The following is a 71,078-nucleotide window of genomic DNA, read 5'->3' on the forward strand; positions in this document are numbered from 1 at the left end:
TATACCATTGGGGGACCCTAAAAATAAACAAAACAAATAATTAAAATGACAAATCCCAACACATTACTAGAGACTTGGAGATTCAGATTCTCCTTCTTAGATCTCTCTGGGTAACTTATTAGAAATGCTTACATAGATTCGCTTCCTAATACCTGGGGCCCATGCTTTCTACAGTCTACAGTAACAGGACTGGAGAAAAACACCCGAAACTCTATGAACAAGAAATTGTCGATCCCACGGAAGCCACTGTAAAACCAAAGAGGAAAGATGGACAGAACCTGAACTGGTTCCAATCTAAGCCCTTCTTGGGATTACCCCTACCCAGCCCCCTCCCTCACCACACTCCTCTTATGAGGGAACCTCACTATAACTCTCAGCAACTACCTGTTCTCCCAGGAGGCCATGCAAGCGAAGGGCCCTGAAGCTTAAGATTTATTAGCTTCATAAAAAGGTCTGAGCTGACCTTTCAGGCCAGGCAGCGTATCACTTGCCTGTGTTCCTTGCATCCAGGTTAGGGCCTACCACAGGGTAGCTGCTTGGAATGTGCTGGGGATTAAAGGCTTAAATCCTGCAGGCCCCTCAATCTGATCTAAGGACACGAGTGGCTTAGAGAACGGCGCGACAAGGCTGACCGAAAGAAAACAAGATGGTGTGGCTAGGAGTGGGCTCCTTCCCTCTGCTGGTGAGGGTGTGATCTTAGACTCTTGACAGAACCGGACATAAGGGCCGCGTTCCAACGGCGGCCTTCTCCCCTACCGGGGATAAGAACAGAAAGCACCCTGTGGGATCTGCAGAACAGCTCGCGTCTCCAGGCGCCCGACAAGGTGGAATGCAAGACACCCACTACCGGAAGTGTCTTTGAGATTAAGAAAAACGGCGGAAGTAGGCCGCAGGACTTCCTCAGTATAGTCCCTCAAGTCGGCTCGCCTACTTTCTACGGGAAAGGGAGGTGCTTCACATTTCCATACAGCTGTGCAGCGCCGCGGATTCCATGCGCAGGCTCGGTTGGCCAGTTGCACCTCCCAGCCATCTTTTAGCCACCCAGTACTTTCCCAGGTTCTCGAGCCAGGACGTGACGTATTCATACGTACTGGGGGCGGGACCTGAAGGGGAAAAGCGTTTGAGTCGGGATATCGCGAGAACATTCCGTTCTTTCGTAGTTCTCGTGCTGCGGCTCAGCTCTCGTCGCAACGAGATCTTTCGAGATCTTCTCCGCCCCCGCTACCGGCGCCTCCTCTGCGGCCACTGAGCCGGAGCCGGCCTGAGCAGCGGTCTCGGTTGCAGTCCCCACTGGAAGGACCTAGGCGCTCGCGTGGACGCCGCACGCCCCTCAGTAGCCTCGGCCCAAGAGGCCTGCTTTCCACGCGCTAGCCCCGCCGGGGTCCGTGTCCTGTCTCGGTGGCCGGACCCGGGCCCGCAGTACCCAGCGCCATGTCGGTGGTGGGCATAGACCTGGGCTTCCAGAGCTGCTACGTCGCTGTGGCCCGCGCCGGCGGCATCGAGACTATCGCTAATGAGTATAGCGACCGCTGCACGCCGTAAGTGTGGGCCGGGCCGGCCGCGTGCACTGGGGTGAGGAGCTAATGCTTGTTCCAGTCTGGGACCCTCGCTGCTTGGGGAACGCGGGCCGAGGAGTCGCCTCCGTTCCAAGCCGAGGTCCCGGTGGGTCAGGGAGGACACTAGGGGCCGCGACCCACTATGAGCGTGGGTGTGTGCTAAGCGCGAGGCCTTTTCCCCGGCGACCAGCCGGCCTAAGGAAGGCTTCTGGCCGGTACTCGGACCAGCGGAGGGCACAGATAGGAACTGGAAGGACTGCAGGCGTAGGATGTAAACGGATCGCGGTCGTTTTCTGGAGGGCAGAGACCAGGCCCAGGTCCTACTGAGTCTTTTGAGTCCAACAGAGAGCTCAGAACTTTGCACACAGCAGGCGCTTAATAGTTGAATTGAACGGGTTCTGGGGCTTGCCAGCCTCGAGACCATGGAGCGGTCAGCGTCCCACGTGAGTGGGGGCGGGGCAGCGCCCGGAAGAGAGTGAGCTGGAGCAGCCTCAGGCCCGGATTCCGGGTGGACTCGGGATCTTGAGATTGGGGTGGCACGGATAGGAATTTAATAAAACCGGTGCTCTTACGATAACTTTACAATCGCTTTTGTTTTCCACATTATTTCGGGGTATTGTACTATATTGGGTCATCCTCTGTTTTGTGCGCATTAACCCCTCAGGGTTGCACTTTCATGATAGTGCATTCTAACCAGCGTGTTGGCCACTGTTGTTAGTGGCTCAAGGGCCCTCCTTGACTTCTAGAACCCATAGTAAGTTTTGGGACCAGCATAGACATAGCTCTAAGAAATGGTGAGTCACTCAGGTCATTCATTGGTTACAGTGAAAGAGTCTGCCTTTTGAATACATGTAGATACATTTTAATCCATTGTCATGTTCTTAGACAAAATCTTGTAAGAAGTTCTGTATTTTCCATTCAGGGTCTCCTTTTTTTTTCTTTTTCTTTTCTTTTTTTTTTTTTTTGAGGCAGGGTCTCACTCTGGCTGCAGGCTGGAGCGCAGTGGTGCGATGTTGGTTCACTGTAGCCTCGACCTCCCTGGCTCCTGGCTCAGGTGATTCTCCCACCTCAGCCTCCTGAGTAGCTGGCATTGCAGGCCTGCGCCACCATGCTTGGCTAATTTTCTGCATTTTTAGTAGAAATCGGGTTTCACTATGTTCACTCAGGCTGGTCTCGAACTCCTGGTCTCAACCAGTCCTCCGGCCTCGGCCTTCCGGAGTGCTGGGATTACAGGCATGAACTGCCGTGCCCTGTCCAGGGGCTCAGTTGTTACTGATTGATTGATTGAGACGGAGTCTCGCTCTGTCGCCCAGGCTGGAGTGCAGTGGCATGATCTCGGCTCACTACAACCTCGGCCTCTGGGGTTCATGCGATTCTCCTCCCTCAGCCTCCTGAGGAGCTGGGATTACAGGCGCGTGCCACCAAGCCCGGCTAAATTTTGTATTTTTAGTAGAGAGGGGGTTTCGTTGAGTTGCCCAGGCTGGTCTCCAACTCCTGACCTCAAGTGATCCTCCCGCCTCGGCCTCCCAAAGTGCTAGGATTACAGGCGTGAGCCACGGTGCCCGGCCCCAGGGGCTCAATTCTAAGGTCCATTATTTTCACCCTGAATTTTGTCACATTTCTTCAGCAGGTTTCAGCCAAACTAGATTGTTCAGAAGTCTCACATTTCCCTTCTGATTGTCAAATTTCTGCACCCTCCCCACCTCCTAACCCAGGTGTTTCCCCTGAAAACTCATCCCAGAAACCAAAACTGTAGTTTACTGTCTCTTTGCTGAGTTTAGTCTTGTTAGCAGCTCTATTAAGGTGTCTTTTTTTTTTTTTTCGAAAAGGAGTCTCGCTGTTCCCTACGCTGGAGTGCAGTGGCGTAATCTCGGCTCACTGCAGCCTCTGCCTCCTGGGTTCAAGCGATTCTCCTGCCTCAGTGTACTGAGTAGCTGGGATTACAGGTGTGCGCCACCACGCCTGGCTAGTTTTTGTCTTTTTTAGTAGAGACGGGGTTTCACCATGTTGGTCAGGGTGGGCTTGAACTCTTGATCTCAAGTGATCCGCCTACCTCGGCCTTCCAAAGTGCTGAGATTACAGGAGTGAGCCACCGCACTCGGCACAGTTTTATTAAGGTTTAATTCATATACTATACAGTTTATCCAGTTGAAGTGATCGTTTTTAGTGTAGTCACAAAACAGTGCAACCATTACTGTAATCAATTTTAGAACTTTTTTTTTTTTTTTTTTTTTTGAGACGGAGTCTTGCTCTGTCGCCCAGGCTGGAGTGCAGTGGCCGGATCTCAGCTCACTGCAAGCTCCGCCCCCCGGGTTTACGCCATTCTCCGGCCTCAGCCTCCGGAGTAGCTGGGACTACAGGCGCCCGCCACCTCGCCCGGCTCGTTTTTTTGTATTTTTTAGTAGAGACGGGGTTTCACCGTGTTAGCCAGGATGGTCTCGATCTCCTGACCTCGTGATCCGCCCGTCTCGGCCTCCCAAAGTGCTGGGATTACAGGCTTGAGCCACCGCGCCCGGCAATTTTAGAACATTTTTATCACTCCCCCCAAAAGCCCTGTGCCCTTTAGCAGTCTATTTTCCCTATTTGTACTTTTTAACAATGGGTAGTCTAACTTGCATCTCCAGGGAAGTGTATTGTGTTCTTTTTTTAAGTATTAAAGTTTGTTTTTAAGCATTTTAGTATTTATTTGAGAATATCTTTGGATCCGTGTTTTCTTGGTCTGTAAAATGTCTCCCCCAAGGAACTGAAAAAGCTAAAGTGCTGAGTTAATGTATTTAGTGGCTTGGTCCTTTCCTGCCCTGTGTTTGAACACACTTTAGCTCCAAAGGAGGCACGGGAAGAGAATCCCAAGTATTGGGAAGAACAGTGTTCCTATCCTTTCTTTTAGATTATTATCCCATGCTTCTGTTTTTCTTTTAGAAAGACAGTAGCTGCAACAATTATACCATGAATTGTATTTGAAACTGAGTTGTTTCAAATAAAAAATTTGCCTCGAAGACACTGATGTATGACCCCATACACCATGAAATTGTAATAAGAAAATTCCATTTAAATACTTTAATTTTCCTTACATGTTTTCTTTATATTTTCTTTCCTAGTTTTCATTGACATACAGGCATGCCATACATTTCAAGTAATTTCTGAACTGTATGACTTTGATTCACTTTGATTACTCTGTGTTAGAGTCTTGGGCTAAATAGAAAATGGTAGCAGGAAGGTTGATTTATTTTTATTTTTTTGGTAGCCGTTATGGGGGAAGGGATTTGGAGCTCATACGTACAAAAAGACTGCATGTTGTGGGTTTGTTTTAACGTGAGAGTGGAAATGAGATGCAAGTCTTACAGGGTTTGCTATGGTGGAAGTACCTCATTTTCAGATTGTGGGTGTAACAATCGGGATTAGTTATTAGATTAGTTATTGAGGAGCCAGTGGAGTCTCATCCAGAAGAGACCCTTGATTTTCCACCCAATTTAGGCTTCCTTCATTTTATCAGATGTTGAGTGCCTCTGAGGTGGTAGCCATTTTTCTGATAACTGGAGGTACTGTCGTGAACAAATAAGATCATGTTATTATGGACATGGCTGATGGATTAAACTAAATACTAAACAAAAATATATAGTAATTACTAATGTGGTAAAGGGCAAGGTGGAAAAGTACAGAATACAGTGAGAGTATAGAATAAGTGGGTCTAATTTAAATTGGATGGAAGGATTTGGCACGATAGCTTATGCCTATAATCCCAGCACTCCGGGAGGCTGAGGTAGGAGGATCGCTTGAGGTCAGGAGTTCGCAACCAGCTTGGCCAACATGGTGGAACCCTGTCTCTACTAAAAATACAAAAATTAGCCAGGTGTGGTGGCCGGCACCTTTGGTCCCAGGTACTCTGAAGGGTGAGGCAGGAGAATCACCTGAACCTGGTAGGCAGAGGTTGCAGTGAGCCGAGATCATGCACTGCACTCCAACCTGGGTGACAGAGCAAGACTCTGTCTCAAAAATAAGTTGGATAGAAGGTGCTTTGAAAGAAATATCATTTGAGACCTGAGGATGAGTAGGATTTTGCCTTGGAGGTCACAGTAGGTTTGAGGAAGTGTTGTTGCAGGCAGAAGGAACAGCAAGTGGGAAAGACCTGAGCAGCAAGAGCTGCATCCTTGATATATTGAAGAGCAGCCATGACTCTAGCAGCTGCTTGAGAGAATGTTGTGAGATGAATCTGAGGAATTAGGCAGAGCCTTGTAAATAATAATAATGATTTTTATCTAGGTGCGGTGGGAAGTGATCCAGTATTTATTTTTTGAGACGGAGTCTCGCTTTGTCACCTAGGTTGGAGTGCAGTGTTGTGATCATGCACGTACACGTGGCTAATTTTTGTATTTTTAGAGTTTTGCCATGTTGGCCAGGCTGGTCTCGAACTCCTGGCCTCAAGTGATCTGCCCGCCTTGACCTCCCAAAGTGCTGGGAATACAGGCTTGAGCCACCATGCCCAGCCTGTAAAATTCTATATTATGGCTCTAACATGTTTTCTTCAAACAGGTTATTTCTAATTTTTTGCTGTTACCAATAGTTCTTCAATAAGTAGTCTTACATATTTATGTTACAATGTTAATGCTTTTGTTTTTGTTGTATAGATTTCCAGAGGTGAAGTTGCTAGGGTAAGGGATATACTTTATATACTTAAAGTTTCAGTAATATTGCCAGAATTCTTTACACAAATAAAAGGGATTAATTTGCAGTAGGAACAGATGTGATTTCTCTACTTCTTTGGAGATTATGAGAATTATAATGAGTTAAAACTATAACTCATACCTTTTTCTTGCCATGGTGCTCAGAATAATGCCTGGGATTCAGTAAATACTACCAAAGTATTTGCTAATGATACTATTACATCTTGTATTTTTTGTTAATTTTTTATTTGATTAGGACAGTAAGATGAAATCTATGGAAGTTTACGTTTTGGGTTTTGCAACTGTGTACTTTTAAAGTGTAAAAGTTAATTACTGAGGAATTTGCTGTGTTTTTAGGAACTGCAGATCTCAAAAGTATGAGTTGTTTGGTCTGTTTGGTATCAGCCCTTTTTGGTACTTTCTAGTCCATGGCTAATGCAGTAACCAGAGAGTACTCTTATTAATGTCTCTATTTCCATTCCAGTTTTGCCTATCAGTTGTATTTGATAGTCTAATTATTGCGGTTTCTCTGAAAAGCTCATTTTCTCCTATTGTTGAAAAAAGTGAATTAGAGCAACAGCTGTTGTAATATCCTGAGAGTAGTTCTGCATACTTTTTTTTTTTTTTTGAGACAGTGTCCCATTCTGTTGCTCAGGCTGGAGTGCAGTGGTGCAATCTTGGCTTACTGCAACCTCCGCCTTTCAGGCTCAAGCAGTTCTGATGCCTCAGCCTCCCAAATAGCTGGGACTATAGGTGCATGCCACTGTGTCCAGCTGTGCATAACACTATAAAAATGGAACTATACCTTTTAAAGGATCTGTGCCAATTGCAGCTGTTCATAATATCCTCTCAGAATGTGCATAAATATTTGGTCAATAGTCTCTCCTTTTTTTTTTTTTGAGATGGAGTCTCGCTCTGTCGCCCAGGCTGGAGTGCAGTGGCTGGATCTCAGCTCACTGCAAGCTCCACCTCCTGGGTTTACGCCATTCTCCTGCCTCAGCCTCCCGAGTAGCTGGGACTATAGGCGCCCGCCACCTCGCCCGGCTAGATTTTTGTATTTTTTAGTAGAGATGGGGTTTCACTGTGTTAGCCAGGATGGTCTCGATCTCCTGACCTTGTGATCTGCCCGTCTTGGCCTCCCAAAGTGCTGGGATTACAGGCATGAGCCACCGCGCCCGGCCAATAGTCTCTTTTAAGAAAGGGAAAACAGTGATATTCTCTGGCTGAAAAAGGATGTAATTTCTAGGACTTAAAGATGAGAACAGAGAGATCTTAAACTTGATTTGAATTAACTCCCTGCAATTTGGAATGGAGGAAAAGCAGTATCAAACAGCAAATGTGTGAGTACTTCTTAGGAGTTAAGCAGCATCGACTTGGCATTGTGTGTAGTATAGAGGAAGTGTAAGATAGAGATTCCTGCTGTCTAGTTGTAATGAATATAGTTAAAATATGAATAACAGCAGCAGTAAATAGAATGAGTCCAGTTATGGACAAGGCTGTGTGATACAAAACTAAAATATGTTCAAAGGAGATGTAAGCAGTGGAGGCTAAAGTGATGAGGAAAGGCGGGAGTGAGACTTGAACAAATAGGATTAGATAATACACTGAATAAAGGATTCAGATAGTTTGAGTGAAGTATAGAAGTAGGAATGAATTAAGGCTGGCGGTGGTGGCTCATGCATGTTATCCCAGCACTTTGGGAGGCCGAGGCAGGATAATTACTTGAGGAGTTTGAGACCAGCCTGGACCCTGTCTCTACAAAAAATTAGCAGGCTGTGGTGGCATGCCAGCTACTTGGGAGGCTGAGGTGGGAGAGGATCACATGAGGTCAGTGATCAAGGCTGCAGTGAGCCGTGATCGAGTACTACACTCCAAGACTGGGCGACAGAGTGAGAATTGTCTCTTAAAAAACATAACGGGGCTGGGCACGGTGGCTCATGCCTGTAATCTCAGCACTTTAAGAGGCTGAGGTGGGCGGGTCACCTGAAGTCAGGAGTTTGAGACCAGCCTGGCCAACGCGGTGAAACCTCATCTCTGCTGAAAAATACAAAATTAGCTGGGTGTGGTGGTGCTTGCCTATAATCCCAGCCACTCGAGGCTGAGGCACGAGAATTGCTTGAATTTGGAGGGTGGAGGTTGCAGTGAGCTGAGGTCACGCCATTGCACTCCAGCCTGGCCAACAAGAGTGAAACTCAATCTCAAAACCCCAAAAACAAAAACAAAAAACTAAACAGGGCCGGGTGTGGTAGCTTACACCTGTAATCTCAGCACTTTGGGAGGCTGAGGTGGGGGGATCACTTGAGCTCCGGAGTTCGGGACCATCCTGGACAACATGGCGAAACCCAATCTCTACAAAAAGTACAAAAATTGGCCAGGCGTGACTCAAGCCTGTAATCCCAGCACTTTCGGAGGCCGAGGTGGGTGGATCCCCTGAGGTCAGGAGTTTGAAACCAGCCTGACCAACATGGCGAAACACTGCCTCTACTGAAGATACAAAAATTAGCTGGGTGTGGTGGCGGGTGCCTGTAGTCCCAGCTATTTGGGAGGCTGAGGCAGGAGAATCACTTGAACCTGGGAGGCAGAGGTTGCAGTGAGCTGAGATTACACCATTGCACTCCAGCCTGGGTGACAAGAGCGAGACTTCGTCTCAAAAAAAAAAAAAAAAAAAAAAATTAGCTATGCATGGTGGTTGGTGCACACCTATAGTCCCAGGTTCTCGGGAGGCTGAGGTAGGAGGCTTGCTTGAACCTGGGAGGTGGAGGTTGCAGTGAGCAGATATGGAGCCACTACATTCCAGCCTGGGTGACGGAGTCTCAGACCCTGTCTCAAAACCAGAAAAACCCAAAATGTGTGTATACATGGGGTTCTGGAGTCTGACGGTCCTAATTTTGAATCATAGACGCTAATACGTTTTTGGGCACATTGACTTGACTTGAATCAGCTCTTCCTCTATACGAATCCCGTTTCTCAGAAAATTTAGGATTATCAAGTGTAGGATGCTTAGCACACCACCTGGCACAGAAGGCTCTGTAATGGGAACTAGGAAACAAGGAAGCTTGACCTGCTTGGATGAGAGAGGATTCCTGCTATGGATAGGGATCAGGGATGTAGACTGTGCAAAATTTGAAAGTTCTTTTTGACTGGAAAGTAGTAGATATATTTCCTTTAAATGTTCTTGTCATGCTTATTCCATGTCAAAATTCTCAAGGAATAATTCAGCCATTGAAGACTTTTCAGAGCATTTATTGAGGAGAAGCAAACTGATAGTGGTATATCAGTGTTACTTTTTTTTTTTCTTTTTAAGGACTTACTAGATTTATTAGGATTACATAAGAGTATTTACCTAAATGTTAATAGTGGCCCTCTGTGGTGGGGGGAGGGTTGTGGAAGTATATATAGTTTTTATTTATTTCTTCATACTTTACTAATTTTCTACGGTAAACTTGTACTAAAAAGCATTGAACTAGGTTCTAGTGCTAGTGCTAATATTCAAGCTATTTTTGAGTATTCATCTTATTTAAATATTAGGTTTATGTAAGCTTTTAGTTTTCAAAATCCTTCAATTTGTGCTGTTTTACTTTTTTTTTTTTTTTTTTTTTGTGACGGAGTTCGCTCTGTCACCCAGGCTGGAATGCAGTGGCACAATCTCGGCTCACTGCAACCTCTGCCTCCTGGGGTCAAGTAATTCTCCTGCCTCAGTCCCCTGAGTAGCTGGGATTTACAGGCACGCATCACTATGCCTGGCTAATTTTTGTATTTTTAGTAGAGACAGGTTTCACCATGTTGTCCAGGCTGGTCTCAAACTCCTGACCTCAGATGATCTGCCCGCCTCGGCCTCTCAAAGTGCTGGGATTATGGGCGTGAGCCAGCACGCCTGGCGCTGTTTTACATATTGACCCAATTCAGCAAATTGATCATACTCTATTTTCAGTTGTCCTTTTTTAATGGAAGTAGTACTTTTTTTTTTTTTTTAATCACACATCAATAGATAATTTTAAAGGTAGCTGACTGGATTTCAGTTCCAGTAGGTGAAACAGTACTTTTTTTTTTTTTTTTTGAGACAGGGTCTCAGTCTGTCGCTCTGACTGGATGCAGTGGCATGATTATAGCTCACTGCAACCTTGACTGTAAGAACTGAGTTTTAAATTTTATTTAATTTTAAATAATTTAAATTTAAATAGCCACATGTGGCTAGTGGCTGTGACGTGATCCACCTCCTGAGTTCACACCATTCTTCTGCCTCAGCCTCCCGAGTAGCTGGGTCTGCAGGCGCCCGCAACCACACCCAACTAATTTTTTTGTATTTTTAGTAGAGACGGGGATTTCACCATGTTAGCCAGAGTGGTTTCTATCTCCTGACCTCGTGATTCACCCGCCTTGGCCTCCCTAAGTGCTGGGATTACAGGCTTGAGCCACCGTGCCTGGCAGATTATTACTTTTTATTTGGGGGTCGGGGTGGGTTGAGAAGGCTTTACAGACAAAATAGATGCCATTTCTAGAGAATACATGAAGGTACTGGGCATTTCAGATGTAAAAAGTGACATAAGCAAAGCAGGAAGATTGGGATACTTTATTCAACTTGTGTTGATTGTGTGGATGAAATACAGCTGGAAAAGTGATTGGGTTGGGAGAGGCCTTAGGTTCCATATTAAGGAATATAGATTTTATTTGTTGGTAGTTGGTTTTGTTAGGAAGGTAATTGGAAGCAAGATAGTTTCAAAGTTACTGATGTAGAATAGGAAATTAATCCTTCAGCAGGATTTGCAGGAAAGTTGGGAATTGTAATTGTTTTGAGGAGATAAAGGTTTGAAAAAGGGCTGCAGGAAACAATGGAAGATGAGTAACATTGCTGTTTCATTATGTTGTGATTGGGGTTATGGTGGGATATACCTTAGAAATTTAGATCTGGTGGTATTTAGAAAAATGGAGGTGTGCCAATTGTTAGGCTTATGCTAGGCAGCCTTTTTGAGGTGGAGGAAGTGGGTAAGATTGCGTTGGGCAATTTCCTAAAGGGCAATATGGGCTTTGAGAGGAGTGACATTTACATGGTACTGAGGATTTTATTTATTTTCATCTAGTGTCTAAAACAGATACTGTTTTAGTGATTGGTGGCATAGTTGCAGAAAGGCTGAGGTTGATACCTTTCCTTTTGAGGGGCTACTCCCCGCACTTTCTAGGCCCAAAAGCTTAGGATTCGGAGGAATTCTGATGAGGTCCTAGGGTATACTATGTTTGTTCTTCCTGTCATTTAATAGAAGGTGTGGCTTCCTGTAGCTGCCCTGGGAGATTGGCTCACAGGGGTTCTTTGGCATTGGTTATAAAGGACCACTGAAACTCAGGGAGGCCCAGCATTCTGCCAGTTTCCACAGGGCTCGTAAGTTTATGTTTCTGCCAAATTAATAGGTCATCTAATTTAGTCAGATTTGGACCAAGGCAGTATGGTTCCAGAGCTCTTATTTACTCTGTTGACTTGGAAGAATCAGGAGTTCAGCGAGGATAAGAGTCAAAGCTTTAGACATCACCTACAGTCCTGTCTTCATTGCTTTCAGATTGCATGACCCTGGATAAATTTATTTACTGTGGTCTCGCTCGCTCTGTTCCCCAGGCTGGAGTGCGATAGCATGATCACAGATTGCTGCAGCCTCAGCCTCCTGGGTTCAGGTGATCCTCCTGCCTCAGCCACCCCTACCCCATGACTCCACTATACCTGGGACTACAGGTGCTCACCACCATGCCCAGCTAAGTTTTTTTTTTTTTTTTTGAGATGGAGTCTCGCTGTGTCGCCCAGGCTGGAGTGCAGTGGCATGATCTGGGCTCACTGCAAGCTCTGTTTCCTGGGCTCACGCCCTTCTCCTGCCTCGGCCTCCCTAGTAGCTGGGACTACAGGCGCCTGCCACCATGCCCGGCTAATTTTTTTGTATTTTTAGTAGAGACGGGGTTTCACTGTGTTAGCCAGGATGGTCTTGATCTCCTGACCTCATGATCCGCCTGCCTCGGCCTCCGAAAGTGCTGGGATTATAGGAGTGAGCCGCCGCGCCCAGCCTTGTATATATATATATTTTTAATAGAGACAGGGTTTCACCGTATTGCCCAGGCTGGTCTTGAATTCCTGGACTCAAGTGATCCACCTGTCTTGGCCTCCCAAAATCTTGGGATTGCAGGCTTGAGCCACTGCGCCTAGCCAAATTTACTGTTTTTTGTTTTGTTTTTGAGATGGAGTGTTGCTCTTGTTGCCCAGGCTGGAGTGCAGTGGTGCGATCTTGGCTCACTGCAACCTCTGCCTCCCGGGTTCAAGTGATTCTCCTGCCTCAGCCTCCCAAGTAGCTGGGATTATAGGCGCCCACCACCACGCCCAGCTAATTTTTTTGTATTTTTAGTAGAGACAGACCATGTTGACCTGACTGGTCTCGAACTCCTGACCTCAGGTCATCTGCCCTCCTCGGTCCCCCAAAGTGCTGGGATTACAGGCATGAACCACTGCACCTGGCAAAAATTGACTTATACTTACTAATGCCTTTTTTTGTTTGTCTGTTTTGTTTTTGAGACAGAGTCTCACTCTGTTGCCAGGCTGGAGTGCAGTGGCGTGGTCTCGGCTCACTGCAACCCCCGACTCCCCAGTTCAAGCAATTCTCCTGCCTTAGCCTCCTGAGTAGGTGGGATTACAGGCACATGCCACCACGCCCAGCTAATTTTTGTATTTTTAGTAGAGACAGGGTTTCACCGTGTTGGCCTGGCTGGTCTCAAACTCCTGACTTCAGGTGACCCACCTGCCTCGGCCCCTCAAAGTACTGGGATTACAGGTGTGACTCTCTGCGCCCGGCCAAAACTTACTTATTAATGCCTTTTTTTTTTAACGACAGAGTCTCACTGTGTTACCAGGCTGGAGTGCAGTGGTGCGATCTTGGCTCACTGCAACATCCGACTCCTTGGTTCAAGTAATTCTCCTGCCTCAGCCTCCTGAGCAGGTGGGATTATAGGCACGTGCCACCACGCCCAGCTAATTTTTGTATTTTTAGTAGAGATGTGATTTCACCATGTTGGCCAGGATGGTCTCGATCTCCTGACCTCGTGATCTGCCTGCCCTGGCCTCCCAAAGTGCTGGGATTACAGGCGTGAGCCACCGCGCTTTTTAAGCATAGGCCCGGGTTTTTTTTTTTTAACCTTCAAGCAGATTTCAGTTTCGCCTTTCTGAAAGAAGCAGTAAATAGATTAAATCAGGAGATAGTGTATGAATTGGTGATTTAGAAGAATGTTCAAAAGTGGGGATGAAGTTCCTTGTCAGAAATTCTGAGTCCTGGCCAGGTACAGGGGCTCACGCCTAAATGTCAGCATTTTGGGAGTCCAAGATGGGTGAATCATCTGAGGTCAGGAGTTCGAGACTAGTCTCACCAACGTGGTGAAACTCCGTCTCTACTAAAAATACAAAAATTAGCTGAGCGTGATGGTGCATGCCTGTAATCCCAGCTACTCGGGGGGCTGTGGCAAGAAAATCACTTGAACCTGGGAGGTGGAGGTTGCAGTGAGCTGAGATAGGGCCACTGCAGTCCTGCCTGGGCGACAGAGTGAGACTCTTAAAAAAATAATAAAATTGAGTGCCTGGAAACTAGTTTTAGAAAAATTACTTTTTTACTTATTTAATACGGCGAGAGTTGCTTTCAGGGTTTGTAGACTATATTCTTGGTGAAGTTATGAGCTGTCTTAAAAATGTTAATTGATACATTGATGTGAGGGTACATTATTTTATACTGGGATTTTGAACAGGAGACTTGAAAAATAATTAGAGAATGGTAGAGACTGTCTAGTCCACCTCTCTGACAGGTAGTTATCACATCAGACCTGTGCTCCAGCATGTAAATGACAGGACTCAGTTGTAAGAGGCAACCCATTACATGGACAGATTTACTCAATAGAAAGGTCAAAATCATAGATTTGTACCATTAAAATACATGGCATTTTAGCTGACACTCAGATTTTGCCTGCTATGCTTTTGGATTTATTATTGCAGTAAGATTTAGTTCTTAAAGTGTTTGTTTTGTCTTCTAGGGCTTGCATTTCTTTTGGTCCTAAGAATCGTTCAATTGGAGCAGCAGCTAAAAGTCAGGTAAAGTTTCATTTTTTTCCTAAACTGACTTATTTCTTCTGTTCATCCATGTGTTCAGCAAGTAGTTGAATGCCCATTATGTACCTAGCACTGATAGACCCTGGGTATACAACTGACATACACACCTGTTCTCTGTTCTCATATACAGTCAGCCCTCAGAATTCCATGGGTTCTGCATCTGTAGATTCAAACAACTATGGATCAAAAATATTTTTGGGAAAAAATATAACACTGCAATAATAAAAAATACAAATAAAAACAGTCCAGTGTAACAACTATTTACATAGCATTTACATTGTATTATGTGTTATAAGTAATCTAGAGACAACTTCAGGTATACAGGAGGATGTGCATAGGTTATAGGCCAACACTATGTCATTTTGTATAAGGGACTTGAGCATCTGTGGATTTTGGTCTAATTCAAGGGGTGCCCTGGAATCAATCCCCTGCAGATACCCAGGGACTACTGCGTCAGTGAGAAGCACATAGCCTTAAAATAGTTTTAGCAGTATAATCTGTTTAATGCAAACTGCCAGGGTGGATTTTGTCCAGATCTTGTTAAGCAAGGCTTGCTTGTTCCTTGATATTTTACATGCTCCTTAAGTCTGTCTTGTTGGGCCTTACATCTTACTCATATATAAGGTAACTGTTGATCTTATTAATCAGGTTTCTCAAGGAAGGAAAGCATATCTCTAGAAATACATTAAAGGACTTGCCATTAGTTTACTCTGTAAACCAGGAACCTGAAGTAGTTGCTGATTTCTGAATAACCAGAGCAGCAGAACCCCAAGAGTTCTGTTATTCTAAGTGTCTGAGATATCTGTAAAATTAAAGAGTTGCATGTTTGACCTTCTTATGGTTCAACCTGGAGCAACCCTGTAGGGTGAATCTGTTTTTGAATGGGGCAGGGCCTAAAATTTATTAGCCTAAAAATGTAGTACTTGGCCAATTGGTTTTAATTAAGTTGGATGTTTTATAGTTCGTTTTCACAGTGCTCAAGATTTTTTAGGAGATAGCAGGTAGACAATATTGAACCATTTTGAGATCTCTTTCCTTCTAAAATTTGAGCTGATCGCTCCTGTTTTTTAAACCTCCTTTTCATGATTGAGAAACAGTTACTATACTAAACTGGCTGCCCAGTTCCAGGTTGATACAGTTATTGTGTTACAGAGTTTCTGTTTGGCAGCTTAGTCAAGGAAGACATGATTTGGGAGGCCTCATCTGTTTCACAAAAGGACTTCTGTGTGTTCCCTTTCTTCTAGGGGATACAGGAGCTTATTACATCTCCTGCATTGGGAGGAAGAGCCTGTAAATCTTAAGCAGAAGGTCATGGTCATTCTGGAATGTTTTGAATGTTCTTGTCAGCATTTTCCCTTCATAAATTGTGATAACTTATTCTAGAGGAATTAGAAAACATAGATAAAAAAGTGTAAGGAATTTGAAAATCACTTGTTCAACCATTATTAAAAAATCATATAGACATTTGTCTTACCACCTTCTGAAAACTTTTACCTATTATATATTTCATTGTATGAATATACCATAATCTATTTAAGCATTTCCCTGTTATTAACCATTTAGGTTGTTTCTAGGCATCTGCTGTTACAAACAGTAGTCTCCCAATATCCTTTTGTGTTCACTTTTGTGTACTTAGTATGATTTTTTTTTTTTTTTTTTGAGACGGAGTCTTGCTGTGTGGCCCAGGCTGGAGTGCAGTGGCCGGATCTCAGCTCACTGCAAGCTCCGCCTCCCGGGTTTACACCATTCTCCTGCCTCAGCCTCCTGAGTAGCTGGGACTACAGGCCCCGCCACCTCGCCTGGCTCGTTGTTTGTATTTTTTAGTAGAGACGGGGTTTCACCGTGTTAACCAGGATGGTCTCGATCTCCTGACGTCGTGATCCGCCTGTCTCGGCCTCCCAAAGTGCTGGGATTACAGGTTTGAGCCACCGCGCCCGGCCGATTTTTTTTTTTCTTTTATGAGAAATTTGTTTCACTGGAACTTCTTTCTTTTTCTTTTTTTTTTTTTTGAGAGTGCAGTGGCTGTGTCTCAGCTCAGTGCAACCTCCACCTCCCAGGTTCAAGTGATTTTCATGCCTCAGCCTCCTGAATAGCTGGGATTACAGGTGCACACCACTTGCCTGGCTAATTTTTTGTATTTTTAGTAGAGACAGTGTTTCACCATGTTGGTCAGGCTGGTCTCGAACTCCTGACCTCAAATGAGGCCCTGGCCACTTTCAAAGTGCTGGAATTACAGGCGTGAGCCACGACACCTGGCCTTAATTAGAATTTCTGAATCAATTTATGTATTGCTGAGTTGGTTTCTGGAAACTTTCAACCATAAACTATGGGCAACTTTTAAAGGCTACAAGTTATTTTATGTAAATGTTTTTTTTTTTTTTTTTTTTTTTGAGACGGAGTCTCGCTCTGTCGCCCAGGCTGGAGTGCAGTGGCCGGTTCTCAGCTCACTGCAAGCTCCGCCTCCCGGGTTTATGCCATTCTCCTGCCTCAGCCTCCGAGTAGCTGGGACTACAGGCGCCCGCCACCTCGCCCGGCTAGTTTTTTTTTTTTTGTATTTTTTAGTAGAGACGGGGTTTCACCGTGTTAGCCAGGATGGTCTCGATCTCCTGACCTCGTGATCCGCCCATCTCGGCCTCCCAAAGTGCTGGGATTACAGGCTTGAGCCACCGCGCCCGGCCGTAAATGTTTACTAGAAGTTTAAGAACAAAAAATACTTAAACAGGTGTAATGACCTGACTTCATCTGATATAGGAAGAGCAGGGCTCTGTTTTTAGCCCTGTCACTTTGAGACCCGTGCAAATCCCTCATCCCTCACTTCACATGCTAGTGGGCACCATTTAGAAAAGTTTAGTGTCTGAAGAAACCGAAACCAAGGAGACTGTATAAAGTTAAAATGGTGTTAATTTAATCTGAGGCTGTTGAAATAAAAAAAAAAATTATTGGTAGTTTTTCTACTCTGATATTCTTTCTCTTAGGTAATTTCGAATGCCAAGAACACAGTCCAAGGATTTAAAAGATTCCATGGCCGAGCATTCTCTGATCCATTTGTGGAGGCAGAAAAATCTAACCTTGCATATGATATTGTGCACTTGCCCACAGGATTAACAGGTATAAAGGTAAGGTTGTCAAGTTAATGCCTTATAATTAAAATGCAGTATTTTATCAGTTCAATATCTATCTGTACCTTTCTGATGTCAGATTGTAATGAAAATGCTTACAGATGCTTAGGAAAAGTTTTTTTCTGGTGAAGACTATTTGACATTTTTTGAATGATCTGGATTTTGGTTGGGAGCCATGGGTGGTGCTCTTAATATGGGTTGGATGCCTGGGTAGTGATGGTTTGAAGTTAATACTGCCATTGCTGCTTGTTTTGCTCACTGATGCAATGGCCTTTTTAGCGTGATTTTAGGGAATGACTTCTGGAAGAGCAGGCAAAGGAATCACAGGGTTTTTTTTTTTTTTTTTTTTTGAGATGGACTCTCGCTCTGTCACCCAGGCCGGTGGGCAATGGCGTGATCTTGGCTCACGCCTCCTGGCCTCCTGGGTTCAAGTGATTCTCCTGCCTCAGCCTACCAAGTAGCTGGGATTACAGGCGCGTGCCACCACGCCTGGGTAATTTTTTGCATCTTTAATAAAGGGGGGGGTTTCACCGTGTTGGCCAGGTTGGTCTCAAACTCCTGACCTTGTGATACGCCCACCTCGGCCTCCCAAAGTTTCGGGATTACAGGCGTGAGCCCTGTGCCCGGCAGGAATCACAGTTTTAAGTCACTAGCAAATAGATGGACATACTCTTGGATATAGGACTTAATTTAGAAAGAGATGTTCTTTTGGGGAAAAGTGAGTTTGGTCTTTATCTCTGGTACATCTAGTGGAGTCTCTGGAAGTATGCAGTGAACTGATCACAGAAAAGAGGTAAGAGGCTGGGAGATGGATAGGGTGGACACATTTGCCTTTCTTGTACTCAGAGGTAGTAAGAGGAATCCCCAAGTGGGGGGTGGGGGCGTGATTGGCTTTCCAGGCAGGTGAGTTTATGAGGATATTTGGTTTTGGAGACCAAGAATCAGGAGAACAGGCTGGAAAGCCAGGAGATGTTGAGAACCATGAGAAGAAGGTAGTCTACTGTTGCAGTGTAGCCATTAATTTAGTTGTATTTAGAAGTGAAAAATTCTGAAAACTAAAGAATGATGACTGGGTTTACTTAAAATATCTGTGGTAATTAAGGACAGTTTGAATGGGATAGTAAAAGATGAAGCTGAAGCACAGGAAAGAGAAAGGGGTTAAAAAGGGAGGTGAAGAGGCCGGGCGCGGTGGCTCAAGCCTGTAATCCCAGCACTTTGGGAGGCCGAGACGGGCGGATCACGAGGTCAGGAGATCGAGACCATCCTGGCTAACACGGTGAAACCCCGTCTCTACTAAAAATACAAAAACTAGCTGGGCGAGGTGGCGGGCGCCTGTAGTCCCAGCTACTCGGGAGGCTGAGGCAGAAGAATGGTGTAAACCCGGGAGGGGGAGCTTGCAGTGAGCTGAGATCTGGCCACTGCACTCCAGTCCCGGCAACAGAGCGAGACTCCGCCTCAAAAAAAAAAAAGGGGGGGGGGTGGGGGAGGTGAAGAAATGAGCAGTACTTACTAGTTACAAAAGAAATAGGATAAGTATTGGCAGATTTAGTCATAAGCATTGCAAGAACCAAAGGAGAAAAAGACTAGGAAGAAGATTTGGGAAACAAGTAGATGCAAGTCTAAAAGTGGAGGAATTGACCTCAGAATTAGGCAAATAGCAGCGAAGAAAGAGATAATTTAGAAAGGGCACCAGGAGGGATATTTCCCTATCTTTATCATGCAATATAGTAAGAGCTGTTCAATTCTAAACCAGAATAAAATGTGGTTGGGTTGGGGAGTGAGAAGGTGGCACGCAAGCTGAGTTAGGGCAGCAGCTAAAAGAAGAGAGCAACATGTTCTATTCTGGATTGTAATTGGGGAATATGGGCATGTGGGATGGGATGGGATTATTTTAGGCAGTCTTTCAACATTTAAAATTCATAACTGTTACCAAAGTTGCAGACTTTTATCTGGAATAGGGCTTTATCTTGAAGCTTTGTTCATTCATTATTGTTACTTATTTTATTTTATTTTATTTTATTTTATTTTTTGAGACAGTCTCGCTGTGTCGCCTAGGCTGGAATGCAGTGGCAAGATCTAGGTTTACTGCAATCTCCGCCTCCTGGGTTCAAGCTTTTCTCATGCTTCAGTCTCCCTGGTAGCTGGGATTACAGGCACGGACCATCACACCCAGCTAATTTTTTGTGTTTTTAGTAGAGAGGGGGTTTCACCATGTTGGCCAGGCTGGTCTTGAACTCCTGACCTCAAGTGATTTGCCCGCCTCAGCCTCCCAAAATGCTGGGACTACAGGTGTAAGCCACTGCACCCAGCCCATCTTTTATTATTTAATTCAACCAGTATTTATTGTGCCAGGTCCTGTTCTAGGTGCTGGAGCTATGGCAGTGTACAATCAGGCAAATGCATGTCCTCATATTAGATTGAATCCTAATTGTGGAGATGGATAATAAACAGTAAACACATTAAAATACACATAGTATGTCAGATAGTAAAATAGTTTCTACCAGCAGCCTCTTTATGGACAGTGTGGGTCTTGGTGAGCTACACTGATTTGCCTTTGCAAAGAACTTTTCTTAAGATTTGTCGTTTTACATTGTGGTCCTTCATCTCCAAGTATCGTGTTTGGTTGAAAGCTAAAATAGTCTAGGCGTGGTGGCTCATGCATGTAATCCCAGCACTTTGGGAGGCCGAGGCAGGAGGATTGCTTGAAGCCAGGAGGTTTGAGACTAGCATCGGCAACAAAGCAAGAACCCTGTCGCTACAAGGAAAAAAAGAAAAAAATTAGCTAGGTGTGATGACGTGCACTTTTGCTCCCTGCTACTTGGGAGGCTGAGGCAGGAGGATTGCTTAAACCCAGGAAGTTAAGTCTCCAGTGAGCTGTGATCATGCCACTGCACTCCAGAGAGAGAGAGAGAGAGCGAGCGACAGAGAGAGACCCTGCCTCAAAAAAAAAAAAAAAAAAAACAACTAGAAGTGACCTTCAAGGTATTACTTGCAAAACTAGCTTTTTTTCAACCCCCTCTTGAGATAATGTTGCATTGATAATGGGAGGCATTGTTCGTTTTAGCTTTTAGGACTAGGACATGAAGAAGGAAATACAATAAGTCTAGGCCTCTTTGTTGTTTTCTTGCAGGTGACATATATGGAGGAAGAGCGAAATTTTACCACTGAGCAAGTGACTGCCATGCTTTTGTCCAAACTGAAGGAAACAGCCGAAAGTGTGCTTAAGAAGCCTGTAGTTGACTGTGTTGTTTCGGTGAGTTTGATCCCTATACATTATTGGGAATTTGCATGAAGAAGCAGAGAGAAGAAAGCTGCTAATTTCAAGTAAAGCTTTTTGTCTCAGGTTGTAATAGTTATTTAAAAAATTTGTCAGGCTGGGCGCAGTGGCTCATGCTTGTAATCCCAGCACTTTGGGAGGCCGAGGTGGGTGGATCACCTGAGGTCAGGAGTTTGAGACCAGCCTGGCCAACATGGTGAAACCCTATGTCTACTAAAAATACAAAAATTAGCTGGGTGTGGTGGTGGGCACCTGTAATCCCAGCTACTTGGGAGGCTGAGGCAGGAGAATTGCTTGAACCCAGGAAGCTGAGGTTGCAGTGAGCTGAGATGGTGCCATTGCACTTCGGCCTGGGTGACAAGAGCGAAACTCTGTCTCAAAGAAAAAAAAAATTATGAAACTAGTCTTCATTTTCTTACTCTCTTCTGCTGCTTAGCTTTTACTCAGGCCTCCTTTGTTATTCTGCCTATTTAAATCTCTTCTGTTCTTCAAGGTACATGCATCTCAGCCTGCCCACTTCTTCCTGGATTTTTTTCACCACCTAGCATAGTGCCTAGCATAGCACAGGGTAGTCACTCATTTGTTGAATTAGTTGAATACCCCCAATTGTAAATGGCACTTGTTCTCTATTTGTATTTGCTGTTGGTATCTAGCATTAAAGACAAAGGCAAGGGCTGTGCTTGGTGGTTTAATCCCAGCACTGTGGGAGGCGAGGGCAGGAGGATCCTTTGAGACCATCCTGGGCAACACAGTGAGATCCCTGTCTTTACGAAAAAAAAAAAAAAAAAAAAAAAAAAAGCTGGGCATGGTGGCGCACATCTGTAGTCCCAGCTACTTGGGAGGCTCATTCGAGCCTAGGAGTTTGAGGCTGCAGTGAGCTGTGATCACACCACCTCATTCTTGCCTGTACAATAGAGTGAGACCCTGTCTCAAAAAAATTATCCAAAAAACATAAAGACATGGCAGCAGTTGACTTTATCTTTTGCATATCTCTGTTAAGGTGAAAGCCTGGCTGCTGTAGCTTTGTGCTTTAGTATGGCGGAATCCTTAGGGACTGTTGAAATATGTGTGGTTACATTGGCTTTGCCACCGAATCTCCTCATTCTGCAATTGTTACCTGATACTTTAGTTTCGTGGCCTGTTTTGTCTTACCGTTGGTGCATTGATTGGCAAAGCATGGACTGTTAGGTGGCTTTTTCACCCCAGAGTCTGTTGCCTGGTGGATTCCTTAGTCCTTGGTTATTGTAAAGTAGAATTGACATTTATCAGAAAGAATTGGATTATAGTTGTGTACACCATTCTGGGAATGGGCTTTATTCTTTATAGAAGAATAAAAACGCTATGTTCCTTTAAAAAGCTCAGATTCAGTGACCTTGATTCCCCAGTGGCTGATACACCAGATACTGTATTTCTTAGATGTTTCCTACCTTTCCTCGCCTCTCCATTGGTCTCCCAGATTTGTTTCCATTCCTCCATCTAGTGCCCCTAGCTTTGCTCCTGCATTACACTCTGTGTGGGAGTAAAATGTGTATAAAATATTGGAATGCCTAAGTGTCTTTTCTGGTTTTGGGTAAGAGTCATGTTTGGGCGGGGCCTGAAGATCACACTTGAGTTTTGGTAATTTGCTTAGGAGGGTTCACAGGCCCTAGCATATAGCTATTCTCATTTTTTTTTTTTTTTTTGAGACGGAGTCTTGCTCTGTCACCCAGGCTGGAGGGCAGTGGCGCGATCTCGGCTTACTGCATACTTTGCCTCCCAGGTTCACGCCATTCTCCTGCCTCAGCCTCCCAAGTAGCTGGGACTACAGGCACCCACCACCATGCCCGGCTAATTTTTTTGTATTTTAGTAGAGGTGAGGTTTCATCATGTTAGCCAGGATGGTCTCGATCTCCTGACCTTGTGATCTGCCCACCTTGGCCTCGGCCTCCCAAAGTGCTAGGATTACAGGCTTCCCAAAGTGCTGGGATTACAGGCGTGAGCCACCGCGCCCGGCCGCATATAGCTATTCTTATGCTAAGATTTATTATAGTGAAGGGATGCAAAGCAAAATCAACAAAGGGAAAAGGCACATGAGGCAGAGTCTGGAGGAAACCAGGCACAAGCTTCCCAGAGTCAGCATGTGCTTAACTCCAGCAACAGATTGTAACAGTACGGGTGAAATGTCCTCTACCACAGGAGTTCTGCCTGAGCCTGGTCCAGGGTTTTCTTTTTTTTTTTTTTGAGACTGAGTTTCGCTCTTGTTTCCCAGCTTGGAGTGCAGTGGCATGATCTTGGCTCACTGCAGCTTCCACCTCCCAGGTTCAAGCCTCAGCCTCCGGAGTAGCTGGGATTACAGGCATGTGCCACCACACCCAACTAGTGGTTTTTTTTTTTTTTTTTTTTTTTTTTTTTTTGTAGAGATCGAGTTTCACCATGTTGGCCAGGCTGGTCTCCAGCTCCTGATGTCAGGTAATCCACCTGCCCCGGCCTCCCAAAGTGCTGGGATTACAGGCAAGAGCCACCGTGCCTGAGTAGTCCAGGGTTTTTATTGGGGGTCAGTCACATTGGTACCCTATACCTAGCATGAACCAAAATTCCAGATTCCCAGAAGGAAAGCCGGTAGTCAGCACAAGCTGCATTTTTGTATAAACAGTTTAGGTACAGTGAGCCACTCTTAATCTTTAGGGAAATTTTTTCTGTTGATTTAGTGAACTGTTTGTGAATCAAGATCCTAGATGCCAGGCAAGGACCAACATGCAAGCAGGCGTTTTCTAAGGATAGTAGTTTCTGGCCTCTATATTAACTCTTCTCTGCAGTCACTACTTTAGCTGTTGGTATTTTGGTCTGCCATGTAATGTGTGTATGTAAGGTAATGGTATGGCTATTGTATATCCTAACACTAACACTAAATACGCTAACTTTTCCCTACGAGTTTGAAATATTTTCTTGATGATATACAGAGTAAATTGCTGTAGGTATTTGATGGCATTCTTGGAATTTACTAACTAAAATTAGAATCCATAATATAGTAAACATTCATTTTTTTTTTGGTAGGTTCCTTGTTTCTATACTGATGCAGAAAGACGATCAGTGATGGATGCAACACAGATTGCTGGTCTTAATTGCTTGCGATTAATGAATGAAACCACTGCAGGTAAGGAGGACCATTGATTAATTTTTTGACTTGGTTAATGTTGAAGGTTGTGAAATTTTAAAACTCTAGGGTTTCTTGCTCTTTATTTTGCTTTCAGCACTGCTACTCTTGCTTACCACCTGTGTCATGGTGTTTTTGCATACTGTGTCACTTGTGAGGAATTAATCTGGCCAGTACTTTTTGTGTACCCTTATAGCACGCATTTTGGTATTTAATCACATGCTTTTTGGGGAAGGAGCACACTTAGCGTGTGGAGCAGTGCTTTCGGTTAAAGATTGGTCTTCTCTTAGATTTGTGGACTGGTAGAGTCAGAGGAATGGAACATTAAGCAGCATCTCATGGACGGAACATGTGGGGATGTTAAACATAGCATAGGGGAAGAAGAAATCCAGGAAAATATATTTGGAAAATGGGGGAAATGACTTGGGGAAAATTGTGCTAGAGTCCATTGACAGCTATAAGGAAGTCTAAGTGAATGTCAGGATTTAACTCTTGGAAGATAGTCTTTTTCTTGAATAAATTACATAGTGCTTATAAAGAATTTGATTTCTAAAATATAAGACATGTAGTTGCATTTGTTATACATAAAACCTCTTTTTTGCTGCTTAAATGAATCTTATTTACTTAGATGTTGTTATGTTTAATTTTTGTGTTTTTTCTTCTGTAGTTGCTCTTGCATACGGAATCTATAAGCAAGATCTTCCTGCCTTAGAAGAGAAACCAAGAAATGTAGTTTTTGTAGACATGGGCCACTCTGCTTATCAAGTTTCTGTATGTGCATTTAATAGAGGAAAACTGAAAGTAAGCATTTTTTTTTCCCCTAGAAGACTGTTACTGTATGGTAATTATGAAATTTTGAGAGACAACTATTTTTTCTCATCTACAATATGGGAAAAATAATGCATACCTTGCAGGGTTATTCGGAGGATTTTTTTTCTTTCTTTTTGTTTTTTTTTTTTTGAGACAGAGTTTTGCTCTTGTTGCTCAGGCTGGAGTGCAGTGGCGTGGTCTTGGCTCACTGCAACCTCCACCTCCTGGGTTAAAGCGGTTCTCCTGCCTCAGCCTTCCGAGTAGCTGGGATTACAGGCATGTGCCACCACGCCTGGCTAATTTTATATTTTTAGTAGAGACGGGGGGTTTCTCCATGTTGGTCAGGCTGGTCTTGAACTCCTGACCTGAGGTGATCCACCTGCCTTGGCCTCCGAAAGTGCTGAGGTTACAGGCGTGAGCCACCGCGCCCAGCAGGAGGACTTTTTAACATGTAGTTCCTTGGTGAATTTTACACTGGGGATTGAGAAGGTGGTACAGGTGCTCTGTCCTCTTGCTCTTGAGGTTTTGAGTGTTCTGGAAAAGGAGTTTCTTTTGGATTCCAAAACAAACTGGACTGGAAATTACAGATTTCTAGAAAGCCTAAATTGTAAGTGGTTTTGTACACACAGAAGTGTGGAAGGCAAGGAGGGGCCAGAGGGTGATCTCTGTCACAGTTGAGTTTGCTGGTTTATGCTAGTTCCACAGTAAGGTATAACATTCTCTGTCTATCTAGATGAGTTTATCTAGAATTTGGTGAAGAACCAAGGATTTCTCAAGTGTTTGCTTTAATTATTTGAAATACATATTAAAATTCTTGGTGCCGAGGTCTAAATTGAACCCCTTGTACCCATTGGAGATTGGTGGAGAGGGATTACCCCAAACTAAATATTTGGTAATTTTGGAGGCATTTTGAGACTTTATTTGTTATGGTCTTCTTTCTTTGAAAAATAGACGTTTCCACTTTATTTTCTGGTTTATATTGTTTTTAGGTGGTTTTGTTTTTAAATAAAAGGAAAGCGAATCTTTTAGATAATTGGGAAATGAGAGATTTTTTTTTTTTACAGCTATAAGTGGTGGGCCAAATGTAATTCTCGGTGTTTAAACTTTAATCACTAACAGAATTTCTAAGATCTATGCTATGCTTTCATCTTTTTAAACAGAAGAGTCTGGTCATAATTCAGCCTGGCTTTGGATCAGAGTGATGTGTATTAGTAGCCATCTGCTTCTGTTTTTCTAAATTGTCCTTCAGTGTCACCTGTTACCTGTCAGTTTTCCAATCCTTTTGATTACTTTTAAATTACAAAAATAATCATTACAAAAATCTCTCCAAATTGGAAAACACTTATGTGTAAAGAAAAGTCTGGGCAACATAGTGAAACCCTGTCTCTACAAAAGTTAGCTGGGTGTGGTAGTGTGCCTGTAGTCCCAGCTACTCTGGAGGCTGAGGTTGGGGGATTGCTTGAGCCCAGAATTTGAGAACAGCCTGGGCAACATGACGAAGCCCCATCTCTACAAAGAAAATACAGAAAGTAGCTGGATATGGTGATGTGTGCCTATAGTCCTAGCTACTCGGGATGCTGAGGTGGGAGGATTGCTTGAGCCTGGATGGTTCAGACTACAGTAAGCTGAGATTGTGCCACTGCACTCCAGCCTGGGCAACGGAGTGAGACCCTGTCTCAAAAAAAAAAATAAAAATAAAAATAAAAATAAATAAATAAATAAAAAATTACTTACAATCTTACCATTCTTGGTGTATTTCATTCTAGTTTTCTAAGAAAACAATTGGAGTCACTATATTTAGCTCTGTGTCCTGTCTTTTTTTTTTCAGTTAACATACTAAGAAAATTTCCCCCATGACGTTTAGCATTCTTTGAAGAGATTGTTTTTACTGGTTTTATTCCTTCATAAGGATGTCATTACTTATTTAGCCTAACTTCTATTACTGAATCTAATTAGATCTAGTTTGCTTCTAATCTGTTAGAGATTTGAAAACGGGTAACCCAGGCTAATTAGACTTCCAGGTTAAATGGAAACACACTGCTGTGAGCTAAGGCTGTAACGAATCCTTTGGTAGTAAACTGCAGAGAGTTGAGCCTTGGTATTACTCAGTTTTGTGATAGTGAGTAGACTAGAAATAGGTACACGACATGTTAGTATATTTTACCTTGGACGTGTAACTGCTATTGGGAGTCAGACTGGTGTAGTGGGGAGGGCATGGACTTTGGAATTAAGGAGATTTGGCTTTGAATTCCACTTCTACCACTTAGTAGCTTTGTGAAGTGCGGTTTATCTCATCTGTCTAGGTCTGTAGCATTATCTGTAAATTGGGGATTATAGTGCCTATTTTTACAGTGTGGTCGTAATAAAGATTAAATGATGTATACATTGCCTTGTTTTAACCTTAATGTAACCCTCCTTTTTTTCTTTTTCTTTTTTTTTTTTTAAATAAGCAACTTACCAGGTAAAGATATATCCATCTGTTTCATAATTGATTGGTTCATTGTTAGATTAATTCTCATTTTTTCCCTAAGGTTCTGGCCACTGCATTTGACCCAACATTGGGAGGTAGAAAATTTGATGAAGTGTTAGTAAATCACTTCTGTGAAGAATTTGGGAAGAAATACAAGCTAGACATTAAGTCCAAAATCCGTGCATTATTACGACTCTCTCAGGAGTGTGAGAAACTCAAGAAATTGATGAGTGCAAATGCTTCAGATCTCCCTTTGAGCATTGAATGTTTTATGAATGATGTTGATGTATCTGGAACTATGAATAGGTAAGTATATACTGTTTTGATGTTAAAATGTTCAGTGAGTTTTCTCCACATATGTTAACCTTAAATTGACTAATTGTTATTAAAATTATCATGGGGTTATATGATAATTTTGGTTCTGTTTTAAAAATTAGAAGCCATTCAGGACCCTGCTTTTTATGAAAAGTTGGGTCTGGTTATTCTAATAATGTAGACTAATGTTTTTGTTCTGATTAATTGGATATTCCAACATATTGGTAGTTCTTTACATATGCATTTGTCATACATGAAATTTCCATAAAATCAGGGCAAAGAGCTGTAATGCAGAATTAAATTGAATTGAATTTACCCAGTGATTAAGAAATTGTTCTTTGTTTTTTTTTTTTTTTTTTTTTTTTTTTTTGAGAGTTTTTTGCTCTTTTGCCCAGGCTGGAGTGAAGTGGCACGACCTCGGCTCACTCTAACTTCTGCCCCCGGGTTCAAGCGATTCTCCTGCCTCAGCCTCCCGAGTAGCTGGGGTTATAGGTGACTGCCACTGTGCCCAGCTACTTTTTGTATTTTTAGTAGGGACGGAGTTTCGCCGTGGTGGCCAGGCTGGTCTCGAACTCCTGACCTCAGGTGATCCACCCACCTCAGCCTCCCAAAGTGCGAGGATTACCGGTGTGAACCACTGCGCCCAGCCTGAAATTTTTCTTTTTGAAAGATTTGGGTTCACTTGAGGGTGATAGCTCTTTTTGTATAGTGCTGCAAGAATTCTGGGTAATTGACATTTCGGGGTTATCCTCAGAAACACCCAGAGTGTTATTGTTGCCTGGTTCGGTTGCTTGGATGATGGGAGTAAGATGTTCTTTTGACTGTGAACTCTACTGGTAGAATTTAGGCAAGACTGGTGGTGTGTATTTGGAGACGTGTGCCTCAGCTATCCGTAAAAAAATTGAAATGGTGTTTATTGTTGCCTTGTATCCAAATTTTTAGTCACCTCTCCCCCTACTTGCAAGAGATGGCTTTCTTTTTTGTTAAGCAGCAGTCTTGTGTGTGTGTGTGTGTGTGTTCCATGAAGTCTGGAGGTAAGCCAATATGTTTCAGAAATTGTTAGTGAAGTGTTACATGTTTGTAAGAGCTAAGTAGATACTTATTAAGTAGTTCAAATTTTTTAGAAACTGAATTTGCCTGTGTGCTCTTTTTTAAAAATAGTTGTGGCCGGGTACGGTGGCTCACATCTGTAATCCCAGCACTTTGGAAGGCAGAGGCGGGTGGATCACGAGGTCAGGAGATTGAGACCATTCTGGCTAACATGGTGAAACCCCGTCTCTACTAAAAATACAAAAAATTAACTGAGTGTGGTGGCGGGCGCCTGTAGTCCCAGCTGCTGGGGAGGCTGAGGCAGAATGGTGTGAACCCGGGAGGTGTAGCTTGCAGTGAGCTGAGATCGCACCACTGCACTCCAGCCTGAGTAACAGAGGGAGACTCTGTCTCAAAAAAAATAAAAATAAAAATAGTTGTACTGTGGTGGGGCGTGATGGCTCACTCCTGTAATCCCAGCACTTTGGGAGGCAGGTGGATCACTTGAGGTCAGGAGTTTGAGACCAGCCTAGCCAACATGGTGAAACTCTGTCTTTACTAAAAATACAAAAACTAGCTGGGTGTGATGGCGGGCGCCTGTAATCCCAGCTACTTGGGAGGCTGAGGCAGGAGAATCGCTTGAACTTGGGAGACAGAGGTTGCAGTGAGCTGAGATTGTGCCACTGTACTCTAGTTTGGGCAACAAAGTGAGACGCTGTCTTCAAAAGAAAAAAACCAAAAAGTTGTACTGTATCTACATCATGAGAATACATAGCTCTCATATGTTCTACATTATAATCTTCATTTAGTGTGATTGTTGTTGCTTTTTTGAGACAGGATCTTACTCTGTCACCTAGGCTGGAGTGTAGTGGTGTGATCTTGGCTCACTGCACCCTCTGTTTCCTGGGCTCAAATGATCCTCGTGCTTCAGCCTCCTGAGTAGCTGGGACTACAGGCACATGCCACCACGCCTGGTTAATTTTTGTATTTTTTGTAGAGACAGGATTTCACCATGTCGCCCAGGCTGGTCTTGAACTCCTGGACTCAAGTGATCTGCCTGCCTCAGCCTCCCAAAGTGCTGGGGTTACAGGTGTGAGATACTGTGCCTTTTAGTCTTTAACATTCACCTTTGTTTAAATTGATGAAACTGGATTATTTCACAGTATGTTTCTTTTAATTAATGGTTTCTTCACTTAAAAAAACTTGAGGTGAAATTCACGTACCATAAAATTAAGCATTTTAAAGTAAACAATTCACTGGAATTTAGTACATTTACAGGGTTGTGCAATGGCCACCTCTATGTAATGGAAAAACATTTTCATCACCCCAGAATAAAACTTCATACCCAGTAGGTGATTATTTCTTGTTTTCCCTTACCTCTGGTCCCTGGTGATCAACAGCCTGTTTTCTGTTTCTGTGGATTTATATATTCTGTATTTTTCATATAAGCGGAGTCATGTAATATGTGTCTGACTTCTTTTGTTCTAACTTCTCAGTGTACTGTTTTTGAGGTTCATCCACATTCTGTATCAGTACTTAATTTTTTTCTTTTTTTTGGGCAGATGTTATTTTCTTGTATGGATAATACCGCAGTTTATTCATCCATTCGTTTGCTGATGAACATTTGGGTTTCTACTTTTTAGCTGTTGTGAATAGTGCTGTGGACATTTGTGAACAAGTACGTGTTTTCGGGTCTTTTGCATATATACCTAGGAGTGGAACTGCTGGCTTATACAGCAATTCAATGTTTAACTTTTTGAGGAATCTCCAAACTGTATTTCTCAGTGATTACCCCACCAGCAGTGTACTGGGTTTCAGTTTCTCCACATCTTTGTCAGCACTTATTTTCAATTTTTTGGATTATTTTAGTAGATTACTAGTAGCTTTGTGTTAATTCATTGTTTTGATGTTGGAAGTGCATTCTCCTGCAGATTCCTAATGGATAGCACATGTGAATAGTGTTCCTTAAGTTCTTGCATGTTGATGACAATTTGCCATGTTTATACTTAAAAGTCACTGTAGTTGGATAGAACCTTCTTAGCTTTTCTTTCCTTTTTGAGTATCTTAAATGCAGAAACAATCTATTTTTTTTTGTTTGTTTTTTTTTTTTTTGAGACAGAGTCTTGCTCTGTCACCCAGGCTGGAGTGCAGTGGCGCGATCTTGGCTCACTGCAAGCTCTGCCTCCCGGGTTCACGCCATTCTCCTGCATCAGCCTCCCGAGTAGCTGGGACTGCAGGCGCCTGCCACCATGCCCGGCTAATTTTTTGTATTTTTAGTGAGACGGGGTTTCACCGTGTTAGCCAGGATGGTCTCTATCTCCTGACCTCGTGATCCGACTGCCTTGGCCTCCCAAAGTGTTGGAATTACAGGTGTGAGCCACCGCGTTCGGCCAGTAACAATCTATTTTCTTTTGGTGTATAACATTGCTGTCAAAGTGTGACAGCATAGTTTTTAGATATTTGTCACTTGTTCTTTTTGCTTAGATGCCCAAATGTTTTTGATTTTTTTTTTTTTTCTTGAAAGTCCATTTGGGTATGGTGGCTCACACCTGTAATCCCAGCACTCTGGGACATTGAGGCAGGCGGATGGCTTGAGCTCAGGAGTTCGAGGCCAGCCTGGGCAACATGGCAAAACCTCGTCTCTACTAAAAATACAGAAAAATAGCCTGATGTGGTGGCATTCGCTTGTTGTCCTGGCTACTTGGGAGGTGGAGGTGGGAGGATCACCTGAGCTCAGTAAGTCGAGGCTGCAGCAAACCATGATCACACCACATTGCACTCCAGCCAGGATGATGAGAGTGAGACCCTGTCTCAAAAAGAAAAAAAAAAGAAAGCTCAATAATTTCACTACAGTATGTTTTGATGTTGGTTATTTTGCAGCAGTTTTTTTCCAGGTACATAGTGTGCCTTTTCGTTATATAGTTTGATATTACAAATCTAAGTTTAATTAAATTTTCTTAAGTTTTCTTGAATTATATTATCTAGTATTCTGTTGTAATGCTGTGGTTTTCTTTTTTGGGAATTCCTACATAATTAGGTTGGATCTTCCTTGCGTGTCGTATTATTTTTTTTTAGTTTGCCTATTTTTTATATTTGCCATTTTTGGTCCAGTCCTTCATGGCATTGCTCTTGTGTACTGTTTAGTTTTCATTTCTGATATTTATTTATTTATTTTTTGAGATGGAGTCTTGCTCTGTTGCCCAGGCTGGAGTGCAGTGGCCGGATCTCGGCTCACTGCAAGCTCTGCCTCCCGGGTTTACGCCATTCTCCTGCCTCAGCCTCCCAAGTAGCTGGGACTACAGGCGCCCGCCACCTCACCCGGCTAGTTTTTTGTGTTTTTTGGTAGAGATGGGGTTTCACTGTGTTAGCCAGGATGGTCTCGATCTCCTGACCTCGTGATCCGCCCGTCTCGGCCTCCCAAAGTGCTGGGATTACAGGCTTGAGCCACCGTGCCCGGCCGACATTTATTCTTATATTTCTAATTCTGTTCCAGGTTTTTCTGATTCTGATTTGTTCTTTCATTTCCTATATCACTTTTATTGAAATATAATTCACATACCTTACTATTTTAAAGTGTACAATTCCAAGGTTGTGCAACTATGATCACTATTTAATTCTAGAATGTTTTTATCACCCCAAAAAGAAACCTTGTACCCATTAGCATTTACTCTCCATTTCCCTCTGTACCCTAGGCAATTACCAATATGCTTCCTGTCTCTATAGATTTGCCTGTTCTTTTTTTTTTTTTTTTTTTGAGACAGAGTCTCAGTAGGTCACCCAGGCTGGAGTGTGGTGGTATGATCTCGGCTTGCTTCATCCTCCGCCTCCTGGGTTCAAATGATTCTCATGCCTCCGCCTCCCGAGTAGCTGGAATTACAGGTGTGCACCACCACACCCAGCTAATTTTTGTATTTTTAGTAGAGGTGGGGTTTCGTCATGTTGGCCAGGCTAGTCTCGAACTCCTGACCTCAAGTCATCCACCCGCCTCTGCCTCTCAAAGTGCAGGGATTATAAGTGTGAGTTCCTCTTTTGTTTTTGTGAAATATTTTAAAAATGTGGGTTAACTTTCTGAGATGTTTTCCCTCCCTCTTCTTGTATGTTTACTGTGCTGTCCTGCTTAGTTTGGATTTTTTAATCAGTAGTTTTTCTTCAGTGTAGTTCTTTTTTCTTTGAAGGTAACTTTAGATTGGGCTCAGTTTGCTGTGGTCCCTGAATACCTCATTTTAGGGCCTTTTATACTTGTTTTGGAACTTGCCAACCGCTGCTAATTCCAGCTTCTGTTTTCAGTCTGGCCCTCTGCGTTAGGTTATTCTGGAGTTTTCAGGCCAATTATATACCCTTTTGTTTCCTTCTGTTTATTTTGCACAGAGCTGATACTAAGCAGGAATTGTAAATGTGGGTGGTTTGTCTCTGCCTATATGTATTTTGAGGTTTGTGGGCATATGTCGTTACCTAATTTTGTTGTAGGATTGTTTAATCCCAGGAGATGGAGGCTGTAGTGAGCCATGATTATGCCACTGCACTCCAACCTGGGCGACAGAGGGAAACCCTCTCAAAAAGCAAAAAAATCCACATCAGATTATCACATTATTCAGCAATTGTATTTCTAGATACATATTCAAGAGAAATGGAAACACATGTCCACAGAAAAACTCATATGTGAATGCTCATCACACTACTCATGATAGCCAAAAAGTGGAAACAACCCAAATGTTCATCATCTGATGAAGAAGTGGGTAAAGAAACTATGCTCTGTCCATACAATGGGATGTTTTTGGCAATTGAAAAATATGTAATACAGATACATACTAAAACATGGATGAACCTTGAAAAGTTCGTGCTAATGAAAGAAGTCACAAAAGGCCACATTTTGTATGATTCCATTTATATGAAATGCCCAGAATTGGCAAATCTATAGACAGAAAGTAGATTTAGTGGTTGCCTAGGGCTATGGGAGTTGAGGAAAGTAACAGTTAAGGGGTATGAAAGTGTTCTTTTTTAGACTGAAAATGTTTTAAAATTGATTGTGGCGATGCTTGCAGAACTCTGTATATATGAAGTCACTGAATTGTATACTTAAAAATAATTTTGTACTAAAGCCTCATGCCCAAAAGTCAGTAATTACATCTTTATTTTTATCTTTTTGATTTTATTTATTTCTTTTTGAGGCAAGTTCTCACTTTGTCATGCAATGTGGAGTGCAGTGGTACCATCTTAGCTCACTGCAGCCTCAATCTCTCAGGTTGTAGAGATCCTCCCACCTCAGCCCCCCAGGTAGATGGGAGTATAGGTGTTCACTGACATGCCTGGCTAATTTTTGTGTTTTTTGTAGAGGCAGGATTTTGCCATATTGCTCAGGCTGGTCTCAAATTCCTGAGCTTAGCCACCCTTCTCAGCCTCCCAAAGTGCTAGGATTATAGGTGTGAGCCACCTCACCCGGACAGGAATTACATACTTTAAATGGGTGAATTCTATAGCATGTAAATTATATTGCAATTAAACTTTTTAAAAAGAAACTATCAAAAAACTTCTACCGTCCAGGCGCGGTGGCTCACGCCTATAATCCCAGCACTTCGGTATACCGAGGTGGGTGGATCACCTGAGGTCAGGAGTTTGAGACCAGCCTGGCCAACATGGTGAAACCCCATCTCTACTAAAAATACAAAAATTAGCCGGGTGTGGTGGTGGGCACCTGTAATCCCAGCTACTCGGGAGGCTGAGGCAGGAGAATTGCTTGAACCCAGGAGGCAGAGGCTGCAGTGAGCCGAGGTAGTGCCTCTCTGCTCCAGCCTGGGTGACAGAACAAGACTCTGTCTCAAAAAAATACAAAAAAAAAAAAAAAAAAAAAAAAAAAAAAAACAAAAAAACCCAAAAAACACAAAAATTACCTGAGCTTGGTTGTGTGCACCTGCAGTCCCAGCTACTCGGGAACCCGAGGTGGGAGAATCGCTTGAACCTGGGAGGCGGAGGTAGCAGTGGGCTGAGATCGTGCCACCGCACTCCAGCCTGGGTGACAGAGTGAGACTCCGTCTCAAAAAAATAAAAACAGAACAACAACAACAAAAACCTCTACTGCTGATGCTGTCTTCTTACAGTCTTTTCCTTTGCTTTTCACAGTTTTGATTTCAGATATTTTCAGACATGAAACAAAGTTGGAAGAATTTTACAGTGAATGTCCTTATCTCACCACTTAGATTCTACTGCGAACATTTACTGTACTTGTTTTATTACATATTTGTTCATGTATCCTATAAAGCCATCAATTTTTAATTATTATTATTATTTTTTGAGATGGAGTTTTGTTCTTGTTGCCTAGGCTGGAGTGCAATGGTGCGGTTTCAGCTCACTGCAACCTCCGCCTCCCGGGTTCAAGTGATTCTCCTGCCTCAGCTTCCCAAGTAGTTGGGATTACAGGCATGCACCACCACGCCCAGCTAATTTTGTGTTTTTTGCAGAGACGGGGTTTCTCCATGTTGGTCAGGCTGGTCTCGAACTCCCAGCCTCAGGTGATCCGCCCGCCTCAGCCTCCCAAAGTGCTGGGATTACAGGTGTGAGCCACTGCGTGGCCTGGCCTCAATTTTGTTTTTAATATATCTCAAAGTAATTTGCATCTGTGTACTTCTTCCAGAAACTTAAATTGCGGACATTATAAATGTAGACTTCTCCCCAAATACTAAAGTTTGCATATTGACCAGAATTCGTTGTTTTTTGGATATATTTTTATATAATGACACACTCAGGTTTTAAGTGCTTATATGCTGAGTTTCAACATACACATATCTTTGTAACTAATGCCTTTATTATGAAATAGACCATTATGTTGGAATGTTTCCTCAGGCTTCTGTAACCACTGATGTGCTTTTTGTATTTTTCAGTCTGTAGATTAAGTTTGCCAATTCTGTAACTTCTTGTAAGTGGCATCATGTAGTATGTAGTTTTTTGTGTGAGGCATTTTTTTAGTCAGCATAAAATTGAGATTCATTTGTTTGTTCCACGTGCCATTTGTTCTTCTGTATTGCTAACTACTGTGCCATTGTAGCTTTGTTGTTACTGATGGACAGTGACTCTTCAGCTTTTTTTTCTATTAGAAGTAAAACAGTTTAAACTTCTAACATGTAAGAGCTCTTACATCTCACCAATATTGATGTTAGCAGTCCTTAAGTTTTGCATGCTCTGGTGAGTGTTTTCTATACTTTACTATTCTTTTTTTTTTTGAGACGGAGTTTTACTCTTTTTGCCAAGACTGGAGTGCAATGTTGTGATCTTGGCTCACTGCAACCTCTGCCTTCCAGGTTCAAGTGATTCTCCTGCCTCAGCCTCCCAAGTACCTGGGATTACAGGCATGCGCCACCGTGCCCGGCTAATTTTGTATTTTTAGTAGAGATGGGGTTTCTCCATGTTGGTCAGGCTGGTCTCAAACTCCCGACCTGAGGTGATCTGCCTGCCTTGGCCTCCCAAAGGGCTGGAATTACAGGCGTGAGCCACCGCGCCCAGCCTACTATTCTTTTTTATTGAGATGTAATTTAATAAAGTCACCTCCTTTTCCCCCTTTTTTGGAGAAAGGATCCTTGTTGCTCATGCTGGAGTGCCATGGCTTGATCATGGCTCACCGTAGCGCCATGGCTTGATCATGGCTCACTGTAGCCTCATCCGGGTGATCCTCCTGCCTCAGCTTCCTGGATAGCTGAGACTACAGGTGTGCACCACCACGCCCGGCTAATTTCTTGTATGTTTAATAGAGATGGGGTTTTGCTGTGTTGTCCAGGCTGGTCTTGAACTTCTGGTTGAGCTCAAGCCTTAGCTTCCTGATGTGTTGGGACTACAGGTGTGAGCCACTGCACCCGACTAGAAGTCACCTTTTTAACATGTATAATTCAGTGATTTAAAAAAAAAAATTTGTGTGTGTTTTCATAGAGCTCAGCAGCCATCATCACAACTGAATTTTAGAACATTTTCATTACTTCTTAAACCCTAAATGAGTGAGCAGTCAGGGTGTGAAAAGACATGGAAGAACCTTAAATGCATATTGCCAAGTAAAAGAAGCCAATCTGAAAAATCTGCATATACTGTTGGATTCCAACTATATGACATTTTGGAAAAGGCAAAACTATGCAGACGACCGGGTGCGATGGCTCATGCCCGTAATCCCAGCACTTTGGGAGGCCGAGGCGGGTGAATCACTTGAGGTCAGGAGTTCAAGACCACCCTCACCAATATGGTGAAATCCCATCTCTACTAAAAAATTAAAAAAAAAAAAAAAAAATTAGCATGGTGTAGTGGTACACGCCTGAAATCCCAGCTACTCAGGGGGCTGAGGCAGGAGAATCGCTTGAACCCGGGAGGTGAAGGTTGCAATGAGCTGGGATTGCACCATTGCACTCCAGCCTGGGCAACAAGACTGAAACTCCATCTGAAAAAAACCCCAACCCCCCCCTCACAAAAAAAAAAAAAAAACCAAAAAAACTAGGCAGACAATAAAACAGTTAGTTACCTGGAGTTTGGAGCAGGGAGGGATGAATAGTTGGAGCACAGGGGAGTTTTAGGGCAGTGAAATTATTCTGTATGTTACTGAAGTGGTGAATACTTATACGTTGTTAAAACTCATAGAACACTAATAGAAACTATCATATTTATCAGCATTGACTCATTAATTGTAACAAATGAACCTTACTAATGCAAGATGTTAATAGAGGAACTGGGCTGGGGGTGAGGAAGAGATATATGGGGATTCTTGTCATGTTTGTTTCTCTGTAAACCTAAAACACCTAAAAATGTATATTAATATAAAAGAAAGAGACATGGTTGTGCATGCCTGTAGACCCAACTACTTGGGAGGCTAAGGTGGGAAAATCACCTGAGCCTGGGAGCTCACTAAGGTTGCAGTGAGAGTGAGCCAAGATCGTGCCACTGCACTCCAGTCTGGGCAATAGAGTGAGACCCTGTCTCAAAAAAAAAAAAAAAAAGAAAAACCCTGTACTCATTAGCTGTCCTTCCCATCTCTTCTTCTTCCCTGAAGTCATTGGTAGCCACTCGTCTCTTTTCTCTGGATATACTTATTCTGAATATTTCACATAAGTTTGTGTTCTCGTTTGACTTCTTTAACCCAGCATAGTGTTTTCATGTGTTGTAATTATGTATCAGTTCCTCTTATTGTATTCATTCATTTGTATTGCTTCATACAGTTGATAGGCATCTGGGTTGTTTTGGCTGCTTGTGAACATTGATATACCAGTTTGGTGTGTGAACATGTGTTTTCTGTTCTTTTGTCTGTATACCTAGAATGGAATTGCTGAATCGTATGCTAACTCTCTGACATCTTGAGGAACTGCCAAACACTTTTCCCAAGTGGCTGCACCATTTTCATTTTCTATTACCTGGGAATGTATGAGGGATCCAGTGTCTCCACATTTTGCCACCACTCGTTGTTAACTGTTTTTTATTATAGCCATCCATTCCACATACAAGTGGAATGTGATTTAATATACTGTATTTTTTTTTCGTTTTTGTTTTATGTTTTTTATAGAGGCAAATTTCTGGAGATGTGCAATGATCTCTTAGCTAGAGTGGAGCCACCACTTCGTAGTGTTTTGGAACAAACCAGTAAGTATTTTTGTGATTGAATTTGTTTGCGTATCTCAGACTCTTTGGAAATTGTTATCTATTATCTTAGCTTTGCAAGCAGTGATACAAATTTTTATTGTGTGAACTAATTCAATAGTATATATTAAGCTTTTAAAAAATCTGTATCTTCCCCCTGCCCAAAGCAATCTTTTGAAACTAGTAAAAGTTACTTCAAGAAACTGAATTCAGACTGAAAGTTGGATATAAGCCTCACAATTATTTAATGGTGGTAAAAATTGTCTTTTGCGATGCTGATATGGTAGTCTTGTAAGCTTTTCTGTCAGTGAATTCTTCCCTAGCTGGATGAGAGCTGTAGTAAAGGGAAGGTAGGATAACCACATACTTATTTAATAAGATGCTTTAATTTTGTCTCAGGGTAAAAGGTGACTGATTTAGGAGTATATACTAATTTTCCTAAAATCTTTGACAAACCATTTACCTGGACTTCACTGTTGCGTTGATTGCTATTTCAGAGTGTTGAGATATACTGTCAGCTTGGCACAGACCTTCCTCTTTAATTAGTGATGATGGCAGATGGGCTTATTTCCACACTGGGAAAGGCCATTTCTTTAAATAGCCCTTCTCAAGAAATTATCAATGGTTGTTAGATAAAATGTGACAAGGAAATCAGGTATTATTAAGAAGTATTTTATGAGCAACAGCAGATCGTTGATACACACCTTCTTTCTTTCTGATATGAACAAACTCTACCCGTATTTTATTTTATTTTTATTTTTTGAGATGGGAGTCTTGCTCTGTCATCCAGGCTGGAGTGCAGTGGTGCAATCTCAGCTCACTGCAACCTCTGCCTCCTGGGTTAAGGCAATTTTCCTGCCCTCAGCCTCCTGAGTAGCTGTGATTACAGGCGTGCGCCACCACGTCTGGCTTATTTTTGTATTTTTAGTGGAGATGGGGTTTTACCACGTTGGCCAGGCTGGTTTTGAACTCCTGACCTCAGGTAATCTGCCCGCTTCGGCCTCCTAAAGTACTGGGATTACAAGCATGAGCCACCATGCCTGGCTTCCATCTGTGTTTTAATGTGGACTATGTTTATGCGTTAGATTAGAACAGTAGAGTAGCTGGATGTGATTCTCCTTTTTTTTTCCTTTAATGTCAGGTCAGAGTAACTCAGTGCTTTGAGGCCCTCTTATTTTCCTGATGGCTAACGTATTTGTTTGGTCTGTTGATGTTTTAACACTTCTTTGTGTGATATCGTGTGAGAAATTCAGGACCTGTACACTGCAGTACATTTGAGTATTCCTGGCCCTCACCTCCTAAATCCCACTAGCTACCCTTCCCCCATTATTTTGAGAATTAAAACACCTACTTGTTTCCAGATGCCACATGCCTCTGTGAGTGTGGGCATGAGTATATGTGTATTGTGGAGGTGGGTGAGGGAGTGGAGGAGTTTTGTTATACATCTGAGTTGTTTCATCATGGTAAGATGTTACTGTTCTTTCGTTTCATTAAAAAAATCTGTCTAATTCTTTAAAAATAGAGTTAAAGAAAGAAGATATTTATGCAGTGGAGATAGTTGGTGGTGCTACACGAATCCCTGCGGTAAAGGAGAAGATCAGCAAATTTTTTGGTAAAGAACTTAGTACAACATTAAATGCTGATGAAGCTGTCACTCGAGGCTGTGCATTGCAGGTGAATATTCTTTCTTTTATAGGTAACCGTTTATAAATCATTGTAACAAGATGGCAGTGGTTTATGTATCTAATAACCTGGGGTTAGCTCAGGGTGATTTCAAGGTGTTGAGATTCCAAAACCTTTGTTTTAAAATAGAGGTGATGTTCCTAAAAGTAATTGTACTCTATAGCACATAAGATGAATTAATTGACTAGAAACATAGGTAACTCTGAGCCTGAAGTATGACTACAATTTGGCCTGTAACCTATGTCTGTATGAAATAGTGTACATCAATTAAATAAGGGTTGGGGTTAATAGAAAAATAAGACACAGTAAGGAATAGCTAGATTATATAGGTGATTGACATGATAGAAGTTTGTGAAACTGTTCAGATACCATTAAATTACTAATGTAAATATTTTAAAAAGACCATTGATTTTCTGAAGTCATTTGTAGGTTTAGTGATTTTATCAGTTTATAATGTCTATACTTGTTAAATGGAATTTTTGAAAATTATTCTAGTGCGCCATCTTATCGCCTGCTTTCAAAGTCAGAGAATTTTCTATCACTGATGTAGTACCATATCCAATATCTCTGAGATGGAATTCTCCAGCTGAAGAAGGGTCAAGGTATCATGTTTATTAATGATTTATATACCTAAAGTTGACTATTAGGTCTGAGTAATATGTTGCTCTTCATTTCAGTTTACATAAATCTGTAACATTTTGTCGTAGTGCATGAAGGAAAGTGATCATTTATTTTAGTCAGAATAAATTTGTGTCCTTATTTAGTTTCTCACACTTGATTTTGCTGAAATCCTTGGTGCCTTTTATGTGCAGATTGATGTATATTCCTTTTTTTTTTTTTCCTTTAAATTACATTTATTTTAATGCTGAATTTACTCCCGTGCCATAAGTTTTTGTTTCTTCAGTTTCTTCTGGGATATCTTTTTCTTCTGGGCAACCTCCTTTTTTGGTTTAGGAACAATCTGTTCCTTTTCAGTAAGGATCATCTCAATGTGGCAGGGAAAGCTCATGTATGGGTTAATCCGACCATGAGCTCTGTAGGTCCGTCGGCGCATTTTAGGTGCTTTGTTCACTTGGATATGCTCGATGACCAGAGAATCTACATCTAAACCCTTAAGTTCAGCATTACTCTCTGCATTTTTAAGCATGTGCAGCAAAAATTCAGCACTCTTTTTGGGCCATCGACCTTGTGTCCAGCCCCACTGCTTGGCCTGGGCACACCTGCCAACTCCACCATTGTAACGTTGGAATGGTACGCACTGTTTCTGTAAAGTGACATCTTTCAGATACTTCGTGGCTTTTCGAATATGCATACCCTTGATGGCCTGGGCAGTTTCACGAGTGTTCTTAAAGTGAACACGAAGATTGGAACCTCTTGATTTGCATGATTTCGTGGGGTTCTCCGGGTCAAGTGAATAGCGAACCATTTTCACAGATTACCTCAGGCCGCTTAGGGAAAGAGTTTTCCTTTTTTTACTGACTTTATATATAAAGATTCTTGGGAACTCTTATAATCTGGAAATAATGCCATTTGAAAAGAGAGAGACTAACACTATACAATAATTACAAACCTGGAACGCAGGGCTAAAAGTGTTAGGAATATCCTGAATCCGTGTTTTTGTCTTTTTCCTCCATTCAGTGACTGTGAAGTCTTTTCCAAAAATCATGCTGCTCCTTTCTCTAAAGTCCTTACATTTTATAGAAAGGAACCTTTCACTCTTGAGGCCTACTACAGCTCTCCTCAGGATTTGCCCTATCCAGATCCTGCTATAGGTAAGAGTTGGGAATTTAAAGAAAAAAAAAAAGGCACAGTGGCTCACAGCTGTAATCCCAACACTTTGGAAGGCTAAAGTGGGAGGATCACTTGAGCCGAGGAGTTCGAGATCACGTAGTGGGCAACATAGTGGGACCCTGTCTCCATTTAAAAAAATAAAAAATAAAAAAGCTTATCTACTTGGAGAGTTGGCGTAGTAGAAAGAACAAGTACGGTGTTCTGAAATTTAGAGGCTTTAGATTACAAAAGAAAACCTCTTCCAGTCTCGTTAACAGGTTTAGAACCAGCCAAATGGCTATTACTTAATTGGATCTCCCATCGTATCGGCAGTTTTTCTTGGTTAACGCACATTGTAGTTACAGCTTGTGTATAAGGTGGGGCTGTATACTCTAAGGAATTAACGAAATTCAATTTGGACCCTAACATACAGTTATAAGATGTATACAGAAAATCGCCGGGCGTGGTGGCTCACGCCTATAATCCCAGCACTTTGGGAGGCCTAGGTTGGCAGATAACAAAGTCAGGAGATCGAGAGCATCCTGGCTAACACAGTGAAACCGGGTGTCTACTGAAAAAATACAAAAAAAAATTAGCCAGGCATGCCGATGGGCGCCTGTAGTCCCAGCTACTTGGGAGTCTGAGGCAGGAGAATGGTGTGAACCCGGGAGGCAGAGCTTGCAGTGAGCCAAGATCATGCCACTGCACACCAGCCTGGGCGACAGAGTGAGACTCCGTCTCAGAAAAAAAAAAAAAGATGTATACGGAAAATCATTAGGAGATGGTGATACGATATCAAAGCATCCTAGGTTTCAGAACTTTGTTATCTAGAGTATTTATAGACTCTGAGAAACTCTGGAAATAATACTAGTTGAGAAGAGAGAGAGAAACTAGTTATACTATAAAGACCTAGAATATATGGGTAAAGAATTAGGAGTATCCTGAATGGCATTTAGAAGCTGTAGAAAGTTAACCTATTCTGTTTTCCCCATCTGTAAATCTGTAAAACCAGGAATAACAGTGATAATTCATACTTTTCAGAGTTCTGGGAATGAAGAAAATGTAAATAAAACCCTTGTACAGTAACTGAATCTAGAAATGGCAATTTACTGAGAAATGACAAGCAGTGTGGAATCATTTTTTTTTTCCTGTTTTGTTTTTTCAGTAGAGAATGTGCCAAATATGTTTTAGGAATTAATCTGAAAGTACCATTTAAAGATAAATAGAAATAAGAAATTGGAAGAAAGGAAAGAATTGGGAGATATTTGAGTTCTTAATTGGGGCAGGATAATAAGAGACTGAAAGAAGAAAGAAATCTGATGATTTAATAAGATTCTAAGAAGATCCATTTTGCTTATTTTAAGCATCATGTTACTGAGCTATCATTGAAAAGTAGACATAATGTAACAATGTAGGCATATATTCATGCTTGAATTCATCCTCTTAGGTTATGTGTTCTTTTGTCTCTCGTATGTCCCTAGCTCAGTTTTCAGTTCAGAAAGTCACTCCTCAGTCTGATGGCTCCAGTTCAAAAGTGAAAGTCAAAGTTCGAGTAAATGTCCATGGCATTTTCAGTGTGTCCAGTGCATCCTTAGTGGAGGTTCACAAGTCTGAGGAAAATGAGGAGCCAATGGAAACAGATCAGAATGCAAAGGAGGAAGAGGTAATCTAGACATTGTATACCATTTGTGATGGCCCGGAAGTGACTTGTCTAGAAATTATAGCAAGTAGACTTGGTAGCAAGGGAGGAGCGTTGTGACAGAGCTGCTGATTGAGAGTGGATTTATATGTTTGCTCTTCCCCCAATATAAGTGAACCAGCAGTAGATTTTTATGCAGAATTTGTATAGAAATGGAACACAGTTGATTTCTCCTTTCAGATCTTATACTTCTCAACTTGAGTTATTCTTGATTCTGGTTATTGAATGCTCTTGAGTCTCAGTTAATTATTTTCAAAAGTAGAATAGATTGTACACTCATTTGTTGGAATTATGCACTGGGTGTTGTCTTCATTGTTCATCAGAATCAAAGCTTTATAAAACTACAAATTACCTATGATTCTGGCACTTCGGGAGCCTGAGGCAGGAAGACTTCTTGAGCCCAGAAGTTTGAGGCCAGCCTGGGCAACAAAGTGAGACCCTCATCTCTACTAAAAGTAAAAATTAACCAGGTGTGGTGGCACACACCTGTGGTCCCACCTACATGGGAGGCTGAGGCAGGAGGATTGTGTGAGCCTAGGAGGTCGAGGCTGCAGTGAGTCCTGTTTACACCACTGCACTCCAGCCTGGGTGACAGAGTGTGACCCTGCCTCTGGGAAAACAAAACTACAAATGCTGGGGTTTCATTCCCACAGATTTTACTGGAGTTGGTCTGGGCCGAGACCCAGGTAGCAGTAGTTTTAAAAGCCTCTCAGGTCATTCTAATATGTTGCAGACATTGAGAAGCCACTGGTTCAGGCTCTCCACAAACCTCTTCTTTCATCGTTGTTCTTAGGCTTTGTAATTTTAACGTGTTCACCTCCCCGAGCACATCCAGTGGTCATACTTTTGAGGATGAAGAGAGGCTGACTTAGGAACTATTTGAAAAAGTTGGAACTTTTGAGAGAAAATACCTTTGAGGAAGCCTGGAGAAGCTTATGCTCTCTTCAGGTTGTATTTTGTAGATTGTATTAAATGATGCCACATGGTGAACTGTGAGTACTTAATGGTGTACAAATCTGTTCCACAGTCATTCTTCTTTATGTAAGGGTAAGGCAGGACAAGTGTTATCCTCATTGTACAGATGTATTAACTAAGATCCAGAGTGGAAAATGTCTGTGTTATAGGTAATGTGGCCTACCTGGAATTTAAGCATAGGCCTTCTGATTGCTGGTAATTCAGCAGAAATTTCATAACCATGTGACTTTGTCAATGTGTAATGAAGGTTGTTTAGTCTTCCTAATTGCAAGATTTAATTTGACCTGTTTTTCAGAAGATGCAAGTGGACCAGGAAGAACCACATGTTGAAGAGCAACAGCAGCAGACACCAGCAGAAAATAAGGCAGAGTCTGAAGAAATGGAGGTATGAGTTGTATGGTTTTTTTTTTTTTTTTTTTTTTAAGGCAGCGTTTCACCGTTGCCCAGGCTGGAGTGCAATGACATGATCTCGGCTCACTGCAACCTCCACCTCCCGGATTCAAGTAATTCTTCTACCTCAGCCTACTGAGTAGCTGGGATTACAGATGCACACCACCATGGCAGCTAATTTTTTTTTTTTGTATTTTTTAGTAGAGATAAGGTTTCACTGTGTTGGATAGGCAGGTCTTGAACTCCTGACCTCAGGTGATCCACCTGCCTTGTCCTCTCAAAGTGCTGGTATTACAGGTGTGAGCCACCACGCCCAGCTGAGTTGTGTTTTAGAATATGCACTGCAGGCTTTTTAAAGTACATGGTTTTGGCTAAGGGGCAGTGTCTTGAAACATAGTTATACTTAGAAACTCAATTTATTTGAACAATTTTTTAAGCAAGATTTTGTAGTGATATTTGTAGTGTGCTATTTGCAAGATGGCCTTTAAACTCTCTCCTGGTTTATACATGGGAAGAAAGCATGATTTATTTATGCTGGTTTCTGAATGGCTTATACTAAGTCATTCTACCCATAATTTAATTCATTACCGATAAACAATAATGAAACTGAAAATTTTTTCAAAATTATCAATAATCCATGCCTTTTAATTTTTAATTTTTTAATTTTTTTGAGATGTACTCTAGCTGTGTCGCCCAGGCTAGAGGTACAGTGGTGTGATCTTGGCTCACTACAGCCCCCGCCTCCCAGGTTCAAGTGATTCTTATGCCTCAGCCTCCTGGGTAGCTGGGACTACAGGCGTGCACCATCACGCCTGGATAATTTTTGTATTTTTAGTAGGGACAAGGTTTCTCCATGTTGTCCAGGCTGGTCTCGAACTCCTGACCTCAAGTGATCCTCCCGCTTCGGCACCCTGGGATTACAGGCACGAGCTACTGTGCCCAGCCAAAATAACATCTTTTAATAAAAAGGCATGGGGCCTGGTTAAGTGGCTCACGCTTGTAATCCCAGCACTTTGAGAGGCCGAGGTGGGTAGATCACTTGGGGTCAGGAGTTTGAGACCAGCATGGCCAACACGGTGAAACCCCATCTCTACTAATAATACAAAATTTATGCGGGTGGGGTGGTACATGCCTGTAGCCCCAGCCACCCAGGAGGCTGAGGCATGAGAATTGCTTGAACCTGGGAGATGGAGGTTATGTGAGCTGAGATTGTCCCACTGTACTCCAGTCTGGGCGACAGAGCAAGACTGCATCTTAAGTTATTTTAAATCATGCAATAATAGATTTAAATGTATTTTGTGAATAATGTAAATAATGTATTTATTTCAAAAAGAATAGTAACATTTTTGAATGAATCCTTTACAACCTATTATTTAGTTTTGAGTTGTCATGTTTAAATTTATCATTGAAAATATCTTTTAAGTTAATTATAAAATTACAGTGTATAATCTTGCCATCTTAGGAGTTTCTAATTTTAAAAAGTTTTCTAATTTTAAAAAATTTCTAATTTAAATGTGGCATTTTAAAAAGTTGGACAGAACTTTTTAAAGTGGCTTAAGTCTGTTATATATTTTCATGTCAGTTAACAAAATTTAATTGCTTTCCTTTAGCTGTGCAAGTAATATTAAAAAAGAAAATGGAAAGGAAATGGTGCTTACAGATTCTTTAGTTGGGTCAGGCCTCTTTCAGGATGGAAGACCGTTTATGTTGTTGGGTGGGATGGGGGCAGCAGTGGCAGAGACAAAGACTTGTTCTCCTATGTGTTTGTGGAAGGTGGGTGAAGAGAAGGGAGAAGTGACAGCCCCTTCCCCAATGCCCTTGAGCTGTGGGTGGTTCTAGAGGTATTAGTTATCTAGGCTTCCTTGGGATGGCTCAGAAACTAAAGTGCCGTTTGCACAGTATTGCTTCTAAAGGCAAATGAAATAGAAATGATAGATAAATTTCAGCAGCCGACTTAAGTTAGTTTGATAGGAGGTGGGAAATGACATTAAAATTTTGCTTTATCATAGAACAAATTGAATTCCAGATGAATTCTAAGGTTCAAAGTTGAAAAGGAAAAAGCTTGAAGTGAGTATTTTTCTAATCTGTGGATGAGGAAGGGCTTTCAGAGTATGAAAGCAACATAAGTAATCTCAAAGGAAAAGATATGGATATATTTGACAGTCAAAACTTATATATAGACAAATAATACAGTTAGAAAAAACTAGAAGAGTCACTGTGGCTCACGCCTGTAATCCAGCACTTCAGGAGGCTGAGGCGGGCGGATCACTTAAGGTCAGGAGTTTGAGACCAGCCTAGCCAACACGGCGAAACCCCATCTCTACTAAAAATACAAAAATTAGCTGGGCGTAGTGGCGGGCGCCTGTAATCCCAGCTACTCAGGAGGCTGAGGCAGGAGAATCTCTTGAACCCGGGAGGCAGAGGTTGCAGTGAGCCGAGATCGTGCCATTGCACTCCAGCCTGGGCTGCAGAGCAAGACTCCATCTCAAACAAACAACAAACAAACTGGAAGAGTCAGTTATTTGTGGGGAAAAAAACACTGCAATCCTGAAAGAACAGTGGATAAAATATTACTAGGCAGTTTGAGGAAATAATTAAGTATGGCTTGTAAGTGTCTGAAAAAGGTTAAAAGAAAGTCATACTGAATGAATAACAGATGACATTAAATGAATTCTCATTTGTGGATAGGGTGCAGTGAAATGAGTTTTCTCCTTGTGAGAATGTAAATAGTTATAGACAGTATAGAAATCAAATTACCAATATGTTACTGATCCATAAAAATTTCATAACCTCCTCCCCACTAACTTCATTTGCATGTCTATATGTTTAAAAGTAGGAGAAACATTTTTAATAGTGATTGTATATTGATATGGGATTATAGGAGAGAGGTATTTTGTAAAATTTACCATCTTAATTACTTTTAAATGTACAGTTCAGTAGTGTTAAGTATATAGACATTGTGGTGTAACCAGTCTTCAGAACTTCATCTTGAAAAACCAAAACTCTAGACCCATTAAATAACTTTCCATTATTCCCCTCCCCCATCCCCTGACAGCCACTATTCTGATTCCATTTTTATGAATTTGACTGCTCTAGATTGACTTATTTTTTATTTTCTAGATGTTATGGTAGTCCTAAGTTACTTAGATCATCATCAAAAGAGAAGGAAGTAAAAAAAGCAAAAACAGCTTTTCAAACATGACCCATTTTGAAGTTTAAGGTAGTCTGTATATGTGTTTGTTCTTAATGAGTTCTATTCTTTTAGACCTCTCAAGCTGGATCAAAGGATAAAAAGATGGACCAACCACCCCAAGCCAAGAAGGCAAAAGTGAAGACCAGTACTGTGGACCTGCCAATCGAGAATCAGCTATTATGGCAGATAGACAGAGAGATGCTCAACTTGTACATTGAAAATGAGGTTGTTATTTAAAGTCTATTGGAACAATGAGCTGCTAACAAATTAATGTTAACATAGTATTCAGACTCTGTGTTGAGTGACTTTATGCATTTTTGATTGGGCTTCGAGAAAATAATTTAGACTTTTGCATGATATTTTAAGGGCAAGTTGAAGCAATAGATCCCATGTTATTTCAATTCTTTTATGGTGGTACCAATATGTCTGTATTGCTAGAAGCTCTGTTATGAAAATTTTGACATATAATGTCTTTGGTGTAGGGGAGGTATTGTTCATTTTTGAATACGGGGGTATATTTGTTCACTAGAGATTGGGATATTTGAGGTTGGAGGTCATGGAAGTTGATCAGTAGGAGAAATCATATAGCACTGATGGTGGCAGTATTTTGCTTATTCCTTTCTGTTGCCAGTCAGTATGTAAATATAGTAACTCTTAATTGAGAGATGCAAGGTTTGGGATTTGTGAGCACATTTAATTTTTGTCTGTGAGGTTTCTTACCAGGTTTCCACTGGATCTTAGAATAGTTTTGTCTTATAGAAACTTCAGCATTTATACTGCATGAATGAATTTGATTTTTTTATCTCATAATAAATAACACAGCAGAGGATATCACTTAGTGACATTGAAAACAATAGGTTTTTTCATTTAATAGGTGTTTTAAAAACAATAGGTTTTTAAAGTTCTCTTTGTCTTAAATTCTTTAATTTTGCTTTTGAGTGTCTATACCTTGATGTTTCTATTGTTCTTTTTTTTAATCACACCCACAAAACTCTTTTTGATATTCAAAGTCTGTCAAGGATTAGTCTTCCCACTTGCGTTTGTTATGTGACTTGCAGAACTAAAAGGATTTGGGGAAGAAAGCCTCTACTTTATTTATTTATTTTTTTTTGAGATGGAATCTGGCTCTATGGCCCAGGCTGGAGTGCAGTGGTGTGATCTCTGCTTACTGCAAGCTCCGCCTCCCGGGTTCACGCCATTCTCCTGCCTCAGCCTCCCGAGTAGCTGGGACTACAGGCGCCCACCACCACGCCCGGTTAATTTTTTGTATTTTTAGTAGAGACGGGGTTTCACCATGTTAGTTAGGATGGTCTCGATCTCTTGACCTCGTGATCCACCTGCCTCAGCCTCCAAAGTGCTGGGATTACAGGCGTGAGCCACTGTGTCCGGCTCTACTTTTATAATTATATTGGTATTTAAGAGGAAATGATTTCAGTTGTCCTAATGTCTAATTAATTTGTACATAATATTTATTCTCAGGGTAAGATGATCATGCAGGATAAACTGGAGAAGGAGCGGAATGATGCTAAGAATGCAGTGGAGGAATATGTGTATGAAATGAGAGACAAGCTTAGTGGTGAATATGAGAAGTTTGTGAGTGAAGATGTAAGTCTACTGCAATATACCTAACTACTGTGTGTCTTCTGTGAACATCTTTAAATGGGTTAGAAGGGAAGTCTGCAGCTATATGTGTATAGTAGAATTATTAAAAACAGTTTTTTTGGGGGGGCGCAAAATTTTATATATTTGTCTATTAGCACAGTGTTTTGCAAAGTTTGGTCTTTGTGCATCATGTTCACAAATCACTTTTGACACATTCGAATATTGTTATTTATCTTGTATTTTTCTTTTCTTTCTTTCTTTCTTTTTTTTTGGAGACAGAGTTTTGCTTTTGTTGCCCAGGCTGGAGTGCAATGGCACGATCTCTGCTCACCGCAGCCTCCACCTCCTAGCTTCAAGCAATTCTCCTGCCTCAGCCTCCTGAATAGCTGGGATTACAGGCATGCGCCACCACACCTGGCTAATTTTGTGTTTTTAGTAGAGATGGGGTTTCTCCATGTTGAACAGGCTGGTCTCTAACTCCTGACCTCAGGTGATCCGCCTGCCTTGGCCTCCCAAAGTGTTGGGGTTACAGGCGTGAGCCACCGCGCCCAGCCTGTATTTTTCTTTAAATTGTTAAAGCTTTTTCCTGTTCATTGTAAAAAAAAAAAAAAAAAAAAAAAAAAAAAAAAATTTCAATACCTCTTGGGTACAGGTGGTTTTTGGTTACATGGATGAATTGTATAGTGGTGAATTCTGAGATTTTGGTGCACCTGTCATCCTTGTCCTGTACATTGTACCCAAGATGTAGTTTTTTAAATCCCACACCCCACTTCTGTCCTCCTGCTTTTGAGTCTCCAAAGTCTATTGTATTACTGTGTATGCTCCTGGGTACCCATAGCTTAGCTCCTATTTATAAGTGAAAACATAACAGTATTTGGTTTTCCATTCCCAAGTTACTTCACTTAGAATAATGGCCTCCAGCTCCATCCAGTTGCTGCAAAAGACATTACTTTGCTCCTTTTTATGACTCAGTAGTATTTCATGGTGTGTATATACCATGTTTTCTTTTTTTTTTTGAGACGGAGTCTTGCTCTGTTGCCCAGGCTGGAGTACGGTGACACGATCTTGGCTCACTGCAAGCTCTGCCTCTTGGGTTCACGCCATTCTGCCTCAGCCTCCCGAGTAGCTGGGACTACAGCGTCCACCACTGCGCCCGGCTAATTTTTTGTGTGTGGTTTTTTAGTAGAGACGGGATTTCACCATGTTAGCCAGGGTGGTCTTGATCTCCTGACCTCGCGATCTGCCCGCCTCGGCCTCCCAGAATGCTGGGATTACAGGCGTGAGCCATTGTGCCCTGCCTACCACATTTGGTTTATTTACTCATTGGTTGATGGGTACTTAACTCAGTTGTTATTATTTTTTAGTTTTTTTGAGATGGAGTTTCGGTCTTGTTGCCCAGGCTGGAGTACAATGGCACGATGTTGGCTCACTGTAACTTCCGCCTCCCTGGTTCAAGCGATTCTCCTGCCTCAGCCTCCCTAGTAGCTGGGACTACAGGCATGCTCCACCATGCTTGGCTGATTTTTGTATTTTTAGTAGAGATGGGGTTTCACCATGTTGGCCAGGCTAGTCTATCCTTACCTCAGATGATCCATCTGCCTCAGTCTCCCAAAGTGCTGGGATTATAGGCATGAGCAACTGTTCCCCGCCACACTTACTTTTAAATGCAGTTTTTAATTCTGAAATTTTTTAACTTATCCAAAGTCCTCCATGGCAGGGAGAATAATATAATAAAAGCCCCCATACCTATCAAGTGGACCAACATTTGCCAGCCTTGTTTTCTGTGTCTCCCATCTCCTTCCTCCCCCTGTATTTTATCTTATTTTATTTTTTTTGAAGTGAAGTTTTGCTCTGTCTCCCAGGCTGGAGTGCAGTGGCCCCATCTTGGTCACTGCAACCTCCGCCTCCTGAGTTCAAGCAGTTCCCCTGCTTCAGCCTTTCTAGTAGCTGGGATTACAGGTGTCCGCCATCATGCCCGGGTAATTTTTTTTTGTATTTTTAGTGGAGACGGGGTTTCACCATGTTGGCCAGGCTGTTCTCGAACTCCTGATCTCAGGTGATCCACGTGCCTCAGCCTCCCAAGGATTACAAATGTGAGCCACCGCGCCTGGCTGCCATCTGTATTTTAAAGCAAATCCCAGATACATCATTATATTCTATGCCTCTGACTGTATTTGGGATGTAATTTTTGAATGACCTAATTATAATATTTTCTTCATCATTAGGATCGTAACAGTTTTACTTTGAAACTAGAAGATACTGAAAATTGGTTGTATGAGGATGGAGAAGACCAGCCAAAGCAAGTTTATGTCGATAAGTTGGCTGAATTAAAAGTAAGTGACTCTTGAGAGCAGAGGTATCCAGAACCCTTGTTGAAGCTTCCTCTGAGGACCTCAAATTTGGGAGGAATTCTCAAGTAAAGAAGACAGACTGAAAATGATGTTTGATGAACTAAACCCTTTATGACTTAGGCTCATTATCATTCTCACTTTTAGAACCTTGTAATAACAAAATGATTTTTCTGAACATTGAGTTTAGGTTTATAATACTTCACTGAATTGGATGTCTAGTGCATTCTTGGTATCAAGAGATACAAAGACTAGCAAGACTTAGTACCTGCCCTAAAGGCACAGGGAATGCAGTTGGGGCAGGGCTGTTTCTGTTTATGTAGTTTGGATTCTCAATAAAAGCAAAGCATCTGGTGGGTTTTCTTTTTTTTATAAGACAGAGTCTTCCTCTGTCACCTAGGCTGGAGTGCAGTGGCGCAGTCTTGGCTCACTGCAACCTCTGTCTCCTGGATTCAAGGGATTCTTATGCTTCAGCCTCCAGAGTAGCTGGGATTACAGGCATGTGCCACCATGCCAAGCTAATTTTTGTATTTTTAGTAGAGACAGGGTTTCACCATGTTGGCCAGGCTGTCTCGAACCCCTTACTTCAAGTGATATGCTTGCCTTAGCCTCCCAGAGTGCTGAAATTATAGGTGTGAAGCCATCACGCATGGCCACAGCATCTGGTTTTGTATTTAAAGCATCTCATCTTTTAACATTAGGATTAAAAATGCAAAGAATTACATAAAATTGAGGCCTTTTGTTTGGAAAAGGTTGCAGATGCACAAGAATGAACTTTTCACATTTCTCTTTAATTTTAGCTCTGGATTACTTGGTTTCTTATGGAACTGGGCCATTTTGAGTCTCACTCTGTCACTCAGGCTGGAGTTCAGTGGTATGGTCATGGCTCACTGCAGCCTCAACCTCATGCTCAAGCAGTCCTTCTGCCTCAGTCTCCCAAGTAGCTAGGATTACAGCTGTGTGCCATCACTCTTGGCTGTTTTAATTTTTTTGTAGGGAAAGGGTCTCCCTGTGTTGCCCAGACTGGCATGGGAACTCCTGGACTCAAGCAATTCTCCTGCCTTGGTCTCCCAAAGTGCTGGGATTACAGGCATGAGCCATGGAACCTGACCAAGCATTTCTTAATATCACTGTTGTATTGTTTTCAAGTTCCAGTTATTTCATAAATGATTTTTGTGTTTGAATTAGTATCCATATAAGGCTCATAGATTTTATTGATGTTGCTTATAACTGTGTCTATAGTTCTTCTTCCGTCATTTCCTCGTGTTGCCCCCACCCTTTCCTTATTTATTTTATGAGGAAATTGGATCATTGGTCCTGTAGGATCTTCCTGTAGTTGGATTTTGCTGATTTTCACCTCCATGGTGGCGTTTAATATTATTTGTCAAGTTGATGGTTACATTTAGAGGCTCCATCAGATTCAGGTGTTTAAGATTTTAAAGGATTTTTTATTTTTGACAAGTATACTTTATATTTAGTACTGTGTATCTGTATTCGATGACACCTAATTTTTGGTGGTCTCCCTGCTGTGTTTTGAGAACAAGGGCTCAGGTGACAAATTGAAGCGATTCCACATAGAACAGTACTGAGGTATAGTCTCATTCCCCTTCTGAAGTAGCTTCATATTTCCAAAGGCCTGGAGAAATATATTTAACTTCTTATATATAGCACACGGAGATTAAATGTACTTTATCACCAATCTTAGTGGAATCAGTACTCTGGATCGTCAAACTGCCATATGAAGACTGTGTGTATTCTTCTGTTAAGAATCTAGGTCAACCTATTAAGATACGGTTCCAGGAATCTGAAGAACGACCAAAATTATTTGAAGAACTAGGGAAACAGATCCAACAGTATATGAAAATAATCAGCTCTTTCAAAAACAAGGTAACTTTTTTCTTTTTCCTACTCTTAGTGAAGTTAACTTTTTTTTTTTTTTTTGACACAGAGTCTTGCTCTGTTGCCCAGGCTGGAGTGCAGTGGCACAATCTCGGCTCACTGCAACCTCCACCTCCTGGGTTTAAGCGGATTCTCCTGCCTCAGCTTCCCAAGTAGCTGGGACTACAGGCATGCGCCATGACGCCCAGCTCATTTTTGTATTTTTAGTAGAGATGGGGTTTCGCCATGTTGGCCAGGCTGGTCTTGAACTCCCGACCTCAAGTGATCCACCTGCCTTGGCCTCCCAAAGTGCTGACTGGTACTACAGGCGTGAGCCACTGCTCCCGGCCATAAAGTTAACTTCTGAGGCATTTACATAGCATTTTTTTCTCTTGTTCCCATTAACTTGTTTAATAGCACTTTTTATTTTGGATATTAATGTAATGTGGAATGTTTTATAACATCTTAATAAGAACCATAGGATTTGCTATATCTCTTTAATAGGTGGAATCTGGAATTGAACAGTGTTGTTCAGTTTCCTTTTCATTAGTGTTTGACTTAACATGCTCTATCCTGGTCTTTCTAAGAACACCTGAGGCCTAGTAATTATGCACACAGTACCTTTATAAGGTAGGGGGTGGTATCAGCATATATAGATAAATTCCAATTTATTTAAGCCTCACTTTCCTTAAGCAACATTCAGGGTCACTAAATTGGGAGAACTGTCATTTAGCCAGAAGTCTGACTCCGAAGTTCAGACTTTGGAGTATAAAGTTCCTCCATTATACCCCAGGTTCTTGACATATTGTTAGTGTAAGAAACTTTGACATATTGTTAGTGTAAGAAACCATAAATTGAGCTTTTGTGGTTTTTTTTTTTTTTTGGACAAGTTCTCACTTTGTCACCCAGGCTGGGGTGCAATGGTGAAATCTCGGCTCACTGCAGCCTCTACCTCTCTGGCTCAAGCCGTTCTCCTGCCTCAGCTACTTTCTCAGTAGTTGGGACTGTAGGCATGTACCACCACACCCAACTGGGGTTGTCTTTTTTTTTTTTTTTTTTTTTGAGATGTCATTTCACCATGTTACCCAGGCTGGTCTTGAACTCCTGAGCTCAAATGATCCACCCACCTTGACCTCCCAAAGTGCTACGATCACAGGCATTAGCCATTAGGCCCCGCCTCTTTTTTTTTGTTTTTCTTCTTTTTTGTGAGACAGGCTCTCAGTCTGTTGCCCATGCTCAAGTGCAGTGGTGTGATCATAGCTCACTGCATCCTCAGCCTCCTGAGCTCAAGTGACCTTCCTGCCTCAGCCTCCTGAGTAGCTGGGACTACAGGCATGTGGCCCTCATGCCTGGCTAATTTTTATATTTTTTATAGAGACGGGCTCATTGTGTTGCCCAGGTCTTAAAAGTCATGGGCTTAAGTGATCCTCCTGCCTCAGCCTCCCAAAGTGCTAAGATTATAAGCGTGAGCCACCACGCCCAGCCTGAAAGGCCTTTTTTTTTTTTTTTTTTTGGGGGGGGGGGGGACAGAGTCTCGCTCTGTTGCCCAGGGTAGAGTGCAGTGACGTGATCTCGGCTCACTGCAAGTTCTGCCTCCCAGGTTCACATGAAAGGCCTTCTTTTAAAAACAGTATTCATTATAGTTTTGGTTCTGAACTAGCATGCTGAAACTTCAGCTGTCATATCTAATGTAATTTTTTTGCATTGTGAAATTATCTTCATAAGATTTTGTATAAATCAGGTGCTGCTGTTTATCTTGTTGAAGCCTTTTAATTGGTACCTTATGAATTTTCTTGGCCTTTAAAATTTAAGTCTATCCTGAGTGTATTAAAAAATTGGGATTAGGTTTCTTTTGAATAATGTCTGTTCAGATTGTGAGGCTAATATGCTTTATTTTTTGAAAGATTATAAGTTTTTGAAAAATGGCACAAACTAGACAATATTTGCTGGGAGGGAGGGTATCACCCTTTTAGCACTTGTCTGACTGTCTCCTGCTTGCAGGAGGACCAGTATGATCATTTGGATGCTGCTGACATGACGAAGGTAGAAAAAAGCACAAATGAGGCAATGGAGTGGATGAATAACAAGCTAAATCTGCAGAACAAGCAGAGTTTGACCATGGATCCAGTTGTCAAGTCAAAAGAGATTGAAGCTAAAATTAAGGTAATTTAAGACTTTTTAAAATAGTCTTTTCTTGACAGCCTTATTTTTAATAGTCCTCAAGTGACATTTAGGAGGGAACTTTATTATAGTGTCTTAGCTTCTAGGTTGAGGATTGAGTGGTGGGAGAGGGTGGGTTTGGGTTTAGCATGTCTTGTAAAATTTGTTAATTTTATAAGAAACCACGGTTTTCTTTCTTACCCATTCCAGGAGCTGACAAGTATTTGTAGCCCTATAATTTCAAAGCCCAAACCCAAAGTGGAACCTCCAAAAGAGGAACAAAAAAATGCAGAGCAGAATGGACCAGTGGATGGACAAGGAGACAACCCAGGCCCCCAGGCTGCTGAGCAGGGTACAGACACAGCTGTGCCTTCGGAGTCAGACAAGAAGCTTCCTGAGATGGACATTGATTGATTCCAACACTTGTTTCTATTAAAACAGACTATTATAAAGCTTTAAGTTGTCAACTTTGTTCTAAATATCAACTAGAGCAAGTGAATACTGAAGATTTCTTAGTCAGTTTTTAGGGGATTTTCGGGGAGGGGAAATAGGTAATGTATGGAGCATTTTGACTTCTAAATAGTTAGATACAGAAATTAAGTGCATTGTATCTTTTTCATAATGGTACATAATGGTACTATTTAGAAGCCCAGTTAGTCTTACTGAGCTAATGCTTCACTCCTTTATGTTTAACCATGTGTCTACAAGAATAAGTTTGTTTTGGAAAGTTGAGCTATAGCTACAGCTCTAGCTATCCAGCAGACTTTTCATTATGACTTACATGGCAGGAGCTCTAATTATGCTTTAAAAATCTGTTGTGGAGATAGCTCTAAAGGCTCCCTGCCTGGTGTGGGGATGGGGTCTCCCTCTTTGTGAGGGTTGGAGCATGGCACAGCATGGATTAACACGGCAGAGGAACAAAGGTGTGCTCTGAACTTCTTCATATTTCACCTTCACCCTCACCTGTGTTCTGTTCCCTATCTCCCAATAAAAGGGCTCCCATTATGAATGCCATGTACTTCTCTTGGGAAAATAGACCCACTTGCCTAGAGTAAGTTGTTAACTGAGGGCTTTAAACCTGGAGGCTCTTTCTGAAAGTTTGTTCACGAATACCCCAATCATCAGGGTCTAAATAATTTTCAGAAGATTTGAATTGGGTACATATACTGTTGGAGATAGCCATGGTAAATTTAACTGAGGAATTAAATCCTTGTTAATTTTGGTGTAAAGATTTGTATCCTGGCCTGTTTATTCAGGTGAGAGATGTTCTGTATAATTTTGAGGTATAGCTTGAACTCCTAGGACAAGAGTTAAAAGTTCTTTTTAGCTCATTCACAATCACTTGTGTGTTGTGTTAATATCTGTCATGAACCTGCCAATTTGTACATGTTAAGCAGCTGACAGATGATAGAAAAAAAACTAAGATACACTGGATTGTACTGGATGAGTCTGAAATTAGTGTTAAAGAAGTGTGGTGCCTGATGTTATAACAACACCTCATTCTTAACTGTGTGGCCAGTGTCAGGTATACCAAAGCGTTCCTCTGACTGCTTTTTGGGGCAGTGTTGACAGGAGTGAGGCATTTTGGAAACTCCAAGGGAAGCCTGTGTTTGAGGCCAGAGTTGGTACCTGCTTTAAGAAACTGTTAAAAGGTTTGTTGGTAATGTTTTGGATCTTTGTAAAAATTGATATTCTGTATAACAGAGTGCCTGTTACTTTTGGCCTATGTTGTTAGAAATAAGATGATATGTTGCGTAGTTAGAATTAAGCGTTTGTCCATCTCTAGATACATCGAAAAGTTTGAGTGTTACAGGCTCTCAAGTGCTACTGAGAAAAATTGCTTAGGAGGAGGAAGGGGAAAGTATACTTATACTGGTGTGTAAGCACGCATGGAAGCCTCGCAGCACCGCAACAAGGCCCTGTTCGTAGCACATCCTCTGTTCTCTACCTGTCATGCTTCAAGAGTTCCAGCTGGCCTGCTGTGAAGCCAATAGCTTTTTTAAAAGTGCTGGCTGCAGGATTAAGTCAACCCTTGTACAACTGGCCCAGTCCTTAATGGCCATTTCTTCTAAAAAAAGAAAAAAAAATTTTTTTTTTTTTTGGTGTGTGTGTGTAGTGGGGGAAGGGTGTGGGTGTTGGGATGGGGTGAATTTGAAGTTGAAACAAGATGATGTGGTCTGCTTGCTCTCTGCTTAGACAGACTTTAAGACCAGTTGGATTTTCATGGAGGCCAGGACAGAGAGTGGTAATTGATGGCTTGTGTACAGACAAGCATTTATCCAGGTTGCGTTATCCAAACTGATTTGTTAAAGCTCCAGGTCACGTTCTTACACTAAGAAAATCATTCAGTAAACATGAGACAAGTTTAGGAAAAACTAATAAAATAAACCTGTCTTACACTTGAATGGTTTCCTTAATTCCATAATGAAGGCTGCTGGGTGTGTGTGGGGGTGTGTGTGTGCATGTGTGTGTGTGGGTGTGTGTGTATAGGGGGCGAGGTGTGTGTTTTCAATAACGTTCTCTAGGAGTAGGAACCCTCTGAGCTAAATTTCACTTAACATCTGTTGAAGACCTCCAGCCGGAAGAGTGACAGCTGAAGCACTGCCTACTTTGTAAGAAAATGTTGCTGATTTTTCTGTACTCACTCCAGTTGAGTCTTGGCCCAGTTCCTTTGGTGTTAGGAATCCTTGTCTTGCTCCTGTGACTGGGCCTTACTTTGAGGGTTTTGTTAGCAGAAGGTGGGGGTTATGGCATAAAGGTAAGTGCTAGGACTGATACCTGGCCAAAGAACAGCACGGCCCAGAGTCCTAGAATAGTTGTGACCACTGGATATGTGGTGTGGCTGTGTGGAATGTGTGTTGGTGTATATATATGGTGGTGATGGGTGTTTAAAGGGCATGAAGCCAGTGAAAAAGACCTTAATTGGAGAAGACATGGGTCTCGATGAGGAGGGGTCAGGGGTCTTGTTCCCTGGGTCATGCCCCTTACACAGTCCTAGTCCTCTGGCTGTAGAAGCGGCTTACCTGCCAGGGCCTACCAACAGGGGCTATTGTAGCCACGTGTCTAAGAAATGTGTCTCTAGTAGGTTTGGTTTCCTCCTGAGCATCTAAGTGGTTTGTGTAGGGGAATTGTTAGATGTGGTAGAAAGAGCTGAGATAGCTGGGTGTGGTGGTGTGCACCTGTGATTCCAGCTACCTGGGGCACTGAGGTAGGAGGATCACTTGAGCCCAGGTGGTCAAAGCTGCAGTGAACCAAGATTGCGCCCTTGCAACTCCAACTGGGGTGATAAAGTGATACCCTGTCTCCATAAAAGGTGGGGGGCTGAGAGATCAGGGTTCTGTTGTGGGGCAGTGGGAGCTGTTTTGCAGGGGCACAGGGGGCCTGGGGGATGTTGGAGGTAGTGGGACTTGGTCCACCTTTGAGGGGACAGCCAGATGAAGGGGAAAATGGCTGGTTTTCGTACCTGCAGGAAGAGGGAAGATGTAAGCATGGCTCCAGCTCAAAGCCATGCTTGAGAAGTTGGGGTAGTAGTTACTCTGTGGAGTGGTGACAAGATGATGTGAGACTTGGTGATCCTTCTTTCTTGATCTGACTTGATAGTGTACTCATGCACACTTGATCTATTTCAATAATTTTAAGTGGCTTTAACAGAAAGGTGTGTATTATTATTACTATTTTAGACGGAGTCTCACTTTGTTGCCCAGGCTGGAGTGCAGTGGCGGATCTCGGCTTACTGCAGCCTCTGCCTCCCGGGTTCAAGTGATTGTTCTGCCTCAGCCTCCTGAGTAACGGACTTACAGGCATGCGCCACCGCGCACGGCTAATTTTTGTATTTTTAGTAGAGACGGGGTTTCATTGTATTGGCCAGGCTGGTCTCGAACTCCTGACCTTGTGATCTGCCCACCTTGGCCTCCCAAAGTGCCGGGATTACAGGTGTGAGCCACTATGCCTGGCCTACATTTTTACACAAGAATGTAGGTTATAAAACTACATAGCTTCTCATGTTTGGAAATAACATTAAATGGGTTTGCAATAAAAAAGCCAGAATGATTTTTCCAGTTGAAATGGTTTTTTAGGGTGGGATTGTGGGTGATTGTAGATTTCTTTTTTTTCTTTTTGAGACAGAGTCTTGCTCTGTCGCCCTGGCTGGAGTGCAGTGGCGCTATCTCGGCTCACTGCAAGCCCCGCTTCCTAGGTTCATGCCATTCTCCTGCCTCAGCCTCCCGAGTAGCTGGGACTATAGGCGCCCGCCACCACGCCTGGCTACTTTTTTTGTATTTTTGGTAGAGACAGGGTTTTACCATGTTAACCAGGATGGTCTCAATCTCCTGACCTCGTGATCCACCCGCCTCAGCCTCCCAAAGTGCTGGGATTACAGGCGTGAGCCACCGTGCCTGGCCTGAAAGATTTCTACAATAAGCATTTAGGGCCAGGCATGGTGGCTCATGCCTGTAATCCCAGCCAAGTTGGGAGGATTTCTTGAGTCCAGGAGTTCAAGACCAGCCTGGGCAACATGGGGAGACACGCCCCCACCCCCTACCACCTCCTGTCACTAATAAAAGCATTTAGGAATTTCATAATGTTAAGAAAACTAGAAGTGTGTTTTAAGAAGAATGGCTCCAAGGTTTCAAACCTAGAATACAGGATATGATTGTATATGTGGAGCTTCTAGTCTTGAGGAGTCATTGGAGATGTGGTGGGAGTTTAGATTGAGAAGTTTTCCTGGGTGGGGTTGAGACATTGATGCTCCAGGTGGGTGTGGATGGAAGCTTTTGGGGCTGGAGTTGTGTTGCTGGTTGACGGGATGAAGGCTTTTGTTTGGATGTGTTAGGAAGAGGAAGTAGAAGCTTTGAAAAAAGGAACTGCCAGAGAGGAGTTATGATGCATAAAGCATGTTGGGAGGAAGGGAGCTAGAGATGTGAGATGTGGCAGTGGCCAGCAGGGTTAGATTCTTCAGGAGGGTGGGAGCTGGGTGGGTTGAAGGGGCTTGAGGTGAGGGTCAAGAAGCTTGGCCTCTCTGAAAGGAGGCATCAGTCTGCGAGAAAGGAGGTTGGGCAGTGTCCTGTGCCCACAGTCCTGTGTGTAAATGGGGATGGTTCCCACCACTTAGTTGAGACCATTGGGAGTCTTGGAATTGCCAGTACATTCCTTGGATGTACTTGGCTTTGGCTGGGGCAGCCCTGGGCCATGACCCTCTAACCTGGAATGCCACTGTTTCTGTGAACTGCTATTTTGAGCAGATGCTGCAAGAAGTGTAGAAACTAAAGAGGTGACTTCTTAAGCATCAGTCTACGAGGCAAATAGGGAAAATGGCCAAGTTGAGGTACAAGCAGCACATTTGGGAAGATAAAGGAGGGTGTAAATTTCTGGAGGATCAGGGAGGGAAAGACCTCAGAGGATGTGAAAAAAATACAGAATGCTTTCCAGATTTGCTCAATGTCCATGAACAAGTGCCAGGCTAATCCTGACCTTATTCGTCCAGTTTCAGCACACATCATTAGAACAGGGAGAGCAGAGAGACTCTTTACTCTCGCTTCCTAAGTGGCATTCGCCAGCTTCAAACAACACAGAAAAGAATTCAGAAAGCTGTGTTTTTATCGAGCCTGTTCACTAGTGTGTCTGGGTTTACATCCTTCAAGGGCCAGGTGGACTATTAGATTTGGAGTCCTGGATCAGTGGAGGGACAGAAAGCACTTCAAGTACTTTTCTTATCGTAAGTAAGCAGACCCTTACCACATACTGGAGGTCTCACATTTTTTTTTTTCTACATGAACTTTAAAACATTTTAAAAGATCTATTATTTAAATTAGACTCAGCTAATGCTTGCAGAAGAGAAAGCTGGAAACAGGTGGTGTTGGAAGACCAGTCAGTGGCCCAGCTTCCAGGATGTAAATCCCAGCAAAGCATTTCTAAGGATGAACTGGGTCAGTATATACTCCACAAAAGGATGGTTCCAATTATAGGGCACCTTTCAGGAGGGCTGGCGGGGGGCTTCGTAGGGCCCATGTGAGGTTGCCGTGAGGTTACCATGAGGAGCCAGTGAGCTGTGTGGGTTAGGAAAGTTGAAAGGGCCCATGCAGTGGTAAAGGAGGCTCCAGCATGAGTGAAGGTCTTTCCTCTGTGACTGGTCCTGTCCTTGTCTTCTACATCCCACAACTGAAGAAGGGACTCTGCCTGGGTTACAGCTGCCTGCCTGCAGCCCGGCATGAAGCGGGGAATGGAGAAGGCGCTCAGTGAATACTTGAAGGCGGAAATGCAGTATTTTATTGTTTTCTATTATTTTCAATGAGGGGAAAAACGATAGAACTCCTCTTGAAGTCATCTTATCCGAACTTCCATTTTTGGGGATGAGGAAAGAGCCTCTCAGAATGGGTGGATGGCAGAGCCAAGAATTTTGATGCCAACTGTTGTGAAGAGTGTTACTCTTCTGGAAAGTTGTATGGCTAGACTATGGGGCTTTTGCCTTCCAAAAAGTCGCCCTGAGTATAGCATTAGTTGGAGTCACATTCCCTAAGAATCTGATGTTCCCCTCCGGCCAATTCTGATTTCGTTTTGTGTGAAATTGCGGTGCTTGTGTTGCCACATGGGGGCGCCATCGCTCTTCCTTTGCCGTGGTGGCTGGTTCCGTGCGTCAGACTTCACTCCTTGAGGAGTCCCAGAAGTTTGGAGAATACAGCCAGCCACCTCTTCTTCTGGGTAGCTACAAGCAAAATAAGTAGCTTACCCAAAAGAAGTAGCTTACCCAAAATAAGTACTCTGTTAATATAACAGAGTCCTCAAGCTAGCAAGCAGGGCCTCAAGCAAGAACGTAGGCCTTTTGCTACTAACCTCTTAGGTCCTTACCACCCAAAGTATGGCATCACTGTTAAAAAGAAGAATCTTGGACTGATCCCAGACCTCGGGTAGATCCCAGCCCGGTGCTTCTCCGTATACCTAGGGATCTTGTTTAAATGCAGATTCTGATTCAGCAGGTCAGAGTGGGGCTGAAGAGTCCATTTTTTTTTTCCTTTTTTTTTGGGGGGATGGAGTCTCACTGTCACCCAGGCTGGAGTGCAGTGGCACAAGCTCGGTTCACTGCAACCTCTGCTGCCCAGGTTCAAGCAATTCTCCTGCCTCAGCCTACCAAGTAGCTGGGATTACAGGCACCTGCCACCATGCCTGACTAATTTTTGTAGTTTTAGTAGGGATGGGGTTTCACTATCTTGGCCTGGCTAGTCTTGAATTCCTGACCTCGTGATCCACGTGCCTTGGCCTCCCACAGTGCTGGGATTATAGGCGTGAGCCACCGCGCCTGGCGAAGAGTCCATTTCTAACAAGTTCCCAGGAGATGCCTATCATGGACTCTGCTTTGACTGAGAAAGACAACCTATAGGAGCCTCAGTTCCTTTGTCTGTAAAATGGGAGTAACAGCAGGCCTGTCCGGCATGTGAGATGATGGATGCGGAAGACACTGAAGACAGGAAGAATAAAGGTATTGCTCACAACAGGTGTGTAACTTGCCCTTTAAAGTGCAGAGTAGCTGACCCAGACATCAGCAGTCTGAGTTCCCGCAGCCTCCCGGCCTTTCTTGTCCTTATCCCACCAGGAGCCCAGGCTCCAGAGGAACAAGGTAGAAAGTCAGCCTAAGAACTAAAGATGTACCGCCCTCCCATGTGACATGGTTATAGTCCCTGGGTGGGGAGGGAGTGCTGCTTCCTGTCCCTGGGGTGACACGTGAATCCACCTGGATGGAGGAATGGAGGTCCCTCTGTTCCTTTTGACTTGAGCCACTCCAATGGACACAGTCTCGTGTAATTCCATTAGTAGCCTCAGCAAGGAGCAGGAACAACATACTGACCCCTGTTCAAGGTGGAGTTCTGTAGCTGTGGATAGAGACTCCTAGAAAGCAGCGATTTGCCTCTGAATCCTGGACATCTGTTGCAGAGAAGTGAGGAAGAGCTTCAGAATACCTGGGTGTGAGGCTCCTCAGGCCCAGTTTTGTTTCCTTGCCTAACTTGTGGTGAAGAGGCCAAATATGCATGGCATAAAAGAGACAAGAAGGCCTGGTGTGGTGGCTCATGCTGTAATCCCAGCACTTTGGGAGGCTGAGGCAGGCAGATTGCCTGAGGTCAGGGGTTCAAGATCAGCCTGGCCAACATGGTGAAACCCCGTCTCTACTAAAAATACAAAAATTAGCCTGGTGTGGTGGCGGGTGCCTGTAATTCCAGCTACTTGGGAGGCTGAGGCATGAGAATTGCTTGAACCCGGGAGGCAGAGGTTGCAGTGAGCCATGATTGCACCACTGTACTCCAACCTGGGCGACAAAACGAGACTGTCTCAAAAAAAAAAAAAAAAAGGACAAGATTTCTTGGTGTATGAGGGTTCCCCCCTTTCTTTGAAGAGGACTGCCTCTTGGCATTCATCACTGTCTACAAGTTCTGTCTTGGTCATCTTGTTTTCCAGATTTCTATAATGCCCAATCTGGAAAATGGGCAGAAGAGACAACACAGGAGAGGTAGAGGAGAAAGGGTGGGAGGACTCTCACTGTGGACCAGCTCCCAGGCTCTCCTCTGAGGTAAAGCAGTGGCTGAGTGTGCATCTGAATCCCCTGGGGGCCTTGTTACACAGACGACTGGGCCCGCCCTCCCAGTTTCAGATTCCACAGGTCTTCAGTGGGGTCCTGGAGTTTCATTTCTAACAAGCTCCCAGGTGAGTCTGCTGCTTTTGTTCTGTGGATAGAGAGTCTGGGTGACGGGTTAAAGGAGAAATAACTGGGGCTGCTGATTAACATCACAAACAGCTGCGGGTGATGGCGGTTGTGGGCAGGAGGTGGAAAGAGCGAGGCTGAGTACAATGGTGAGTAGGAGGAGAGGGAGAGGCACAGCATTTCTGAAGAAATGCCCAGGAAAGTTTGGTATTTCTCTGGAACTGTTTCTGACCACAGGACATTATGTCTTGTGGGCTATGTGACTTGGCCCTAGCTTGGTTGTGGCCAGGGCTAGTATGTGGAGCGGCTCTTCTCCGGGCGACTGGCTTATCTCCATGGTGCTCCTGGCTCCCTGGTCTCGCCAGGTAGTTGGCAAGTCTGTGACTTCTTTATCCACATGTGTCTTTTTCCTGGCCAGGTGGGAAGCTTCCCCAGGGTGGAGGAGGCATTTGCCAGGTTGAGGTCCCTTCTCTAATGGCACCCACAAGCCAAGCTGCACCTCTGTCTGCCCCTCTCCACCTCTGTCCTTAAAGTGGAGAATGGCTCTGTGACTTGGAGGGGCCCTCACAGCCCAAGGGAAAGGCCTCGGGGTCTCCCATGTCCGCAGGTGAAACATGCATGTCAGTCAGTTTCCATTAAATCAGATCCAGCGCTTCAGCTTGCTCCACACAGCTTTTAAGGGCACTAAAAATAAGCCTTAAATTGGAGCTAACTTCTCAAGCAGCACTATCTGTTAATGAAATTGCTTCCTGTTAATTTGAGTTTACAAAATAAGTGGCGCCTGACAATCTGGCATGGCTGTCATGGCACCCACCCCCAGGAATGGGCTGCTGGTGGAGGACTTCACCTGGGAGCTGAGGACTTTCTGGCCTCAAGTGCTGTGGCAACCGAAGAAGACCCAGCGGTTACAACAAATGGGGAACCTGGACTTCGTTTCTTGGCTTGTTTGGTCCCTTTTGTCACCCTTCTCTGAGTGGCCAGCTCTTAATCTAGCGGGGCCTGCAATTAAATAGATAATTAACAATCAACGTGCAAGGTAGCAGTAAGAGAAGTACAAGGAGCTAGGGAGCAGCCTGAGGAGGTAGCCAGGAGCAGTGCGGGGGTAAAGGATGAATGTGTGTCGGATGCATAAGTGAGTAGAGAGAGGGTTTGGTGAGGGAGCTGGAGGCAGAGGGGACAGCTGGACCACAGACGTGCAAGGAGTGACCAGTAGTCGGAGTGGAAAGCTCAGGGCAGACAATGGAGAGAAGGCTGACAAGATGCTAGCCAGGGCCTGCAGCACAGATGCTGTCAGTGGGTGAAGTCACATAAAAGGCTCCCCCACCTTTTTGCAGTCACTACTTGATATAGGAGTTGAGAGGATGCTGCTCTTGAAAAGGGGGCCTTGTGAAATTCAAGATGATAGACACCATCAGAGATGGGGTGGTGACAAGCAAAGTCAGATACTAGGAAAGGGCGAGGGGTGCCTGGCAGGGAGGAATCTGGCCTCATGATATAGGAGGGAGGAGGGCATCCTTACCCCTACCCCTGCAGCTTGAAGGCATCTAGGTGTGGGCATGGAGAGAGCTGGCCCCCAAGTCACAATGCCTTAGGCCCAGGCACCCTTGCTGGGGGGCACTGCTGCCTGAGTGTGGCACGCTTGAATAGGCAGGAGAATGGGTCAGGGAGTTGAGCAGGTGTAGCACAGCTTGTGGGCTGCTTGTGGCTCTGGGGCCTGGCTGTGGAACCCGCTGATGCCTGGCACCCCTTGTCAGACACAGGAGCCAAGTCATTCATGTAAGCAACATCTCAAGGAGGCCTGAAATATTTGGGGGAGGGAATTCCTGGGGCTCAGAACACTTGTATCTTTCATACTGAGACAAATGAAACCTTCATTTGTACCTAGATAAAGGGCCTTGATTTTTTCCTTAGGGTATTGGTAAACCATGGTGAGTTTTTGTTTGGTTTTGGAGGCAGGGTCTCACTCTTATGCCCAGGTTGGAGGACAGTGGCATGATCATAGCTCAATGCAGCCTCAAACTTCTGGGCTCTAAGTGATCTTCCTGCTTCAGCATTCTGAGTAATTGGGACTACAGGCATGAGCCACCATGCCTGGACAGCCATGGTGAGTTTTAAAGCTAGGACACGGCCCTCCTCCTCCAATGCCTGGCCCTCAAGGGACAGGGAGTTGAGGGTGAAGGGGAAGGACTGGGTGGGTTTGCAGGAAGAGAGGCTTTTGTGAGGATGCAGGTGGTTTGGGATGAGGGCAGGACTAGGGGGCTCGGATGCTCAATGTAAGACATGCTGGCTGTTATCCTTGTTCAACCAGCCTCTCTCATGTCTCACATTCTATTGTGAAATAGCTCTGGGGCTGAGCTGTCCCTGGAAGAGTTGGCCCCCATTTACAATAGCAGTGATCAAGGCAGCGCCAGACAATGCGTGACCTCACCTTTTCTCTGAAGCAAACAGGAAAGAAGAATAGGTCCATCCCTGATGGCAGAGGATACAGTCCAGCAGGGTCAGGGCCTGATAGTAGAGCTACTGTTCTTAGGAAGGACACATGGGGCCGGGGGCGGTGGCTCACACCTGTAATCCCAGTACTTTGGGAGGCCGTGGCGGTTGGATCACTTGAGGTCAGGAGTTTGAGAACAGCCTGGCCAATATGGTGAAACCCCATCTCTACTAAAAATGCAAAAATTAGCTGGGAGTTGTGGTGCGCACCTGTATCCCAGCTGCTCACAGGCTAGGACATGAGAAGTGCTTGAATCTGGGAGGTAGCGGTTATAGTTAGTCAAGGTCATGCCACTGCACTCCAGCCTGGTGACAGAGCGAGACTCCATCTCAGGGAAAAAAAAAAAAAAAAAAAAAAGGAAGGACACACGGATGCTGCTCTTTCAGGTCAGTCTCTGTGTGTCTTCTACTTAGCGCCCACTTTGTTTCTAGTGGACCTACATGTACTATTATTGGTCATTTTCTCCTGGTGAAAATGTGGATTGACATCCCTACCTCCCTTTCACACTGGGCCCTTGGGGGAGAAGCTGGGCAGTGTGTTAAAGGGTTTCTGTAGAAGCCGTGGGGATGTCCTCTTCATGCTGTTTTCTTGGGCCTTCTTTTTCTTTCATAGACAGACCTGATGGTGAGTAAACTTCGCTTTTCTTCAGTCCTATTTGTGTTAAAATGGCCCAGTTTACACTTCACCAAAACCATGGAATCATGTGGACACTTTGTTAGGGCCCCTCCTGGGCCCTGGAGGTGGAGCCTCATGTTAGGGTGGACACGCCTCTGCCCTGAATCTGCAGTGGGCCAAGTGCAAAGCTGTGTGGTCAGTGCCAGATGGCCCAGTGATAGTGAATGTACTGGTTTCCCAGGGCTGTCGTAAAAAAGTACTCAAGCCTGGGTGGCTTAAACAGCAAAAGTTTGTTCTCTCACATTTCTGAAGGCTGGAAGTCTAAGATCAAGAGGCCAGCAGGGCTGGTTCCTTCTCAGGGCTGTGAGAGAATCGTCTTCATACCTCCCTCAGGGCTTCTGGTAGTCCCAGGCATTTCTCGGCTCATGGAGAGCCATCTCCCCGTGTCTCTTCACATAGTCTTCCCTCTCTGCAGGTTCCTGTGTCCAGATTTCCCCTTTTTATAAGGACACCAGACTAGATTAGGGCCCACCCTAATGACCTCATTTTAACTTAACTCTAAAGACCTTCTTTCCAAATAAGGGGATAGAGGTGCTGGAGGTTAGGACTTCAACATATATTTTTTAAGGGGACACAAACCATTACAGACCCCTTTGCCTGTGGATTTCTTGGGGACTTCCAGGGCACACATGCTCAGGCAGGGCCGTGTTGACTGAGGGTTTCCAGGGTCACCCTTGGAGCAGACCTAACAGGTGGCCTGACAGGAAGGGCTCTGGGCTTGAGGAAGGATGCCAAGGAACTGTTGAGAATTGTTGGGGCAGCTCCACCTTCCCAGACTCTTCTCTGTTCTCCCTACCTCCGTGTCCCCCAGTTCCTCGATGGGCAGTTGTGTGAGGAGGCTTGGGAGCAGAGCTGGTTGCATGACTGCCTTCCTGGAGTCTCCACTATGGGAGTCCTGGGAAAGTTCCAGAGAACCTGTATGCAAATCACATCCAAATGTGCATGAACCCACCTTCCTACCTGGCCTGTATATACGTGCCAAGAATCAGGCTGACCTGGGTTCTGGAGGGGTGGGAGGGGCCTGGCCTGCTGGTCCAGGTTTGCATCGCTTGACCTGTAAATTCTGAAAGACAGAGGCTGGCGACCCCATCTACCTCTCCTCCCGGTACTGGGGTGGTCAGGGCTGAGCCACGGGTGGCCTGGCCTCTGCTGTGTGTCTGTCCTCTGCTGTGTGTCGTGCAAGGTTCTTTTCTGCATGTTGTTCACAGGAGTTGAGTAAATTACAAGGACATCAACTCTAAAATGTAGCCTTGGCTTCAGAAACGTGGGACAAAATGGCAACAACTGAATTTCAGATGTAGAGCTTGTCGCATTTAACATTTATGAGTGGCAATAAAAGGGAAGGTTGGAATTGTATCTGCAGTTTCCAACCACAAGCCATAATTTTACACACTCGAACATCTGTTTTAAGATCGTAGCAGAGAGTGTTGGGTAATTGGCTCCCTTTTGTCCTGGGCCCATCAGTTAGGCCCCATCAACTTTATTATAAATTCTCAGGGATTTATTAGTAAACAACATTTGGGGAGCCTGATGCTGCCACACTGTAGCCAGGGAGCTTGAAGTATCTGAGTTAGGACCCTATGCATCGGTGCTTTCCTGGGCAGTCAAGAGCTTCTAACCCAGGGAGCCTCGACTTCTCAAGAAGCCCTTGGGGCAGGAGGGAGAGAAGCTAGAAGGTGTGCTTCCTGGGAAGGAGGTGCTGAGGGTTTGTTCCCACAGCCTGACCTGCCCTGGGGGTCGGTCTTGGGAGATTTGGGCGCAGAGGTGTTCGGCAGGACAAAGGTGGAAGGCTTTGGAATTGGATAGGCCTGGTCTCATCCTGGCTTCACCACAGGTATGCTGGGTGATGACGGGCAAAGCATTTATGTTTTCTGTGCCTCAGTTTCAATATCTGTAAAAATGGAGATGACGATAATACCTCTATTTCCTGAGGTGATTGTGGAGATTAACATGAACACGTGTGAGGGCTCAGCACTGTCTGGGCACATGGAGAGACCTGGCAAGTGGGATATTAGTACCTGGGAAGTGAAAGGAGAAGGTGGAACCAAATAGCTGGAGAAGCAGATGGCTGTCTGCAGGAGCACTGGGGGGCCAACAGAGCTGCTTCACCCACAGTTCCATGTGGCTTCCAGGTGTGGGCCTATCAGGAGGGGGAAGTTGCTGACTGTATCTCCGTGTCAGGGCTGGGAGAGGTGTCCCTGCACTGCCCGGCCCCTGCTAGCTCTGCAGGCCTCATTCTAGCCCTTAGGTGGTTCTGGTGTACCCGCAGCCCTTTGCCTGACCCCTTGTCCACCTGCCAGCCCACCAGCCTGCCTCCACGACTTCAGGGGTGCTGAGCAAGGCCTAGTGTGGGCTGTGGTTGGCTGCAGGGGACTCCCACGGGTGGGTGGTTCTTAAGGAGGGCTGGGGTAGGGTCTGACCCAGCTTACTTCCTTACTTATATGGTGGGGCACTCACAGGACAGGAGGATAATGGGAAACCAATTGGTCTGCAGGCCTGAGCGTCAGGGTTTGAGGGGAGGGATTGCCTGGCTTGGGGCCTCTCTTTTGGGTTTATTGGCCTTGGCACAGCCTGGCTGGCTGGGCTCCCTGGAAGAGCTGAAGCTAGAGCAATTAATCTGGGAGGTGAAAGTCCTGGGATGGCTGCTCTCAGCCTGGGCCAGAGACAGGCTCAGCTTTCCTGTTCATGACCAAAAGCTCCAACTGGCCTCCCTGGGTGGGGTGATGAGGAATCCCAGTCTGCCCCAGAGCACCTGAGGGTAATGGGATCCCAGCAACAAACACACAGCCTGGCTGTGTAGCTAAGACAGCCCTGAGCCTGAATCCCCACTCGCCTGTGACCCAGCCCTGGAACCTCTAATTAACCTCTCTAAACCTCAGCATCTTCATTTGCGAACTGGGGGTAATAATAGAATCCACCTGTGAAGATTGAACAGGATAATGCGTAGCAAATGCTTAGTGCCACACCTGTCACCTACTAAGCACTAAATCAGTGTTAGCTGTTCCTGTTCATGAGGTTAAATGAGGCGTTGGCATTCAGTGGGAGATAAACCTAATCCGGGCCTCTTGGTGAGGCATAAAAACACAGCCTCTTGAGTCGCATGAGGCCTGGTTCAAATCCTGCCTCTGCCATCTGTGTGACCTTGGGGAAGTTACCGCCTCTGGGGCTCCGTGTCCTCCTCTGTAAAGTGAGTGTAAGAATATGACCTATCTCTTAGGGTTATTGTGAAGATTAAATGAAACAGTGTCTCACTCAGTAAATGTACGTTTTTTTGTTATTAATAGTATTATTCACATTCAAGGGAACATTTTTTTTTTTGAGCCTACTTCTCCACCCCAATATGTGCTGGCCCAGTGCCCAGCTATGTTGTGGGTGTGGGGGCAAACCCTGTCAGTGTTTGGCATAAGAGGTGAGGATCCCCCGAGGCCAAAATATTCACCCA

The 71,078-nt window shown here is 43.5% G+C and overlaps 2 protein-coding genes across 2 annotated transcripts; one reads left to right on the top strand and one right to left on the bottom strand.

The window, feature by feature from the left end:
• Positions 1 to 1,164: 1,164 nt before the first annotated feature.
• Positions 1,165 to 58,189, top strand: HSPA4 (heat shock protein family A (Hsp70) member 4). The gene is made up of 19 exons (XM_010359961.2): positions 1,165 to 1,538; positions 14,261 to 14,318; positions 17,312 to 17,452; positions 20,586 to 20,708; positions 23,766 to 23,865; positions 24,533 to 24,666; positions 27,207 to 27,451; positions 38,013 to 38,089; positions 39,609 to 39,760; positions 40,265 to 40,371; positions 41,408 to 41,541; positions 43,021 to 43,202; positions 44,509 to 44,598; positions 47,869 to 48,021; positions 49,276 to 49,401; positions 51,624 to 51,731; positions 53,514 to 53,633; positions 55,626 to 55,787; positions 55,995 to 58,189. The coding sequence occupies exons 1-19, from the start codon at positions 1,432 to 1,434 to the stop codon at positions 56,196 to 56,198; spliced, it is 2,523 nt and encodes an 840-aa protein (XP_010358263.1). The 5' UTR covers positions 1,165 to 1,431; the 3' UTR covers positions 56,199 to 58,189.
• On the bottom strand, positions 40,587 to 41,231 carry LOC104659818 (60S ribosomal protein L17). The gene has a single exon (XM_010359960.2). The coding sequence runs from the start codon at positions 41,193 to 41,195 to the stop codon at positions 40,641 to 40,643; it is 555 nt and encodes a 184-aa protein (XP_010358262.2). The 5' UTR covers positions 41,196 to 41,231; the 3' UTR covers positions 40,587 to 40,640.
• Positions 58,190 to 71,078: the final 12,889 nt, after the last annotated feature.

The sequence above is a fragment of the Rhinopithecus roxellana genome, chromosome 3 (assembly GCF_007565055.1).
Source record: "Rhinopithecus roxellana isolate Shanxi Qingling chromosome 3, ASM756505v1, whole genome shotgun sequence".
NCBI classification, from domain to species: domain Eukaryota; kingdom Metazoa; phylum Chordata; class Mammalia; order Primates; family Cercopithecidae; genus Rhinopithecus; species Rhinopithecus roxellana.

Bases quoted from the DNA above. Each gene is read 5' to 3' on its own strand.
- HSPA4 (XM_010359961.2), top strand. From the start codon at position 1,432: ATGTCGGTGGTGGGCATAGACCTGGGCTTCCAGAGCTGCTACGTCGCT. The intron at 17,453-20,585 runs GTAAGGTTGTCA...GTTTTCTTGCAG, and splicing joins CAGGATTAACAGGTATAAAG to GTGACATATATGGAGGAAGA. The intron at 40,372-41,407 runs GTATCATGTTTA...TCCTCCATTCAG, and splicing joins CCAGCTGAAGAAGGGTCAAG to TGACTGTGAAGTCTTTTCCA.
- LOC104659818 (XM_010359960.2), bottom strand. From the start codon at position 41,195: ATGGTTCGCTATTCACTTGACCCGGAGAACCCCACGAAATCATGCAAA.